This window comes from Chrysemys picta, chromosome 17 (genome assembly GCF_011386835.1).
Source record: "Chrysemys picta bellii isolate R12L10 chromosome 17, ASM1138683v2, whole genome shotgun sequence".
Taxonomy (NCBI): Eukaryota; Metazoa; Chordata; order Testudines; family Emydidae; genus Chrysemys; species Chrysemys picta.
The window spans coordinates 2367275-2435897 of NC_088807.1; the positions used below are offsets into that span (position 1 = coordinate 2367275).

Here is a 68623-nt window from a genome sequence, read left to right on the forward strand (position 1 = left end):
TTATCTATTTAACATATTCATAAATGATCTGGAAGAAGGGGTAAACAGTGAGGTGACAAAATTTGCAGATGATACAAAACTACTCAGGATAGTTAAGTCCCAGGCAGACTGCAAAGAGCTACAAAAGGACCTGTCAAAACTGGGTGATTGGGCAACAAAATGGCAGATGAAATTCAGTGTTGATAAATGCAAAGTAAGGCACATTGGAAAACATAATCCCAACTAGACATATAAAATGATGGGTCTAAATTAGCTGTTACCACTCAAGAAAGAGATGGCCAAGGATGGTGTCCCTAGTCTCTGTTTGCCAGAAGCTGGGAATGGGCGACTGAGGATGGATCACTTGATGATTCCATGTTCTGTTCATTCCCTCTGGGGCACCTGGCCTTGCCCACGGTGGGAAGACAGGAGACTGGGCTGGATGGACCTTTGGTCCGGCCCAGGACAGCCGTTCTTTTGTTCTGTCTTGCTCTACACAGGGACTATTAGGCAAGTATCTCTGCATAGATGCCAAAGGTTATTTTGCCCTCCGTGGGGACTGTTATAGCCATAGGAGCGTCTCCCCCTAACAGCCTATGGGTCTATCACTGTGTAGGAACCTGTACAGGAGATTCTCTCCCTGGGAGCCTAAAGTTCCCGCACTCTGTACAGGGGCTTCTCGAGCAGCTCCTCACTGTAGGGACCTGACGCTAGACAGGGATCTCTATGGGGCGTGTGACGAAGTGGGGGATTGCCTTGGTTTTTCCTTCTTTTCCCCACTGGTTCCAGGAGGTGGGGGGGGAAGGGCTGGTCTAGGCCCCGCTATAGGGCACCTCTGTCCAGGAGCTCTCGTGGGAACGTCTGCCAAGGGGCGTGGGGGGGATTCCATAGGGAGCCTGCCGCCGCCCGTGTCACGTGATCTGGAGAGCGGCTCGCGGGTCACGTGGCCAGGGCTGGAAGGGCAGAGGGCGGGGCTGTTCCCCCCCTGTCACGTGATAAGAGGGCGGGCGCCAGGCTTGCCGCGATCACGTGACGGGGCGCGGCGCTCGCGACAGCTGAGGCGGCCGCTTCCCCCCGCGCCATGGACCCGGCCGGGAAGGAGAAGGAAGCGCTGCAGCTCCTGGCCGAGGCCGACAGGAAGGTCCGCGGCTCCCAGTCCTTCTTCGCGGGGCTCTTCGGGTGAGTCCGTCCCCGGGGGCCGGGTCCCCGGCGGGGCCCTGTGGGGGGGGGGGGGGGCTGGAAGTGGGGGGCGGGCCCTGTGGGGTGGGGGCCCTGTGGGGTGGGGGCCCTGAGGGGGGGCGGGGCCTGGAGGGGGGCCCTGTGGGGTGGGGGCCCTGTGGGGTGGGGGGCCGGAAGTGGGGGGCCCTGTGGGGTGGGGGGCTGGAAGTGGGGGGCCCTGTGGGGTTGGGGGGTGGGGCCTGGAGGTGGGGGGGTGGGGCCTGGAGGGTGGCCCTGTGAGGGGGGGCTGGAAGTGAGGGGCCCTGTGAGGTGGGGGGGGTGCTGCTGGGGATGGGGTAGGGTAAGGGCGGGAACTGGGCTGCAGGGAAGGTCACTGCCTCTGTGACCCCAGAACTAGGAGCCTCCCCGTCTATGAGCCCTGCAAGGGCAACTCCCTTCCTCCTCGGGCAGGTTGCCTCTGCTGGGGTGGGTGGGATGGGGTTTGTCTCTAAAGGGAGAGCAGTGGGGGGGGGTTCTTTCTCCCCACCCCCTAAGCTTGCAGTGCTTTAGTGCTAGCCCGCCCTGACCTGTTGAGATGGGGGCCGGGTTAGAGTTCCCGGCCTGGATTTATCCCCACAGCTCCCCTCTACTCCTAGGAGGGCCGAGCCTGTTCTGGTGAAACGGGGATCAGTAATGTATCATGGGGTGGGGGTGGGCAGGAGGCGTTCGAGGGTGCAGGCATGAGCCCCATCTACACAGTGGCTTCTGTCATGGCTACCTCTGGAGGTGATCTGTACTTGGTAGCTGGGTGTTTTCCCTAGTGTAGACAAGCCCCTAGGGGAGTGACTCAGAACAATCAATTGTTGCTGAACTCGGAGGACATGTAAGGAAGGCTAGCACAGCGGCGCATTGCGGGTGGGATGGGGTGTGTTGTGTGGCTGCAGAAGTTGAGAACATGGGCAGAAAAGACAGCAAGGCCTGGTCTGAACACAAAGTTGCACCAGTTTTACTACTTGGACTGGAAGCTGTTTGGTGCAGGGACAGTCCTTTTGTTCTGTGTTTGTACAGCACCAGGAGGTCCTGGTCCACGACTGAGGCTCCCCTGAAATAAAGTGATGCGATGTTGAACTGATGCAACTTTGTATGTGGATACTCCCCAAGTGGTTTGTGCCTGGATTGCATTGGTAAATGTCATCGAGTTTAGACTGGCTGTACTAGTTCTAAACTAATAACCCCTGCATGGATGCTTTAAAGTACTGTCTTTTAACTGATTTGTGTTAAATAGCTGCAATGTGCATGTAGAGATGTAACAGTCGGGTGTGTGCAGTATAGGTAGGCTTGGCAGAACTTGATGCTAGTCATCAACATTATAAAATAGCGATCAGTGTTTCTTTGAAATTAAATTGAAAAAAATACTTACACAGTTGCAAGAAATTGTGTGTGGGGAGGGTCAGACTAATCATCTAACAACTGTACATTCAAAAAACTCAAGCTTTGTAAACCTTAAACCATAAATTGTCAACATCACATGTCAAACTGTACAAAATAAATATCCTTAAATCAAACTCTAATATAGTCTCAAGCGGCACTTTTCCTTCTCTGCCGATCTGCAAATTTCAGTTATTGATGGAAATATTTTTTTCATCAGTTTGCACCATCTGTGACCTTTCCTAGCCTAGTTCTAGATCCCAGTCTGTGGAGGATAGGAGTCTGTTACAGCTCCAGCTGTCACATCTCACTCTTTTAGCTCTGGAGGTTCTTTGGTCAGTCCCGTGTGTCTGCCAAGATGGTGGTTGTCACTTAGGCCTGGTGTATACCTAAAACGTAGGTTGACCTATCTGTGTCAATCAGGGATGTAAAAAATTCACACCTCGAGAGATGTAATTAAGCCAACTTAAGCTCTGGTATAGATGCCACTAGGTGGACAGAAGAATTCTTCTGAGGAGGGTAGATTTGCTGCCCTAACGGAAGAACCCCCTCCTGTCGCTGTAGGAAGTGTCTACACTAGTGTTGCTGCAACTCTGCTGGTGTAGTGCTTGTAGTATAGACGTACTCTCTGACAGGCCTTAAGATCCTCTGTAAATGAAGTGAAGTGCATGTTGTTAGGAGAGTACTCAGTGGCTTACCACGACTTGAGGAAGATGTAATGGCTGACAGATTTAGGGGTGACAGTGAGCATCAAATTAGATATGAGCTTGAAATGTGCTAGGGCTACCAAAGAAAAGCCGATGCAAATTTTGAGACTGTGTACTGCAGAGCCTGCATGTCACTAAAGAAAGGTATGTGATAGTTCCCCCCCATGTGACTCTGTAGCTGGGATGTTATGGTCAGTTTTGGGACATAAGTGACTGACTGGAAGGGGGGGGGGGGTCTGAGGAGAAAAGCGATAATCAAATGGACCGGAGGAACTGGATTTGGAGGGAAAGATCAGGTCCGTGTAGTTTGGCAAAGCAACCACTAACTAAGGGGTGTCACATCCATAAATAATGGGCAGGTGTACGCATTACATAGTGAGGGGACAAGTATCAGAGGGGGAGCCGTGTTAGTCTGAATCTGTAAAAAGCAACAGAGGGTCCTGTGGCACGTTTAAGACTAACAGAAGTATTGGGAGCATAAGCTTTCGTGGGTAAGAACCTCACTTCTTCAGATGCAGATAGTGAGGGGAATTGAACGTGATACACAGGTGATGGATAGGACTGATAAGAAGAAGGGGGAAATAAAGGATAAATTGCAGGGGAAACTTGCTGGCAGTGAGACCCGTTACTGCAGAAATAGCTCTGCTTGGGATTCTAGAAACTGGACTGGATGCTAGAGATGTTCTATAGGGAACAATCCTGCATTGTTTCCCCCGGGCAGATAGGAATGGCTGTGAGCTGTGTGTGTTAGAGACAGTGGAGTGGCCAGATGCCGCACGTGGCTAAATCATGTGTGCGTGGGTGTGGAGGGGGTTTAAAATGCAGTCCCATCTGGAGGAGATGGGGTGAGTTGGAAGCTAGCACAACTAGTGGCTTTAATCCTGTGCCCTATGGGGGAGCTCTGTTTGCCTCTGCAGCTTGTCCTAGCCCTGCATCTCTCTGATTGTGCTGCAGGCTGGGTTCTCAACTGAAGCAGCAGCTGCCAGAGGAGAGGGGGAGGGCATACAAGAGCAAATGACAAGGTTCTTGTGACTCAAAGCACATTGTTTTCTCTCATCTGGGCCACTGGATTCCCAAGGTCTCCAGAGCAGGGAGCTGCAATAGATAACGATTTCTTAATCAGCACAAATAAGGGGGTGGTGGGGGGAAGAGAAGCTGGCAGGCTGGCTATCCAGAGGAGAGAGGAGGTGGCTGATGTCAAGAATATGATTCTTAATACACCTCTACCCGGATATAACGTGACCCGGTATAACATGAATTCGGATATAACACAGTAAAGCAGTGCTCCGGGAGGGGCTGCGTGCTCTGGTGGATCAAAGCAAGTTCAATACAACGCGGTTTCACCTATAACACGGTAAGACTTTTTGGCTCCCGAGGACAGCGTTCTATCAAGGTAGAGGTGTAATAAAATAGGAAACTGAAAACTCCAGAAGAGGCTGTTAAATGATGCCTCCTAAAATTCTTTGCCTGTAACAAGTGAGAATGCAGCACGTTGTGCCAGCTAAATCTAACGTTCAAAGACCGTATGTTCTGGTTCTAGGGACCTGGATTTCATACTGGCATGTGACACAGTAATACTGTTGTGTGGAGCTCTTCTCTTACAAAATGTATTCTCAAAAAGCAGTTTAGAGAAATAGCAGAACAGGGAAGAGACACTGAGATAGACGAGAGAAATGTTTTTTGCTGTGTGTGTGTGTGTACACACTTACATATACAAAGCTTTTATTTTTAAGAGAGACAGTTGAAGATAAAGTTGAAGGGGGACTTAAAAAAAAAAAAAAAAAAAAAAAACCCCAAACCCAAGGAATCTAGGCGGGCAAGCCCTGTTAAGTCATTGAGATTTGTGTTTCTGAATCTTAGGTGACTTTAAAAATCTATCCCCTGAAAACCCTTTAGGACATTTTTAGCAACTAAAATTTCCTAGTGATGGTTTTTAGTGTGCATCATAAATTAGTTAGATGCTTTCAACTCATGTTAAACAAGGCATTGGTACATAACATCAGATGCCATTGTGCTAAATGCTAATTGGCATTCGGTGGCTACAGTAGCTTGTCTGCGAACAAGGTATACTTCCCAAAATTATCACTACTTTTATAAAATATATTGCTCAGATTTAACTTGTGTGCTTGCCATTAGTCAAATGCTTAAAACTCGCATCTGTAAATAAAACATGGGAGCTGATCCAGACTCACTCATGCTGCTGGTTTGAAACCTCCGTCTAAATTTTGCTTTTCTCTGTAGAGCATTGTAGCAGTCTTCTTTAATGACATAACTAGCAATGCTAATTTCCTTATTGGATGCTGGACATGGCTATCTTCAATGTCCGTTCTATCTGTCAGTATAGAGGGAGTGCTTCTTTACTGACTTGGTTATTCTCCTTACAGGGACTCTGTGAAATAGGGAAAGATTGTTATCCCTGTTTGACAGGTGTGAAGCAGAGGCCCAAGTAGATGATCACCCAATAATTCTGTTTCATATGGAATGGAACCCAGGTCTCCAGAGTTAAAGTCCAGTGCCTTAACCGCAAGGCCACCCTGCCTCTGTAAACTGTATCAATTCTGTCAAGGTCTTCACGCTCTGGTACTAGTTGGAGGCTCCAACATAAAAGAGGGGATGGAGGGTAAAACCTTGTGCACTGAAATATTTAATGGGAATATTCTGTGTCTAGCACTGATCTAAAACATTGGAATTCCTTGTGGTACATTTGATACGGCTGAAACCTTCAGCAGCCTTGCACTGACTTCCATAGCTGCTTTTCAGCTCAAAGGATCCCAAAGCACCTTACAAACTGTACCTGCAGCACTGCTGCGAGGGAGACACCTGTGCATAGCATCGGTGAATAACTTGACGAAGGAGACCAGGACACACAAGGCACCGTTGCCACCATCCACACTGCACCAGGTGGCCTGAGTTCTTAAGGGCCCACTTAAAGAACTGGACAAATTGCATAGACTCTCTCTTTATCCAGTTAGCAGCATAGAGGGCCCAACTGCCTGCTGGGATTGAAACGCTTGATTTCAGGAGAGCAAACATGAGCTAGGCTCACTGCACACCTTTGCCGTGGTAGTGGACTGCCTTGGTGTTTTCCAAGTAGTGAACTCCTCAGATATTGTGGAAAACCTCGTTTCCAGGTTAGTAGCGTTAGCTAAGTTAGTAATTAGCTAGTTAGTTGCTTTGCTGCTTTTGCTAGGAACTGTGGGCCAGATTCTCCACTGCCCTGCACCCTGCCACTTAACACCAGTGTCGAGCGAGTGTAATACCCTCCCGTTCTGGTGTAATACCCGTGTATACACTCACCATTTCTTTGGCGTAAATGACCACACAGGGCAATGGGGAATTGGGCGGCTTGTGTTCAGTTAATGAATTCCTTGGTAACCATATAGCCTTTAGCTTTGGCCCCTTTTTGGAAACTGACTCGGGATTGAGGGATAACTTTGTCCCTCAAGCTGATCCAAACTACTGGGAACTCTTGCTGGCTCTGACCAGCAGTTTGGCAAGGTCTCGGTCGGCCATATGCAAGCAATTTTCAAATGGAATCAAACTCCGGTCTTTGGGGGAGACCTGGGAATGCTTGCTTGTAAGGTAAAAGCAGAGTGTTTATTGCAAACAAAAGCACGCTGGTCGAAGCCCGCTGACAATCTGCATCCCAGGATATAAATGGTAAGATAAAGTTGAAATACTTGTTCTAGCCACACATTTGGGTAGAGAGGAGCTGGGGTATGGGGTAACTAGGTCCTATTCCTGGCTCAGCCCCGTCTCACTGTGATATTAGACCAAACTTTACCTCTGTTTCCGCCACCTTTAAAATGGATGACACTTGTGTAGCATACAGGAATTTTGAGTGCATGAGACTCTAATGAGAAGGACAATAGAAACATGCCTTTATTTCTCTGTTTGCTAGATGCACCAGCAAACAGCTCCCTGCTACCAGCATCGTGGTCTCTTGCTACCTCTAATTTTGCAGAGCTATGAACAGAGGGGGGAAAAAATGCAGCATAAACTCTGATCTTCCAATTTAAAAAAAAAACAAAAACCCCTCACTGACATGCTGCAGCTTGGATCGTCAGTTGCCTCATGTCCAGGGGGTTTAACCAGAATCAATAACTTCAATAGGTGGACGTGTTCATTAGCAAAACTAACGGCAGCTCGGGGGACTGTGCCTGCTTGCTGCAATGCCTGAATTTGGAACGATTTATCTTATCTTAGCAGGCCAACTCTGCCCCAGCTTCGTAACTTCCCCTCTGAGGTTAACAGGCAGACTGAAAGACGCTTCTTGATCTTGGCTGTCATCATGGCTGCCTCGGCGGTTGGCAGCTGAACCCCGCCGCACTTGGGAATGTGCTATTTCTAGGATCCATGCAGCTGGTTTAAGATCTATGATTGTTCATCAGTGGCTTTTATGGCTGTCCCACACTAACATCTGTTTTGCTCGATCAGCAGCAGAGAACAGATCTGGGAGGAGGGCTTAGCTGATGGCTTCATTCAAGACGCATGGTTTTTTCCTTTCCTCCCCCACTGGTTGAGCCCTCTGAATCTTACACCAAGTAAAATGGGGTCAAAACGACACTGCTTCCATGGGGTATCAGCCTCACTTACTCTCCACTCTTATGGTCTTTGGAGAACAGACTGAAAGTGAGTGGGAGTTGGCAAGGTGGTCCATTGAACACGTGGTACTCAGCAAAGCTTTCAGGTGGGCTCTGGAGTGGCTCCAGGGCTTGTTTCTCATTGAGCCTCTAGCTAGAGGGTTCTGGAGTTTTTTGGGCTTTTAGTGACTGGTCCCTGAGAAGCCTTCCTGTCCTTGGCGGGAGTCTCATTCCTGAAGCCATGAATGCTAGTTGGTGGAGTATGGAGGCAGGAAGGCTTGAGGGGTAACTCTCCTGAATTGGCACCCTGGAGAGGTAGGGGCTCCTTTAGCCAACATTTTAACCAGTGTCCATGGAGAAGCCGTTCTTTGTAGGGCAAGGGACCCTCTGCTACCAAGAGGGGAAAACGTTCCCAGGACCAGAGATTCCAGTGATGTGAGCGGAGGACTGGGGCTTTCCAGCGCGGTGAGTTTATGTGGTGCCTGGTTTGTTTGTTTGCAGGGGCTCCTCCAGGATAGAAGAAGCATGCGATATCTATGCCCGAGCAGCAAACATGTTCAAAATGGCCAAGAACTGGAGTGGTACGTATGCCTGCTCTGACGCTGCTGTCTCTGTTAACCATGCCATGTTGGGTGGGCTTGGGGAGGGGTAGGGTCCCCTTGCAGTACAGAGCAGTAACTCTGGCTCTGAGTTTGTGCCACTTGCTAGCCCGTGGCAGCAGAGTCCATAATTTGGATATGGTGCCAGGGGAGGGACCATGCTGCACCAGTGGCTTGATCTCTGGGAGATCTGGGTACTCAATGCTGCTAAAGTCAGTGGGTTCTGCAAGGAATCCGCAACTCTGAAAATCAGGCCCATGGCTTGCTAGGCGTTCACACGGCATGAGAATGAGCTCCATGGCTTCTTCCGTGGGGAGGAGCTCTCTAAACAGCACCTTGCTGATTGCCTCCCCTCCGGTTTCCCTGTGAACTGGGTCCGGGCTAGGAAACGGGCAGTAAGAGGCAGCTGCTGCTACTAAACGGATTCCCCGGAGCTTGAGTATGAAGTGGCTAAGCACTGCAACACGGCCCCTCTGTGCAGGCAAAGACCATTGTGCAATGCCACCTTCATGTTGGCTTCCTTAGCTCGCTACCTGGCACGCTTCAAAAAAAGGAAGCTTTGCCTGTGAAATGACCCTCATGGGCCTCTTGGGAATGGCTGGGGTTCTGCTCCTCGCCCTCCCGGTTCCTCTTCCAGCTGCGGGGAACGCCTTCTGCCAGGCAGCACAGCTCCACCTGCAGCTGCAGAGCAAGCACGACGCGGCCACCAACTTCGTGGACGCTGGCAATGCCTTCAAGAAAGCTGACCCGCAAGGTAAGGCGGCGGCACTGCTGCTGTCCAGGTGCTGAGGAATCGGTTCTGCTGTGGTTCCGGTGGAAGAGCTGGGAGTCGGGACACCTGGGTTCTAGTCCTGGCTCGGGGAGAGGGATGAGAGGCAGGGGAGCTGGGAATCGGGACTCCTCCTGGGTTCTTTTTGACGCTCTGCTACAGACTGGCAGGCTGAGTCTGCTGGTTCTGAGTAACTCCACCTGTGTCTGTTTTGTACAATGGTGAGGATTCACTAACCCCATAAAATGCACTGCTCAACTGGGCCTATATAAAATGCATGTTTAGCTGGATTCACGTACGGTACTTGCACACCACCTTTCAGGCGTAGGTATGTCATGGCCAATAGATCCCTATGAAGAGGGGTAAAGAGAGACTTCAGACCCCTTGTGGAAACGTTCTTTTTCTGATTTGCAACCTTAACCACCAAAAGTTGATCAATGCACTTGCCTGGGTGAAAGTGAATAAGGAAGTGGTGTTTACTCCTTCTCATAACACACGAACTAGGGGTTACCCAGTGAAATTAAAAGGCAGCAGGTTTAAAACAAGCAGAAGGAAGCATTTCTTCACCCAGCACAGTGTCAACCTGTGGAACTCCTTGCCAAAGGATGTTGTGAAGGCCAAGACTATAACAGGGTTCAAAAAAGAACTAGATAAATTCATGGCGGATAGGTCCATCCATGGCTATTAGCCAGGCTGGGCAGGGATGGTGTCCCTAGCCTCTGTTTGCTAGAAGTTGGGAATGGACGACGGGGGATGGATCACTTGGTGATTCCCTGTTCTGTTCATTCCCCTCTGGGGCACCTGGCATTGGCCACTGTCAGAAGACAGGATACTGGGCTAGATGGACCTTTGCTCTGACCCAGCATGGATGTTCTTATGCCGCTTGCAGCCCGAGGGAGTAAACTCCACTGGCCAGCGTGCCCGTCAAATTACACGTTGAGATTCCTAGTTCAGTGGAAATCCTTGTGCAACCTGAAGAGCCTGTCTGCCGTGTTGTGCTGCTGTTCTAAGAGAACCACCCCGGGGCGCGCGTGTGTGTGTGTGTGAGAAAATTTATTGCATCACGGTGGGATAAACCTATTACTAGAATATTGCAACAGCTTCCAGGTATACTACTCCCGCTGCCCTGACTCTGAGTGCTTGGGGGTGGGGGAGTTTCTCTGAAGCTGCAGATGTGATTGTTAACTGGTCAGCTGGAATTTTGTGCTGGAGTGAATGTTCTGCAGTGCTGACTGCTGCAATTTCCACTCTCTCTGGTGTGGATTAGCTGGTTAGGATGCAGCAGGCATACCACCCTGCTTAGGAGGGGACCGCGATAAAATCTGACCTACCGTCTGGGAGCGTTCCTCCTTTCACAGATGGCAAAGTCGCATTGGTTGTGACCCTAACCAGCAAAAAGACAGGAAACTTAGGACTCAATTCTGCATGGAACTTCTTGTGGCTGGTTAACCTTCTCAGAAGAGCTAATAGCAAGGAGTGCAGCTGAAAATGAGATGCGCTGTGTGTGGCCATGCAGAAAAGGGTAAAGTCTCCTAATTAAGCTTCTAAGAGACTGCTCTGTACAAATGTTCCCTGTGCAGCAGAGAATTGAAGGAGTTCTAAGAACTAACTACGCTTTAAATCTTTCTGCTGTCGAAGGGCATATATCCTGCAGGCAGTTCTGTGGGAGCAGACTCCTGTGGACTCCTCGTGACATCAATGGGGCTCTCTGCGGGCCTCTCCAGAGCAGTTTGCAGTGTGTGCTGCCGGTGTCCCTGCACAAGAGGGATTCTACTTGGCGTTGCATGCTTTGAGGGTGATCACTTACGCCATGCTTATCTGAGCTGGGGTTTTGCACATGCAGTTAGATCCGCTTGGGTGGTGGTTCTGGAGAAAAGATAATGAAGTAACCGGAGGAGACAACAAATTTAATCCTCTAGGGGATTTGCCTAATCTTTCAGAGATTTATGTTCTGATTATCCAGCCACATTGCTCTCTGCGGAGCAGTCAGTGTTTGTTCTCCCGAGTGAGTTTTGCGTTTTGCGAGGTGGGGAGATGGTATCTGGGGATGGTGGGCGGAGGGATTTGAGCCAGTCCCAGTGGGGCTCGTGGTATTTTTCCTCTCATCAGTGGGATTATTTTTTGCCTCTCTCTGCTAAATCCCATTACTCAGGCAGAGCTCCCTTAAGAAGACACGAGCTCTGTTTGTCTAAGGATATCCTACACCAGGCAAAAGGACAATTTTGTGCATGTCACTAGTGTACCAATTCCTGGGACTGCAGTTCCTTGCCCACCAGTGGGAACACAAGAGCAGGAGCATGCCCTCTACTCTGACGCTCAGAGCATCAACATCCCCAGCCTGTAGCGGGACATCGAGGTTAGCATCATGGCATTTTTGCTGTGAGCTGACAGGACGGGCAGAGCAAGTCTGGCCTGCCTTTAGGAGGGAGGGATCCTGGTTATGTGGCTCTGGTGCTGTTATGTTCTCTTTCCAAAGAACCTGGCTGTAAACCCTGGGCGTTAGAGGTCTCTAACTGGACATGCAGGCAACCCCAATTACAGGGAAAAAATCCCCAAATCTACCAGCCCAAGTTCTCCTCTTAATCCCTGGCTCTGTGGGACAGCACTGGGGGCCTGGCTGGACGTAACTCGGGGAAGAAACAAGGGCAGCTGCTATCTCTTCCTAGTGCTACACTTTCCAAGTTACGGAGAGGGGAAGAGAGCCCTCTAATCGATGTACAGGACCGAAATGAGTGTCTGGCAGGCTCCAGTGGCCTTGGGCACGGACGCCAGGTGCCAGAGCTCACAGCACTGAGGAAATATTTTCATAACTTGAAGGCCAGAAGGGACCATTATGACATGCCCAGACGAACCCAGGCCAGAGAGGCTCACCCAGTGATTCCTACGTCCAGCTCAAGTGGGACTTGTAGTTCTCGCTTTTAAAAGCTTGCAGAGGGGACCTGACCTGATTTTATTGGTAAATCCCCCCCCCCATCCCTGTCTCACGTTACTCCTAGTCTCTGTTCCTTCCCCCCCCAACCTGCATGAGCTTTCCAGGCCCCTTGGACTAATGGCAGTCTAAGATTCAGCAGGTGCATCACCTGTTGGTTAGGGGCAACTGCACCTGCTTATCCTAGGGCTGATTTTTGGCCATTCCGCTTCCTGCTAGGGAACAATGCGAGTGACATTTGGGAACAGTAAGAAAAATTTGCCTGTCAGAGCTCAGCATTTATGTGCCGAAAAACACCCTCCCACGTCTTTCTGGAGAATGCTGGTGAGAGAAACTCCCCTTGCAATAGAGCAAAATGTAGTAGTGAAGGGAGCCATCTTGTGTTGTTCACAGCGCTGTGAGGTATTTACCCAGAGCAGGCTGGTGGCCTTGTCTTTGGAAGCCAAGTTCATATGAGCTCCTGGCAGATCTTTTTGGCTGGAAGATCCTGTCTGAAGAGCAGGGAATTTTTCTCCGCTTTCTTTCAAGCGGACTCTGAACTTTAGCCCCTAGTCTCGCAGGGGCCACAGCTGATTTAGCTGAAATTGGTGAGGCTTTGTGGAAATGCCAGGGTTCGCTTGCATGGAGACAGGTGAAGGATCGGGGCCATAAAGTGTTATGGAGGCACTTGGTTTCCTTATTTTAGCGATGGTGCTGGTGAGCTTTGCATGTGACTGTCCTGAACCCTGAACAAAGCTCGTTGTTTGGGGCGACTAAACTAGTAGTTTGTGCACATCTTTCAGCTCAGTCTTTCCATGGTTGTAGAGAGGCAGCATGGTCTGGAGGAGAGGGCCCCGTGCTGAATGTCCAGCCATGTCGGCTCTGCCGCTGACCTGCTGTGGGATCTTTTGGCCAGTCACTTCCCCCTCCCACCTGCCCTTTCGTTGTGTCTTGTCCCTTTAGACTGAGCCCTTCAGGGCAGGGACTGTCTCTCATGAAGTGTCTGAGCCCAAGGGGCCTGGAAGTGCTACAGTGTTGTAAATGTTACGGGTACAATGCACATAAGCTTCTAAAGCTTGCGCCGTTGGCTTCCTTGCAGGCAGCGTCTGGTTGGTGACCACAATACCGCAGGATTCTTGTGTGCTGAGTAATATCTACCATCCTAGCCAAGTCAGGGGCAGTTGCCTGGTCACCTCACTCCAGCCTCGTGCTCTGGTCCCTGAGGCTTTCTTTTGCTGGAGTGGTCTGGACAACAGCTGCATGAGACACTGGGGCGCAGGGTGTGAAATACCACTACAGATACAATCTTCATCGATTCATTAGCTCCTCTTCAGGCCCCTTCTAGCCATGGGACCACCTCTCGCCTGCTCTCCGTTCCCTGGAGGTTTGCAGCCTCAGCAGTTTTCCTTAAGTGGCTATTGATCTCTGTGGAGGGGTTGTGCTAGAAACAACACCTGGTTGTCGTCATTTTCAGGCAGGTCAGAAGAGTTACTGAATGGCTTCATTTCTCTACGCTCCTGTGCTTAAAAAAAGTTTTGGTTTTGTTTTTAAACAGAGGCCATTAACTGTTTGATCAGAGCTATCGAGATCTACACAGACATGGTAAGTCTGTCCCGCCATGTCTGCGGACCAAAACTTTCTCTTTGCTTCTGGGCTGCTGCAGAAGGGAGGGTGATCCAGGAGCTGGCACTCTTCCCTGGGCTCCCAGTCCTGTAGCACTGTGCTGCTGGAAGTGCTGTCAGCCGGATCAGACGTCCGATCGAGACCCTGACTACTTGTGATCCCTAAAGGTTCCATGAAACTGCTTGGAAGAGTCGGTGATTCAGCCACCGGGTTCTTGGCCAAGTTGAGGCAGAAGCAGAGGGGTGCCTCTGGCTAACAGCCTAGCACTTGGCTACAGCAGTGAATGGGTACCCTAGATATAATTCAGCCGGTGTCCTACTCAGTGTGTGGATTGAACTGAGCAGGGTGGCCTGCTGCAGTTTTGCCAGCTGAATGAAGCCAGTATTGGACTTAAAAGGAGGGTTTGTAGCAACTTCAGAATCGGCTGCCGTGGCAGACGTATTTATACAATTCAGAGAACTCCAGTGGGGAATTCCCTGAGGTTCGCCAGTGTATCCTCCCTGCTGCAAGGGTAGCGCAAGCGAGAAGACGCAGGAGCTGAAATTGTTGAGTCGGTGAAGGTGCGTTAATTTCCCTCTCCTCTTCCAGGGCCGATTCACCATCGCCGCCAAGCATCACATATCAATAGCGGAGATCTATGAGACGGAGCTGGTGGATATAGAAAAGGTAAGTCCTGAGGATGCGGGGGGAAGGGAGGGAATCGGTCTGCCTTGTAGCTCTCTTATCTAGAAATAGGTTAAATGCAAACAGTCTCCTGTGATTGGCCTGACATTGTTGCTGTGTCTGGGATGTGCAGCCTTGCGAGGACTTGAGCTTAATCCTGCGTTTGAATCCTGTTAGACACACTCATGGCTAATTAGAACACCCACTGTTAGAGTAACTTCTTGGTAATTAGGGATATAAATTTTGCAGCAGGGCTGAAGCCAATTGCTAACTGATGGGGGAGAAAGGGGAAGGGTTGGAAGATACTTCTGTAGCAGGCTGTCATAATTGTTCATTATGTTTTTTGCATCTTCCTCTGAAGCTGCTGGTACCAGTCAATGTCCGAAGCGAGAGATTGGGGGGTGGATGCCAATGGCTTGGTAGCCTAGGGGTACGGGTCTTGCCTTGGGTGTCCATAGGCCCTGAGGTTAAACCCAGGTGGAACCCTGGCAACTGGTGATGCATTTTGAGGTCCTATTAGTTGGTCCCAGCTGGCCTTAGAGAACCTGGTCCTGAACCAGATTCAGCTTTATTGCCCTGTACCTTGTGGTCACTCTCACCAGTGCAACATGGGTGGAAAACACTAGCCCATCCGAATGGCAGCACTCCGTGCCTGTGTAAATGACTGCGCAAGTTGCAGGGCAGTGGAGAATTGGGTCCCGTAAGCCTCCCCTTGGGCAGGACACCATGTTAATAAACAGAAGCAAAACTAAAAACTCACCAGCTGGAACAAATTGCAGGCGTTTGGAATGCAGATGCTGCAGAGAACGAGCAGAAAATCTGTGCAGACACTTGGCATGGCTTGCGTTGCAATTGATTCAAGGTTAACGCATTTGGCTGATGTGGGTGTCTGAGAGCCAGAGGGGCAGTCAACTCCAGCTGTATGCCCCTAGGATCACTCCTCCTGTTTTATAAGACTAAATGATTCACCAAATACTCTTCAGGAGAAATAACTTTCTTCCTTGTGAGGGAGAACGTCTGCTGCTGCCTCGGGGGTTCTGTTGGGCTGCCCACACACAAACTGGCGCTGCGAATATTAAACCCTTATGAACAGCTACTCTGGCTTTTTTCAGTTTAGCTTAAACCTGTTTCACTTTGACTTAAGCAAAACCAAAATATTATCTCAGGTGGTAAGCAGGGGTTTTCTCATGACTGGAGCCCCCTGCTCCACCCCCTTTTATAGCTTTGGCACAAGGTGGGGATCTTTTGTCTGTGCTTGGCCCCCACCCCTCCTTCTAAATGGAAAAGTACAAGATTTAAGATGGATTTCAGTATCAGGTGACATGGTCACATGTCCCTGTGAGACCTCCATTCTTCATTACCCCTAGCCCACACCTACACAGGAAGGCTTGCAGGTAAATAAACCCATTCACAGTTCATTGATTCTGACGCACCCTTAATGGCTTCCACTGAATAGGTTTACATCAGTAATGCAAGTTTAGATCTTATTTTTCTAACTCCAGATATAGAAATAATACGTGCAAACAAATAGGATGAACACACAGTAGATTACAAGCTTTCTAATGATACCATACAAGGGGTATTTAGTTTAGAGCATATTCCAGTTATGTCATATTCATAAGCATATTTCCATAAAGCATATGGAGTGCGACATCACAACCAGGTTCGGGGGGGGGGGGGTCTTGTAAAATTCTACTTGGGAGCTGATGGGAGGAAAATCCATTGTGCTGGGGCTGTCACGGGGGTGGTGGGCTGTGGTCCCATGGCAAGCTCACAGTACTGACCCGAGAAAGCTATAAACCATCTTAATGTTTAATCCCAGGTGTCTCCAAACAGGGACTGGAGACACCTGGGATCAGTTCCTGCCTCCACCAAAATCTTCCTGCATGCCATGCCCAGAATCTGTTAATCTTTGGGCCTCTGGTCCCCGTGTGTGTGTGTGGGGGGGGGGGGGGGGGTGTGATTGTGTAATCTCTCTCAGGCAGGGATTCTGTGTTCATGCAGTGCCTGTCTTGGTTGGGGCCGCTACTGCAGGAGTGCCTGATGGGGATGGAAGTTCTAGGTTCTAGTGAGGCTCTGGCCACGGGCTCTCTATGAACCTGGACTCCGTTGCTGGTTGATGATCGACACCTCTCTGCTCAGGCCCTGCATTCTTGGCGTTTGCCCCGCTGAAGGTGTGGGTGGGTTTCGTGCGTAGGGTTCTCTCGGCAGGTCGGGCGTGCGGTGCTGTCTCTCAATTCTGCTAGTGCTGCCAGCGAACTGCCTGGGGAGCTCTCATGGGGTGTTGTGTTCTTTCTAGGCGATAGCCCATTATGAGCAAGCTGCTGATTACTACAAAGGGGAAGAATCCAACAGGTAAATCAACTGCTGCTTTGCCCCCTCTTGCTGTAGAACGTGGCGGAGCAGTGTAACAGCCATGCATTAACGCCTGTGCTCTGCAGGCATATGGGCGGCCAAGCCAGCATCGCTCCCTTAAGGTGGTATTGTAACCGTACAATCCAGCCCAAACTAGGGGTAGCATGTAGCTATGCCAGCCCAGGAGTCACAATCCTCTCTTTCACTGGTGCAGCTTTCTAGCTCGTGTGGGGGGGGGGGGAGGGGAGGGCATGAGTAGCAGCCTGACGAGCTGCTGTCCCACTGCACAGGCACTTGCATTGCAGGTCGCTCACGTGGGAGTAAAAGTGGGTTCCTTATGCCTCCTTGCTTCCCCTCTCTGGGGCACAGCTGGGTTTGTGGCTGAGCCCTTAGAAAGGACTTGACTGGTGATTGTTGCTATAAAAGGTGTGATGTAGACACCGCTCGTTTTTCCCCCCCACACACACTCTTTAGTGGCATAATGATACTGAGCAAACCCTTATGCAGCTGGGCCCAGTGGCAGATCAACAGAATGCCCCCACAGGGGCTGCTTGATCCTGTGGGCTGAACCCTGCACCAGTTCACTGGTGTAGAAAGCGCTCCTTCGTAACAGTAACGAGGCCTGTGCCAGAGCAGGGATGCTGGGGGCTCCTGCTGCTGGGGGGCAAAAAAGCAAACTGCATTTGTATGGTTGGCTGAGTGTTTCTGAGGCAGTGCTGTCTTTCACGTCACGCTAAGCGCCCTTCCCTCGGAAAGGGAGCGCACTTCACGATCCTCGCGAACGGCCAGCGGGGAGCACAGCCTTCGGGACCCCGCCGTCAGCCTGTTGCTTCTCGCCGTTTTTGTTTCTTTGCAGCTCTGCCAACAAATGTTTACTGAAAGTGGCCACTTACGCCGCCCAGCTGGAGCAGTACCAGAAAGCCGTCGAGATCTACGAGCAGGTCGGGGACTCTTAAAGGGCAGGCGTGTTTGCTCACCTCGTGGTGTCTCCCTTCCTTCCCTGTTCCTGGGGAGGTCCAAAATCCATGAGGCCAGGCCAGCCTTTAGATCCCAGCTGGCTTTGCTTGCCTGCAAAGCATTGGGGGGGGTTCTTGTAGGGTGGATGGGAATGCCTCACTACGTTAAGGTGAGGAATGGTCCATTCTAAGCTCACGGCACCATCTTTAAGTGTTGCCCTATTGGGTGTGTCTGCAGACTGCCGTGGCAGGGCTGGGAGTGTTGGAGGCAGCGGGTGTGTATGGGAAGCTAGTGTAGAGGACAAGGATTCAGATGGGGTGTCCCCCCTGCTCCATGTACATCCTGGACAGGCACCCAAATATTCGACCCTCCGTAGGAATCTGATCGCTTTGGTGTGTTGCAGGTGGGCACGAATGCGATGGACAGTCCCCTGCTGAAGTACAGCGCTAAGGAGTATTTCTTCAAGGCGGCCCTCTGCCACTTCTGCATTGACATGCTCAACGCAAAGGTTGGTCTGGCGCTACAGAGCCGCCGCTGTGCTACCGAGCAGGGCGTGAGGCTGGGGGCCTAAGGACCTGCTCCCAAAAATGGGAAAACACCCCTCTCACTGGTCCTTTTAAACGCCTCAAGCAAGGGTAGCCCATAGAGGGGCCCGCAGTGAAGCTGGGGTGAGGAAGCTCTGTTGCTACTGGAGTGACCTTCTGTAAAAACCCCTCCAAGCCCTGTCCCAAGGAGCCTCCGGGCTAGGCAGCTAGTCCCCCTGCTCCCTTTATGAGCAGTCACTTGAGCCGCGGCAGGCTCTCACTCCTCTGTCTTTCCAGCTGGCCATACAGAAATACGAAGAGATGTTCCCAGCCTTCTCGGACTCCAGGGAGTGCAAACTGGTTAAAGTGAGTGACTCTTCCTTATTGGCTCTGCACTGCTCAGACATTAGAATCGCATGGGTCTCCCCCTCCTCCCCCAATTCAGAAGCAGATTATTGTGCCCTGGGAGGACCCATGTGAGAAGTGGCCAGATGGGGAAGTTTAAAATCAAACTCTCTCTGCAAATCTAGAGTGAAATGACTCCTCCACTAACGTTCACAGGACTCTTCTAACCGTCTACGGCCCTTGATCTTTTTTCTTTGAGGCCCCCCCAGCATTCTGTAAAAACTCCACAGCCCACCTGTGCCACAACTATTCTTCTGTATCTAAAAGCCAGGGCTAGTGTTAGGGGGTAGCAAGCCGGGCAGTTGCCCAGGGCCCTGCAAAGCTAAGTTGCTCAGGCTTCGGCTTCAGCCCTGCATGGTGGGGCTTTGGCTTTCTGCCCTGGGCCCCAGTGAGTTTAATGCTAGCCCTGCTTGGCGAACTGTCTGAGACCTGTTCATGGCCTCCCGGGGCCCTGGACCCCTGGTTGAGAGCTGCTGGTTTGAAGAGCATGAAGTGCTCTTCTATTGGTCCAGTTGTTCAGAATCCCTAGCGCTCTATTCCAGCTGTTCCAGACCAAAATCCACTCCTGCCTTTAGCAAGATGAGGTGCCGTCCTGCTCTTATCTGTGACCCCTGTGAGAAGCCAGTGTGCAGGAAGCCTGTTGAACTGCAGTGTTGCTAAGCAACAAGGAAGTAGGAGGGTACCCATCCCCCAGGTGGATTGTGAAAGGTCCCTGGACCCGTTCTCTTCCCCTGTGGGCTGGCTTTTCCGGAACTGGGACTTTTGCAGAGCGTGTGCTGGACTGGTGTGAACGGCTAGGCCAGCTCCTACCCTCCTGTGGACAGTGCTCGAAATCTGTTGCTTTAATAAACTATTGTTGTGCTTACAATAAAATGCCAGATCCAATCCTGATACGCAGGGCAACTGTTTAGTTGGAGCCGCTTGTCAGCCAGTCGGATTTTCCCGATAATACGGCTGGCTTTAGCTACAGGGTCTCTGCTTGCACCTGTGACCTGGCGTAAGCATCAGAGGTGCGGCAGGTTACCGGGAGTTCCTGCCATTTGTGGAAATTAGTCCAGATCTGTGCTGATCCCTATTCCTTTCTCCCCCTCACAGAAGCTGCTGGAAGCTCATGAAGAACAGAACATTGACAGCTACACCGACTCTGTAAGTGCAGCGGGGAGGGAAGCGTCCAACGCAGCTCACAACCGGGGAGAGACTGGTGTGAAGTGGCTGCTTGGGGGGGCCAGTGTAGCAGCTGCAAATGTGGGTGTGAGGAGTCCTTGACTCAGCGTGCCCTGTGTGATCGCTGTGCTGGCCAGTCCCAGGGTGGGTAGTGGATTGCTCACTACAGTGTGTTCTCGAGGACTTAATCCCATCTCGCTGTAAATTACCAGGCCGCAGAGCTCCTTCCCCTTCCTTGATACAGACTAATGGATCCGGCAGATATTCGGCCTAATTTCTCTGTAGGGCTGTTACTAATACTCACTCACACTCACGCTCTTCCTTGTCCAGGCCCCTGTTATGTCAGCACAGGTTGCGGCCCCGATTGGCTCTATCGGGAGTCTTGGGAGCGTGGCACTTCTGCAGATCAGCCCACAACAAGCTACATGTGGGTTTACTTTGCCAGAAGGGGAAGTTTAAATTTTCAAAACACCAGTTGGGTTAAAAACATGGACCCTAGAAACATTAAGTTGAGCTCCTTGAAGTTAAGGACTAAGGAGAACATGGGGAAGAGAAGCTGGGTTTTAGCTTGAGTGGATTTGTTTCTTGTAGGAAATCCCAGGCTCCCAAGTGTATCTACTGCAATGGCCTGTTTCCTGCTGCATAGTGCTAACTCGCCTCCAGGTGAATACAGCTACTCTGAAACCTGTCACAGCTGTGTGTGTCACTCATTCTCTCCCTGACCTTCCAGGTAAAGGAGTACGATTCCATCTCACGGCTGGACCAGTGGCTCACCACCATGCTCCTCCGTATCAAGAAAACCATCCAGGGCGAAGAGGAGGACCTGCGTTAAACCCCATCCCCTCCTTCCCTGTCACCGTCAACTCTTTCCTCTGCAGAAGTCTGCATGGATATCTTTGGGGTGGGGAGGGTGGGGCCTGGAGGAGAAGGATTCAGACTTCAGTGACGTATTATCCCTTGTCTCCTAACCCTTTTGCCCCACAACCCAAAGAGCATAACTTTGTTTAGCAAAGACAGGGCATGTAACCACCTGACTCAGCTGCTCTAGAGAGGACGTATTGGAGTGACACTATCTTGTTCCTCCTGGGCCAAAGAGATGAGTTCCTGGTCCGCGGAGCTTCCCAACCTGCCTGCGGGCTCCTGCCCAGGTGTGATGGTCTAACACCCTTCCCCATCCCTCTTGCCCCTCTTCAGATATTTAATTGTATAAAAATTACTAGATCTTAAACCTGCTTTAGCCCTGACTTGCTTCACGCTGGTTTCAGAAGATAGCACAAAATCAGTTTGCCTCCTAATTCCTGCTGTTTAGAACAGATCCTCTCTCATTGCCCCCTCTCCTGCCCCACACTGTTTGATGGGAGCAGGTCTTGCCCATCCCAGGCAGGGATTTCAGACTCAGTACCAGCAGGAGTGGGGATGGGGAGAGCCTCTCCCTCAGCCCTTAACTTCTTCCCCTCCCTAGCCTGTGATCAAATCCCTATAGGGGTTCAGAAGCCTGAGTTTTGAGTATCTCCAGCAAGCCCAGAGCCCTGCTTTAGGCTGGGAGATTACAGGTGCAGTGACTTTCCCCCATGGCCTGAGCTGTGAGAACAGGTTCTGCTACTCTCTGCCCTCTCCTAGCCCCAGAGAGCTGGGAAATGTGTCAAGCACACGCTGGCACTTTCTAGCTCCTGCTTATTTCAGTGAAGAACTGTACGACCCTTGTGTCTAACCTCTTGGCAGCAAAGACTTCCCAGGGCCGCCCCTCAATCCCCGGAGCTCTGCAAGGAGCTGACAGGAAGCGTCACTTCGCTCTGTATCACAATTATCTCCTCCTTTCCCGTTTCTCATTGTCAACTGCACATGCTAGCTTGAGAAATACACACCCTTCCTTTCCCCCGCCCACAGGGCCGTGGTGCTGCTCTACGGCCCGCTATTAAGGGGCGTCAGACATTCTGTCAGTCGCGTGCAGCCCAAAGAGGCGAGAGCTGGACTGGACCGTCATTCCCACGCCGCCTGGGTAGCCAAAAATATTAGTTTTGTGCTTCTGGTATATTAGTAACCTTAGCAAACCCTTCTGTGGTGACTGTTTAATTTAATCCCGTCTCAGATTAGGCAGTAGAAGACTCTCTACAGCGTGGGTGAATTCTGCCTGCAGCAGGCCACATACACGGGATGGCAGCCAGTTGGAAGGGAATGTTCCTCCCATTCAGTATTGTGTGCGTACAGTCTGTGTTGCCATAAAGGTCTTTATTTCTGGGTTATTCTCTGTGGGTTTTGAAACCTAGCCCAAGAGGGGTGGGGCCAGGGCAGCTCAGGGTTTACCCTGCAGTAATCCCTACTTCTGTATTGTTTGTTGAAAGAAACAGGAAGTCTTGTTGCATGTCTTAATGTCAACAGAAAGCGACTCTTGCTGAGTGTAGTGAATAATTGCACAAGAAAAATAAAAACTTTGCATGAGCAGAAGCAGACTTTTCTAACTGTAACCCTGCAGCTAAATTCATGCTGCTTCACTAAGCGCATCTGTGGGCTTGCATGTTGGAGGTCTCCCATCCTCCCTGCACCACTTCCTCTCCCTCGTTGGAACTGAATTCTCCCATTACCTTGCAATCCCTTTAAAGTGTGATTCTATTCTGAATGCTGACTATGGAGCTAACCAAAAAAACCCACCTTCATTTGCCAAATCTGCCCTCTGTGTATTCAGGTGTCTGCTCAGTTCACTCCTGTTAGCCCCACAGAGCGCAGACTGACCTGGAATCTACCCCAGCTCTCAATGTGTTAACTGAATTAATTAAATTCTAACTGCAGAATATTTCATTCCGACTCATCAAGAAAATGTTTGTGAGAGTTCAGGTTCAGTGGGTAAGGCTGGAAATCAGCAAAACCACTATTTCCCTGTCAAATCCAGTGTTACAACCATTGACTCACTGTAGAATAGGTCTCAAGTTTTTTTTTTTTAAGAGGATATTATTTTTCACCTTGGGCATGGAATCCTTGCAAAATCACCCCGTTAGCAGTCGAGCTGTCTGTCCATTCATCCATCGGCACATACGGTAGATACAAATTAATGAACAGCTCTGAGATTTACCTTTTTTCTAAGCTGATGCTTTTGTTGATCCAATGACTCCATGCTGCTCTCCTTGTGTTTATATTTTCTGTCCTTGGACCACATTGTTTTAACCTATTAAAGAGTTCCAGCTGTTCATGAACAAGCCTGTCTCTTTAGAAGCTAGAGCCATGGTCCCTCACTTGTCGGTTTGGTTCATTAGTATGGGGAAGCAGCTGCAACGATGGGTCGAGTCTGGACATAAACAAGCCCAAGCTGTCAGCTGGAGTAAACTGGTATGGCTGCAGGGTCGCTGCTTGAGAACGGGCCATGCTGAAGCCACGTTTTTAACAGGCCCAAGAAATCCTGGGTGTAGAATGGGACTCTTCCTCCTCCTAAAGCCCAAGTTACAGTGATCAAACGGCGGCTTTTTCTGCCTCTTTCTGTTCTGTGGAGGTGGGTAAATGTGCCGCAATGCGGGAGGGTCCCTATCTTCAAACGAGGCTTAGGCATGACAAACTCCAGCTCTGCTGCTAAAACCTGTAAAAAGCTCCTCCTCGTTCTTATGAAATGTTCCCAGGCAGAATAGATGAGCAGATACAAGGGCAAGACTTTAGCAGAGAAATCTCTGCGTGTGTAACAGCTGTGTTAAACCTTAAGTTCAGCCAGGCCAGGCCATCCCTTGCCCTTCAACCCGTCCCCACTGCTGAGGAAAAAGTGAGCTACTCTAGCGATTGCGCTTAGTCACGTAGAAGTTTAGACCCGTTTGAGTTTATTCTGAGTGGAGAATGCCTGTTGTTGCAAAGGCTGCACATCACGTCTCGCCTGCTGCAGTGCGATGGCATGGCACCAGCATGGAAACTGAAGCAGGAGGGGGGGGCTGTTCCCTTTATGTATGTTGAGAGTTTGTCCTGAATGCTCCCCACTCTTCCTGTCTTGGGGATGGGGGGTGTCTGGGCGGAGTACTCCCTTGTCTGTGGGGGAAAGGGGGGAGTGACTACCCTTGACCTTGCCTTGGAGGTGTGCCTGGGGGCTGTTTTGAGTGCCCCTCCCAATGTCATGCCTCATTGAGGGAGGCTGCCCTGATATGCTTTGGGGGGAGAAAGGGCTCCCCTGAGTGCCCCTAGCCCTGCCCCTTGTGTGGGAGCAACGCCCTTCATGTCCTTTCCCCCCTCATGAGTATGGATCTATGCTGTGCCCAGCCCCCAGGGCTGTGGGGGGCAGCCCCTGCCCCATGGAAAGGGTTACTACTCTGTCTGCATAGGGGATGGGGATTACTGGGAAGGCCCCTTCCCCCTATGTGTGGGGCGTGTGAGAGAGAGAGTGAGACTGCCCTGAGTCCTCCCTGCCCCAGGGAGGGGCTGTCCCAGCTGACCCGTCCATCCCCTGCCCAAGGGGGGGGGGGTGCCCCAGAGAGGGGGCGTGGTTACCCTCCCCGCTGCCCCAAGCAGGGGGCTGGCCCAGACCCCGCCTCCTTGGGAGCTGTTGCTCCCAGACGCCCCCTCCACCCCGAGAGGGGACAGGGCGCCTCCCCGTGGGCGCCATTTTGGATCAGGGCAAGTTGCCCGGCCCGGCCTTGTGACGTCACCCGCCGCGACGCTGGCGCCGGCTGCTGCGCGAGGACCCCCCCTCCCCGGCCGAGGTGCCCCCGCGAGCGCCTGCCCGGCTGGCGAGGACCCCGCCGCGGGGTGTCCGCTGAGCTGCCTGACCCGGGAGTGAGGGTGGCGAAGGGAGCTCGGGGCCGCCCGTCATGGAGCCGCCTCAGCCCCCGGGGGGGCGCCGGGGCTGCCCGCTGCTGGAGGACAGCTTCACCCGCCTGGCCTCCCAGAGCAACGTCTACGGGCTGGCGGCGCTGGCGGGGGGCGGCCCGGGCCGGGGGGGGGACCCCGAGGGGGGCCCAGAAGGGGAGGGGGGGCCGGAGGCAGCGGGGGGGCCGGCGCAGGGTGGGGGCGGGGCCCCAGAGGGGGGGGCGGGGCCCGAGGGAGCGGGGGGCCCGGGGCGAGCCTGCGGCGAGGGCCCCCGCGGGCTCCTGGTGGCCACGCTGAAGGGGAAGGTGATTTACTTCCGCTACCAGGATCTGCGGCAGAAATTGCGGCCGGTGGCCAGGGAGCTCCAGTTCACCTACATCCCCGGTGAGAGGGGTCAGGGGTCAGGGGTCACAGGCCAAGGGAATCGCAGTGCTCCTACGTCCCTGGGGAGAGGGGTCAGGGGTCATTCTGGGGTCAGGGGTCACAGGCCAAGGGAATCACAGTGCTCCTACATCCCCGGTGAGAGGGGTCAGGGGTCATTCTGGGGTCAGGGGTCACAGGCCAAGGGAATCGCAGTGCTCCTACATCCCCGGTGAGAGGGGTCAGGGGTCATTCTGGGGTCAGGGGTCACACAGGTGAGTGGCCAAGGGAATCTGAGTGCTCCTACATTCCTGGGGAGAGGGGTCAGGGATCATTCTGGGGTCAGGGGTCACATGGGGTGAGTGGCCAAGGGAATCACAGTGCTCCTACATCTCTCGTGAGAAGGGTCAGGGGTCATTCTGGGATCAGGGGTCACAGGCCAAGGGAATCGCAGTGCTCCTACATCCCTGGGGAGAGGGGTCAGGGGTCATTCTGGGGTCAGGGGTCACACGGGGTGAGTGGCCAAGGGAATCGCAGTGCTCCTATGTCCCTGGGGAGAGGGGTCGGGTCATTCTGGGGTCAGGGGTTACACGGGGTGAGTGGCCACGGGAATTACAATGCACCTACATCCCTGGGGAGAGGGGTCAGGGGTCATTCTGGGGTTGGGGGCGTTTCAGTTCACCTCCGTTCCTGGGGAGAGGGGTTAGGGAGCACACTCAGGTTGGGGGGAGTCTAACCGGGATGGGGGACAAGGACGTTTTCACTTCATTTCCTTGGTGAGAGGTGTCAGATTGGGGGCGGGGGGGAGGAACTCGGAGTCATGGTTAGGGCAGGGGGCTGGGAATAAGGACTCCTGGGTTTGGGGAGTAGACTGGGGTCTTGAGGTTAGAACAGGGAACTGGGACTCCTGGGTTCTATTCCCAGCCGTCCGGCTGATTCTTTGTGTGGCCTTTGGCCTGTGTCTCAGTTTCGCTCTTTCTCTGGAATGAGGATAATGGGACTGATCTTTTTAAAGTGCTTTGAGATCCTCCCTCTGGTGCAATGCAGCCATTGTTTTTAAAGGCATGTGAGAGGTTATGGAAAAACACTCTTTGTTTGTATAAGGCCTGCAAACAGGAGTCAAGTATGGTGCCAAGTTTATTATTATTGCATTAAACTTTGTGACCTTTGGCAAAAATCTAAACTGTTAATCTAAGATCGTAAACTCTGCAGGGCAGGGACTGTTATTTTAGTCTGTGCTTGTACAACACTAGCACCATGGGGACCTGTTCCCTGGTACAAATAATAGTAACCAGTTGTGTAAATGATTTATTGTTTCTTGGCAGTTGATGCTGAGATTGTCTCGATTGACACTTTCAGCAAGTCGCCGCCGAAGAGGGGTCTCGTGGTGGGAATAACTTTCATTAAGGTACCTGCTTTTCCTTTCCTGCCCTCCACTTTCTTCAACAGATGGAGTTTGTTGCATTTTAAAATGTATGTAGCTCTGTGGAAGGTGCTGGAGTGAAATCCCTGAGGATGTAGCTAGCAACAAACCTGCTATGTCCCAGTCATCAGCAGGGCAAACTTCTGCACTGCATACGCAGCCCTAATCTGTCTAACTCCATGCACATCTGTCTAATGTGATCCTCATTACTGTAGCACCTCACTATCTTTAATTCTTACAACTCTCCTGTGAGGTAGATCCATGCTATTATCCTCAGTGTACAGATAGGCGGTGGAGACCCAGAGTGGCTAAATGACTTAGACACCCAATTGCCACTGAGTTTCAATGGGATTTGGGTGCCTAAGCCCCTTAGGCTCCTATGAAAAATCTCAGCCCAAAGTTTTGGCTTCTTTGCTGAGACAGCTAGCATGAAAGAGGGCTGAGACCCACTCTGTGCCTCAGTTTTCCCATCTGTAAAATGGAGATAATTATACCGACCTCCTTTGTAAAGTGCTTTGAGAGCTACTGATGGAAAGTGCTAGATGTTATCTAGGCCACTGAACCAGCTGTTATTCCCATGACAGTGACAACTTTGAGTCCCTGATTAACTGCCTATTGTACAGGCCAGTATTTTTCCCTTGTACTCCTCGGTCCGGGTCCGTCTGTTGTCTCTCGTGAGATAATTAGACCGTAAGCTTCGTGGGGCAGGGAGTGTGGTTTTGTTCTGTGTTTCTGCCTAGTGCCGTGGGGTGCTGGTCCATGACACGGACTCTTAGATAATAGTAGAGGTGAAGGATTTAGACTCCATTGTTGGTCCCCAGAACTGTCTGTTCCCTTACGAAAATGGTATGAGAATGTTTCCTTTTTAAAAGTTGTGCTTTGAAATGAACCCCACGGGTTCTGTTACTCCATAAGCTAATGTCTCTGATGCTCCTCAGACGGATTCTTCTTTTTCCCTGTCTCTCTCTAGGACTCTGGAGATAAAGCGAGTCCATTTCTGAACATTTATTGTGACTATGAGCCCGGATCGGAATATAACCTGGACTCTATCGCACGTAAGTAACCAAGCTAATGTCTGACCTCTGACCCCTGTGCTGTTGTCTGGTGGGAGCAGGGCAGCAGAGAGTAAACATAATTGGCCTCCTGCAGTGAACCCAAGGGCTGCTATCTCGTCACATCTTACAAGCTAAGCCGGATCAGACTGGCTCAGTACTTAGCTGTGGGACCTCTAGGGGAAACACAGGTGCTGCAGGGAGTGGTGTTGGTGACCCCGCTGGGAGTGCTCTGAAGAGTGGGCGCTCTCCCCTGTGAGGCACCGTCTTTCAGAGAAGACCTAACTGAAATCTGGCCAGTTACAGGTTGCAAAAGGTCCCCAGGCGCTTTCCCTAAAGCTCTGGCTGTCATCCCTGGTGTCCTGGCCACTGTGAGTAATGGTGTTGTCTTCCTAAAGTTCCCACGTTCGTTCCAGTTGCGGGACTTTCTGCCCTGCTGAGCAGGGACTGTCCCTTCCTGTGTGTCTGTACGGCCTCTGGCACGATGGGCTTCTGGGCGCGGCTGTAATCCAAACAATAAACAACAAATAACAGTTGCAATGCTATGGCAGTTCTGTGTGCTGTAGCCCACCCCAGAGGTGGCTGCATTTTAGTGGTAGGTGAGTCACCCTGGGGGATCCTGTAGGCTGAAAGGTGCTGAGGAAATGGAAGGTTTTGTTCCGGAGATGAAGATCTGTAAGTTACTACAGAGAATTCTTGCTAGAACTGGCTGCCTAATGTAACTTCTGCTGGTGCACCCATCCTTCAATCATTTAAATGTACCGCCTGCAGAACTGAGCTGGGTGGCTGGGATTTTAACACTGTTCCAGTCCTCACCTTGAAGAGGCTTACAGATTTATTCTGGTCCCCCTGTCTTCTTACTATGGAAACATATTAAAAAGGAAATATGTATCAGGAGGCTCTTGTTAAATTTTAGGCCCTTCAGCCTTCCTAGAATCCTAGGTAGGTCATCTCCCCTCTTTAATTCCTGCTAGGTCCCGTTTCGCCCATAGCTGGGGGGGAGGGCGGGGGCAGTGCAAGATTGACAGAATGACTGTCTGTTCCCCAGCCTAATTTGAATCATGGTTATTACGGTACTGCCTAGGGACCCCGGCCAAGATCGGAGCCCCGTCGCGCCGGGCTCTGCCCAGACCCCGGCCAAGATCGGAGCCCCGTCGCGCCGGGCTCTGCCCAGACCCCGGCCAAGATCGGAGCCCCGTCGCGCCGGGCTCTGCCCAGACCCCGGCCAAGATCGGAGCCCCGTCGCGCCGGGCTCTGCCCAGACCCCGGCCAAGATCGGAGCCCCGTCGCGCCGGGCTCTGCCCAGACCCCGGCCAAGATCGGAGCCCCGTCGCGCCGGGCTCTGCCCAGACCCCGGCCAAGATCGGAGCCCCGTCGCGCCAGGCACTGTACTTGTGCCTAGTAAGAGACAGCCCCTGCCCCAAAGAGCGTACAGGCTAAACAGACAGGGTAACCAAACAGTAAGCTGAAGGAAGGATTGTCACCCTCATTTTATCCTTTCACAGCCCTGCTTTGAACCCTGTCACTGTGCAAAAAGATTGGAAAAAAATCCGTGACCCTTAAGAAAAGTTGTTTTGCGGGGTGGGGAGGCGTCTGTATCTCAGAAATCCCTTTGTCGCACGGTCCCCTATATGGATCACTAGCCTGTCCAGCGCCCCCGTGAGGCACACCACATTCCTGTGCAATCTGAGTTCCTCTGCAGATTTTAGAGGACTTAGACGAGTCGAGCGTGGAACAGAACGCTGGCTGTAACCTTAACGCTAGCTGACCCGGCACTCGTCTCCAGTGAGGGCGTGAGGCCCGGAGCGGTGTGGTGATGTGCCCGGGTCACACAGCGAGCCTGTGGCCGCGCTGGGACTTGAACGCCGATCTCTTAGATCCCTGGCCACATGTGCATCTACCGCTTCCCTTTGAGGTGGGGGTTAAAGCGTCGATTGCAGGAATGCTAAATGCCGAAGTAGATCCTCTGGGCCGCAGCCTCTGACTCTCAGAGAGCGTGTGGTGCGATTTGTGGTGGTGTTTTGTTAGAGAACCGGCGGTTAATTCTGTGTCCGATTTCCCTTCTTACTCATCTCTGTTCTTCCCCTCCAGAAAGCTGCTTGAACCTGGAGCTGCAGTTCACCCCATTCCAGCTGTACCATGCAGAGTACGTCTACCGCTCCGCCATTCTCTTCTCTTCCCATACACGAGCCTGCGAGCTCACGCTAGCAATAACCGTCCATCTCCCCAGCCCCTCCCTGCTTTAAACATCAACCGGAAAAGAGACATTGAAGACTTTGGGATTTGCCATTCTGTCTTTCGGAGGCCTGGGTGTGTCGGGCATGGTCGGCTGGGCGGTGGTGCACAACAAGGCGGGTGATCCGGGAAAGGCATTTCAGAAACATGCGGGGGTGGCTTCCAGTCTCTGTGACCCTTGGGCAGTGGAGTTTACAATTGTGACCAGAGCGGTCACTGATGCAGGGAATGGGGCATTGTGGGACAGCGCTGGAGGACTGTTAGGATCAACACAGGTCACACGGTGTCTACACTTGCCCTGCGTCGATCTTGGTAGTTTGGCCATCGTGCCAGACTGCCTGGGGAGGTGGTTTGACTGCGTCGCCATAAGGGGGCGTTTACATCGGCCGGAGACAAATGGAAGTGTGGACACATGCGCAAATAGGATGATGCTGGCAACTTACATCAACCTCCGTTTTTAGGTGTTGACCAGGCCTAGGATTGTTCATGGTCCTTAAAGATCTGGTAGCACTTTTCTTGAGAGTTAGGTGTGTCAGCCCTGGGCGGTAGCCAGGCGGGTGGACTGTGTGTGCTGGATCCCGAAGTGCTGAACACACTCAAGTCCTGCTGAAGTCCCTGAGAATCAGGGTGCCCAGCACCGTTCCGAACCAGGCCTGTGCGAAGCGCTTTGGGATCCATCGGCAGCAAAGTCTTTCCTCCAGCGGCACCTTTCCCGCAGCTGGGTCCTCAGATGCGTGAAATCATTTTCCTTTTCTGCTCTTCTAGAGTCCACGTTGGAGACCAGCCAGAGACCGTCTTTCTGCTGAGCGGGAACGACCCCTGCATCCACCTGTACAAAGAGGTGAGATCAGTGCACACGACGGCCACGCACAGCTGGGTTCTGCCCTGCTACGGACTCATGTGCTCCGGAGCTCACTCGGAGAACAGTTGAGTCCTGTGTGGCGTGGCACCTTTCCTCTCCAACACCGGGATTACTTACCTTCACTAAAATGCAGCCACCTCTGGAGTGGGGTGGGGCAGCTGTTAACATGGGGATCCCTCACGCAGGGCTGACATGCAGCTGCCTCTGGAGTGGGGTGTGTAAGGGTGTGGACTCACCCCTGCGGCGCCCCCTACAGGTTGCTTCAGGAAATCAGCTCGTCCAGTGTCTGGAGCGCCCTCTACAGGCCAGTGATCCGCCTGTCCTCTTCTGGCCCCCGTGTCCCTCCCAGGACCCGGTGCCCCTATTACTGGGATGCTGCCCCCTGGCAGTACCCCACAGATCTGGGTCTCCCCTCCCTGGGGAACCCCCATCCACTACCCCCACCTTGCCTCAGTACTAGGCCACTGCCAGTCACCAACTAGCCCCCGCTCCCTGGGGCAGACTGCAGTATAGGCCACTCATCACTGGCAAGGTTGGGTTCGGACCTGCTGCCGTGGCCTAGCCCTGGGCTGCCCTCTGCAACCCCCAGTACCCCTTGGCCTTCTCCTAGGCCGCAGCCTGGGGCTTTCCAGGCTGGAGCTCCCCAGCCCTGCTCCACCCAGGTACCCTACCTCTAGCTCCCTGCAGCCAGGCCCTTCTCTCTCTGAAGGCAGAGAGAGATTCTGGCCTGAGCTCCTGGCTCCCTGCCTTTATAGGGCCTGCTGAGTCTGTTTGGGGCATGGCCCCCGCTGCAGCCACTTCCCCCAATCAACTCAGCCTTCAGGCTGCCTGCTCCCTGGGCTATCTCAGGCCCTTCCGGGCAGGAGCAGGTGTCCACCCTGCTACAGGTGGGGCAGGAATCGCTCACCCAGTGCCAAAAGTGGCCCCTGAAGGGGTGAGGTGTGGCAGCTTCTTCCCCAGTCATCCGTATAGCGCTTTAGGACCGGAAATGGGAGATGCTGTGATGAACTGCGTAACACAGGCTGAGGAATTTCCCCCTGGTCTTTCTGTGGTTGAGCTAGAGCAGAGCTCTTAGGAAGAGATGTCCTGTCTCGAGAGAGTCTCCAAGAGCTGAGAATCCACCACAGCTCTTCATTGCTTCTCTAATACTCAGAGCCCCGCCCTGTAGCACTTGCATCGCACTGTGCGGCTCTCTGCCCCTCCCCTGGGCATCGCAAGGCTGGGAGCTGCTTGTGTGTCACCAGGTGCAGGTTCACTTCCTTCTCAGAGATGCAGTGCTGCTGCTATCGGCGTGGGGGGAGGAATGTGGTAATAGCAAAGTGTTACCTAGCACTCTTCGTCAGTAGATCCTAAAGCACTTTACAGAGGAGGTTGGTCTCATCATCCCTTTGGGGATGGGGAAACTGAGGCACAGGGAAAGAGAAGTGACGTTGCCCAGCAGGCCAATGGCAGAGCCGGGAATAGATCCTGGGTCTCCGCAGTCTGTGTGGTGATCCGACCACGCTGCCTCAAAGGCACACTGGGGCAAGTTGAATGCGCGTAACTGGGATTGGCCCCCAGTGTCTTTGAGCATGGTGTCTGGCCTGGAGGGTTTCCAGCCATCTCCGGGGCAATGACGCGACCGCTTCCCCCTTGCAGAACAAAGGCTTGCACCAGTTCGAGGAGCAGCCCGTGCAGAACCTCTTCCCGGAGCTCCAGGAGCTGCCCAGCAAGTAAGAAAAATGGTTTGTTAGGGACGCGTCCCCCGTGTGAGCAGCAGTGCTGGGGAGGAGGTGTCTGTGTTAACGTGTGCGGGGCCGGGGGGGTGGGACACACGACTCGTTACCGCAAACCAGGGCCAGATCCCCAGATTGGCGTCACTCCATTGGAGTCAAGGCATCCATTTGACACCAGCTGCGGCTCTAACCCATGGTTTATACCCAGCTAACACGAGTGGTTCCCAGCCTTTCCCGGGCTAGGTCGCCCACCCCACCTACCCGGACCTCTTCCCCTCCTTAGCAAGTGGGCAACGTGGTCGTGACTCCAGCCTGCAGGTTGCGATCTCTGCTCTGTCTGGTTCTCATGTGCAAGGGCTTCCTGCTGCTACGCTCAGCTCTGCTGCTCCTGATCCCCTGACATGTCCTCCTCCTTCCCCGCCTGAGTCTCTCCTACCGCCTTTTCCTTTCCTCCCCCCTCCCCCCGGTGGCGCACAACCCCACGTGTTGTGTTTCCCCCCCAGCGTGCTGTGGCTGGACGTCTGCAACATCCCCGGCTCAGGCCGGCGTCTCACAGCCTTCGGGTGCCAGAGCGGCTACGTCCGGGTGGCCCAGGTGGAGCAGGCCAGCAGAGGTGAGCGGGGCTGCCCTTCCACGGGCACACAGGGTATTGGTGGGTGAGCCAGGTGTGACGGGTTCCCCCCGCGGTGCCACCTGGAACTGGGGTACCGCTGAGCCCTCTGACGCACCAGCCTGGGCTCCCTCTCTCTGCTCTGACAAGCTGCGGCCCCGCTCCTGATCCTACACTTCCGCCAGCATTCACACACCCAGCTGCAGTTACATGCCGGCTTTCTGGCTAGCCACTGCACGAACCAACAGTCGAAAGGCTACAGCCAAAATTACCACCAGCTTCCCAACCTAGGACCCCAGGGCTGTACTGTCCTGACCTGGTCCAAACCCCAACCAGTATGAATTTATTGTCCAGTTCACCTCCCCCCTCAATGTGGAGAGGATTACGCAACAGCCTTTGTCCCTGGAGCTACGTTTTCCCATGCATTTCACTCAAACTCACTGGTTTAGATAAAGCAAAAACCAACGTATTAACTACAAAAGATAGATTTTAAGTGATAGCAAACAGATTAAAGCAGATTACGTAGTAACTAAACAGAAACACAAACCGTCTAACACACTAGTTAGATTGAATATGAGTTAGAAGTTTCTCACTCTGAGAGAAGGTACAAGCAGGCTGTAGATTCTTAAGGTACAAGCTACACTTGCTTTGCAACATGGAATCCCCAGGCGTTTCATACACCGGCGAGCAATCCCTTTAGCCTGGGTCCAGCACTTCACCCCGTTCAGTCTTTGTTCCTCGGGTGTTCCCAGGAGTCCTCTTGTGTGGGGAGTGAAGAACTACAGAGGACATCATTCCCCGCCTTCTAGAGCGTTAGCATATAGCGGGGACCCTTTGTTTCAAAGCTTGGTTCCCAGCCTGGTTTGTGGGAAAACACTGACATCCCAAGATGGAGTCCAGCATCATGTGGCCTGGTCACATGCTCTTGTAGCGTCACAGCAGCCATCACGCACAGGCTGTCTGGCGTGTTCTCAGAAAGGCTCGCCAGATGGGGAATGAGCTTCTCCTGAGGCCTGTGGTTTTTCCCAGTGGCTCATTGCTCTCAATAGGCCCTTCCCAACAGGCCATCTAGACTGACAGCTAGTGGGCGTTACCCAGGTGTAACTACAATGACGTGCAGAGACACAGTCAGTATTTATAACTTCTGATACAGAAATGATACACGCGTGCAAATAGGATAATCCTATTCAGCAAATCATCACTTTTCCACTGACCCCTTACGTGACCTGTTTTGTACAAAATGCATCACAATGATGTCATCATCATCCTCAATCTCTGAAGAATATGGGGGGCAGCGTCACACCGGGAACGGGGCAGGGATCAGCCGAGTCTCAGTCCAGTCCTTGGGCAGGAGGTGCCGTGGCCATTGGTGCAGACAGGGGCCTGATCCCCAGCTGGAATGGATCAGTCTAGCGTCAGCGGAGCGCCTTCCCTTTACATCTGGCCCCATTGGCACCAATGGGGAGCTGCCGGGTTACACCGGCTGGGAGCGGGCTGAGGAACAGTGGTTTAGATCTCCCATAAAATGCTCCTCCCTCGGCCACTGAGTCCCCTCTTGCGAGCACAGAGGGCTCCCCTCTCTAAGACGGACGCTCAAGAAGGAGGGGAACTCATCTGAGCCGAAGGGGAGCGGACTGCGGGAGCTTCCTACTACACCCCTCGGGACAGGGGCTTGGCCAGATGGGATCTGATGGACGTTTTCATCTCTGCTGGGGATGACCCTGCCCTAGTCTCTGGAAAGGAGATGGACCAGATGGCCGCTTATGGGGCTTTTCCATCTCTAGATCTCAGAGTAGATCTGGCCTCTCCACCCACGGGTCCCGTGAGGCACTGACCCACATTTAACTCTGTCCTCCCTGCAGCAGGGCGTGCGTCGAGTAAGGCCGTGTCTACGCTGGGTGGGAGTTTCAACCGCTAGTGCGCCAGCACTGGTCTAAACGGCTAGCGTAGGCCTGCTGCGAATCGTGTCTACACAAGCCGTCTGCACCAGTGTGGACTAGCGCCGGGCACAAAACACTTTTCCCGTCCCGCAGGAACGTTGGAGATTTCGAAGCCGTTTCCCTCCAAATTGGGACAAAAAGGTTGAAATGCCCCCAAATTTCACAGCCTGAGACCAAAATCAGTCCGGGTTCAGGTCAATGGAAGCGTTTAGTTAATTTCCAAATGTTTCAATTGCAACCTTTTTTTTCCCCTTTGTTTAGTGTAAACTAGGTTAAATTTCAAGCCGCCCTCTCCCTCCCCCCCAACTTTTCTGAAACATTAAAACTTTTTATTTTTCCAGTCGGGAAATTCATCAAAACGGATCATTTCCCGCTCACAGTTTTGGGGACTTGGCGGGAGAACATTTTGTCCAAAAAGTCCCACCCAGCTGTAGCGTGGGCAGGGCCTACGCTCCTTCCAGGCTGGGTCGTCCGCCTTGCCCGCCGCATCCTGTGTCTCCGCTCTCCGTTGCAGAGGTGCTACAGACCTGGAGCATTCAGCAAGACGGCCCCATCTCCAAGGTCCTGGTGTTCAGGCTGCCGGCCTCCGAGAGCGACCCTGCCCAGAATGGTGAGCACGAAGGGAGCTGGGGGTGGGAGGCGTGGCTTAGATTTGAGCAAGCAGACATTGGGAGGGTTCATTTGTAACTCGCGGGGTGCTCTGTGGGGTCTGATGCACGTTAACCCTTGCAGCGTGGTGTACAAATGAGCTTGTTCTTTGCCTTCCCTCGCAAACAGCCCCAGCCCCCTCCCTCGCTCCAGTTTCCACCCACTCGTGTGTCCTTTGGGGCTGCCTGGGGTTCAGGTGGGTTAGCTAACAGGCACTTGTTCTGTGCCCTAAGTCTTGGGGGGCACATTTCGGGGGGGTACAGGCCACAGGAGTCCTGCTTCCGCTTGGCATGACCCTTGCAATGGAATCGGGCTGAAGCGAGGCAACAGGTGGAGTGGGGGTCGAGGAGGGCCCAGACGAGCTTGCCTGGCAGATGGGGAGAGGGAAGCTGCCAGGTTGCCCGGAGCCCTGCAATGGCTGGGAGCCAAGCGTTAGCCCGCTGGCTGGTGTGTTTCCCCGTCACGACCCGCTGTGTCTGCTCCCCCAGGTAATGCTGGCGACCAGGGCTACAGTGTTCTCGTCACTAGCACTATCGAGCTGTCCGTGGTGTACAGGTCAGTGCTGGGGCCGGGCGGGGGCTGGAACACGCTAAGACGCACTTTCCCAGCGCTCTCCCCATGGGGCCCTTTCCGGGCCCTGACTGGGGATGACGGGATCACGAGGGCAGATTGAGCGTGGGGTCGAGGGTGCGGATGCTACCATCGGAGAGCCGCTGCGGTCTCCTCCCACCCAGCTCATCTGCACTTGGATTGGCAGGATCCCTCTCCCGTGTGCCCACGAGCGGAACGCGCGGCCTTGTCTCCCCTCCGGTTCTGTTGGAGACAGGGCTGTGACCAGGAGAACGGCCTGCCTAGCCCAGCAACACGCAGCCTTTCCCGGAGCCAGGGTCCTCCCCAAGGAGCCCTCCTCAGTCCTGACCCTGACCCAGGCTTCCTGGGGGTGTGTGGTTGAGACGCAGCGTGGCCCAGCACGGGGGCTGAGCTGGCACTCAGGAGATCTCTGCTGTGTTTGGTAACTTTCCTCACCGTGCCCCCCAGGAACGTCCTGACCCACGGGCTGGCAGACCAGCTGACCCTGCCAGCCAGCGACCAGCATGACAGCGTGCTCTGTGCCCTGGTGACCGACGTCGATTTCGACGGCGCGCCTGAGATACTCCTCGGCACATATGGACAGGTAGGCGGAGGGGCATGGCGGGGTGCTGGGGGAGGGCTGCTGCTTGCCTGCCTGCATGGTGAAACCCACTGAAACGGGCTGGTCTAGGGCCGACCCCAGGCAGTGAGCGAGCGCATGTGTCAGGTGGGATCTGCTGTGTGAATCTGTGATGGGGCACTGAGGGATTGGCCAGTCCCAGCTGCTTCAGAGGAAGGTGCAACAAACTCTGAAGTGACAGGGGAACTGCTCTGCCACAGGGTGACCTGGCCTTTTACTAGGCTGAGTCAAGGGGACAGAAGCTCCCTGCAAATGGGGGGCAGAGGGAGTGAGGGGAGATACTGAGACTCTGCCAGGTGGGAGGGAGGGGGGCAGCTGGCTCCAGGCGCGGAATGGGGGTCCCGGGGGTTCCTACCTGCTCCCCGGCCTGTGATACTTCCCTGGGTCCCACTCTCACATCCATCATCCCCCACCCCCATGCCGGGTTTACACTGGGGTGGAGCTCCCACCTCCTGGTTCTGCCGTCCCCGGATCATGTGACAGGAGCATGTGACTCAGGTTCAGCGCTGCTGGGAGATCACAGAATCGAACTCTAGCATCATCGAAATGTTGGGCTGGAAGGGCCCCCGAGAGGGCATCGCGTTCAGCCCCCTGCGCTGAGCCAGGGCCAAGTGAACCTAGACCAACCCAGACAGGGGTTTGCCCAACCAGTGACGGGGACGCCACAACCTCCCTGGTCACCGGTCCCAGAGCTTCACCGGCCTTAGAGATAGAAAGTTTGTCCTAATATCCAACCTAGAGCTCCCTTGCTACCGATTAAGCCTGTTCCTCCTTGTCCTACCAGCAGTGGACAGGTGATCACCATCCTCTTTGTACCAGCCTTGAAGACTGGTCAGGTTCCCCCTCACTTGTCTGTTCTCCAGACTACACGTGCCCCGTTGTTTTAACCTCGCCTCCTAGGTCAGGGGTTTTAAACCTTTTCTCATTTTTGTTGCTTTCCTCTGGGCTCTCTCCAGTTTGTCCACATCTTTTGTAAAGTGTGTTCCCCAGCGCTGAGCGGAGCGGGACAGTTACCTCCCGTGTCTTATTCACGACACGCCTCTTAACACACCCCGCAGTGCTAGTCACCCTTTTCACAACTGCATCACATGATTGACACACATTTGATTTGTGATCCCCTCTAACTCCCGGCTCCGTTTCAGCCGGACGACCCCCTAGCCAGGTATAAAGGGCGAGAGGGAGAGATTCAAAGGCGCGAGGGAGCTGTGGCAGCTGGTCTGCGTGGAGGATGGGAGCCCTCGGGAGGGGTCTCCTGAGCTAGTGAGCCTGCAGACAGAAGCTGGGCGTGCCTGGTTTTAAGCTGAACCGTCTTAGGATAAAAAGTGCAAAGCCCCAGGTTGTGGTGATTTTGTTCCGCTGCAGAGTTGGGGAAACTGAGGCAGCGCCCTGTTGCGCACCAGATAAGGTGAGACCCTGTTACGCACCCTAGTGGCTGGAGCGCAGCTCGTGCCCCGATGCAGGAGAATCTCTAGCCCTGCCAAATCCTCGCTGGTCTAACGCTGGATTTTCTTGTTAATCACACAAACATCCCTCGTTGAATCCCGCTAAGCTCTTGGCTTCAGTGAAATCCTGTGGCAGGGAGTTCTACTGGCTAACAAGGTTTAAAGTGTGTGTGTTTGGTTTCCTGTGCGCGCCTTCTGCTGAAATGGGCAGTAAATGCCAGGCCTGCTGGAGGAGGGACGGCTGTCCAGAGGTGGGGGCTGATTAGGAGCTTCCTGGCTCTTTTGCAAATGTTGGTCATTTCGTGCTGCACCTGCATCCCGCTGGGTTCCACCCTCCCCTGCCAGCACAGCCTGGCCATCGTTAGCACGGCCCATCTGTCCGCCTGCAAACTCGCCGGCCTGCTTCCCAGCACGTTTCTCTCTTCCCCCGTTGCAGGAGCTGCTCTGTTACAAGTACTGGAGCTCGGGAGCTCCCGGTGCTGGTGCAGCCGAGGCCGAAGCCCCGTTGCAGCCCGCTGGGGAGTTCCATCTGCTCTGGAAGCGGAGTTTCCCCAGCCCCCTGCTGTCCATGGAGTACGCAGACCTGACCTGCGACGGGCTATGCGAGCTGGCCGTGGTGTGTCTGAAGGGGCTGCATGTTCTGCAGGTGAGTTGGCCCTTCTGAGAAGGCCAAGCAGATCTCAGTAGCCCTCCGACTTTAGCTGTCCCAGTGTCCTGGCCAACGATAATGACCTTCTCTCTGGCTGAAAACTCTCCTGTTCTGCTTCACTTCCTGTCCTAAACTGGTGCGTGGGGTTGCTATGTGGATGTTAAACAGCTGCCGCATCCCAGCCTGGAGGTGGCTGCATGCCTGTGGCAGGTGAAGTGATCCTTGCATATGTGGCTTAAATCCTTTGCAATCTTTGGGGATGAAATCTGCTGCAAGAAATGCGAGAGGAATATTTTAAAGTTAGATTTCTGATGTATCCGTGTGGTCCCTATTTCTGGGGATCGGGTCCCCCCCTCCTAGACGTTCCACCCTGAGGGAGTCTTCCCCTCTCACTGGCCGATCAAGAGTCTCCCAGAATTCCCAGAGCTGATAAGACCCAGGCTGCAGCACTCGGGGGATGCCGAACGTGGCTGGGGAGGAGGGATGTAGGAAGCTGGTTGTGTTTCACTGCTGCAGACTGTCGGGCCATCTGGTCGGGTGTTGCTGCCTCTTCCTGTACTGGCTCTGGTCACTGGTCCATCCAGTCGGGTGGTGCAGCCTTCAGCAGTGCCCAGTGCCGGTACAGAAGATGATTTAAAAAAAACACCTTTCCGCACCTCTGATAGTGTCACAGGCCAATGACATGGGAGGGCGGGGGATTCCTGCTGTGATCTGCTCATGCACTAGATTTGGCTCTTCCTGTCTTAGCTGCAAAAGTTATTGGTGATAGAAGCATCGCAAGAACTGACCCTCTGATCTGTTGCACTGTGAACACCACCGCCGGTGCCTGCCCACCACACGAGGGAGTATTTCCTTGTATCACGTCTAGATTCCCTGGGCCTTACCTTGCTGGGGATCCACCGGCGCTTGCATGGGCCGAGGGTAACGAGGAGCTCAGAGTTCATAGCTCCGTCGAGTCCCTCCTCCACTCTGCTCTTTGCCTATTAACGAGTCGTTTAAAATAGAACCGTGGGCCCCGAGCCCGCCCCTGCGTGCCGGGGAACAGAGAAGGGCAGCAACAGGGGGGTAAAAACCCCATTTCCAAGTGGTGGCGAATGTCCCCAGCACAGGTGCTGCAGAGCACAGCCAGAACGTTGCATGCAGCAGTGGGGAGCTTATATCCAAGAGCAGCAGCCCAGGATCGGGAGGGCCGCCCTAGCCCCGTTGTCCTTGAACTGCAGGTTTTGTCCTCTCGGAGAATCTTCCCGGAGAGCCGCAGTCTCGTAAACAGAGGCAGGACTTTCTGCCCTTGCCGACTGTAGGCAGGAAGAGGGAGACTGTCTCTAGGGCTGAGAAAAGGCAAACGTCTGAGTTGCCCTAGTCCGGTTCTCCATAGTCGGCCTTAAGTACAGCCCCAAACGCTGCTTGTAAACCCAGCTGTCACGAGGGAAAGGTGCCAGGCCTGAGTCCCGCAGTTTGACATCGGGGTACAGTCAGAAATGCCAGACGACTTTGCAACGTGCGTTCTGGGCGCGACGCACCCCAGGCCGCTTGCCAGGATACGGAACAACTAGCAGAGAAAGAAAGAGCAGATCCGTTCAGCGGTGATTGATTATCATCCTGCTGGCACCTAGGAACCCATTGCCCCTAGCGGGCTCATGAGATGGAGAGAGGCAGGCAGGCAGGAGCTGCAGAGGAGAAGATCCTTGCGCGGATGCGCGTGCAGGGTTAGCAGAAGCGAGCGCTAAGCCAGTCGAGCGGCGGGAGACCAGGCCTGTCGGGTCGGCTGAAGCGAGTTCTGGCCGGTGGGCGATCTGAGCTGAAGGGGGGGTTATCGGTAGCTGGGCCGTAACCTCCCTGGACCCGTCCTGCTCACCAGCTCACTGCTTCTCTCCCTTCTCCTCCCACACAGCACAGCCTGAAGCAGACGTCCCAGTGCCTTCTGGAGAGGCTTCGCCAGGAGGTGGCACGGCGGGCGAACCACAGCCGCGCCTGCCAGCGGGTGCGAGATGCCAACGCGGATGGGGAAGCAGCAGAGGTCTAACTGGGCATGGCCTGCGCTCGCCACATCGCAGCTGATTTCTGGCCAGGCTGGTTGCAGGAGCCTGCTCTCCACAGGGGCTCCAGGAGGGGCTGGCAGTCAGAGGGGCCCTGAACGGCCGGGGAACAACGATGGCAGCGGCAGGGAGAGATCAGGACGTGACGGAGGATCCAGCCCTAACGGCTCTTCATCTGTGAGAGTGGAGCAGCCAACCAGGAAGCCGTACTATAGCCTTCCTGCCTTGGACGTGTGCCGGTTCCGCGCAGCATGTGCCCGGTACACACAGCACGTAGCAGGCACGCCCCTCCTGCTGGGGAGAGCAAAGGACGAACCTCGGACTTCTCCAGCCCGCTCTGGGCCGGCCAGGCAGGGGCCAGCCTGTGACACAAGCGGCCTCGAAAGTGTGACACCCAGGGCACAGCTGACTTGGAGGGACGTTTACATTAACCCCCCCACCCCTCCCGTCCAGTAAAAGTTCCCATGCACCCGGTGTCTTGCTGCCATCTGTGTCTTCCCTGGTAAGGGGTGTGGAGCTAGTTGAAGGTCCCTACTAGGGGGGCTGCAGGCCACTTTTCAGGGTGCATTTGGGGCCCTCCTGTGACCCTTTAATGGAGGAGCTCCTGGGCATTCCATTTGCAGCAGGTCCCCTGGGCCAGAGAAGGGTAAGCGGTCTGCGAGTGGGAAGTCACTTCTGAGAGCTCCTTGGTCTAGCAGGCAAAGGCCAAAAGGGAGAGCCAGCGGCTGGGAGCTGGAGCTGGAGCCAGACAAGCGGAGACTAGAAATGGGCTCGTGTTTAGCAGTGAGGGTCTTTAACCGGTGGAGGCCCCGGATTCGCCATCACCTGCCGTCTTTGAGTCAAGTGGGTTCTGGAGTAGCCCCGCGAATGGAGCAGGGGGATGGACCCTGGTCAGTTTCTGAAGGGGGGGCCTGTGATAGCAGGGGATGGGACTCAGTGACCGAGGAGGTCCTGTCCAGTCCGATGTTCCCACTGAAAGCCTGAGCATCTGGGCTGGATGCAGGAATCCCTAGGAGAGGCACTCTGCGGGGGGTCAGGCTGGACGATCAAAATGGGCCCTTCTGGTTTCCTCTAGTTATGCTTCTCCCTGTCTCAGTTTATGGGGAAACTGAGACACATGTGGCCGCGACCTGCCTGGGGTCACCCAGTGAGTCGGGGGCGGGGGGAGAGCAGGGAGTAGCTCCCCAGGAGGCCTGGCTCACCGCCTGACAGCCTGACAGGCCACAGGGCCAGGCAGCACCGTCTCTCAGAGCAGCAGCCCCATATACCCCTGCCAGACAAGAAATCCCCTTTCATATTAGACACCAGCTTGTGACAAGGGTCAGGGTTTGTCAGTTCCAAAGGCTGCAGGGAGGGAATCTCTGACTAATTTCCTGCATGATGCACACAAGCCTTGGGCTCCGCATTTCCCGGAGGGCACCCGGGAGTGCTGCCTTCTGCGATGCAGCCAGGAGGGAGCAGCGTGCTTCCCAGGCGGCTGGGAGAGTCGGCAGTGGTTGCTGCTGGACCGAGCTGAATTATCGGGAGTCTGGATCTTTCTGAGCTGGGTCCCTCTGGATCGCCTCTGGGGGGCTTGGGGGCTGCAGTGGTTGGCGAAGGCTGGAAGCAGCTAGGGGCGGATGTGTGAGCCAGGATTCTCTAGCCGCCCACCCTGAGGCAGTGGGGCCCAATGAATGGGGGCAAGGGGGAAGTTTTGTTTTAGGCACAGGGGTCAGGAGATGTAGGTTTTATTCCAAGCGCTGCCGTGAACTCACTCAGTGGACTGGGGAGCTTGTCACCCAGGAGGCCAGGCGCCTGCAAGGCTGAATTGGCTAACGCTTGTTAAACGCTCTGAGATCCTCCGCTGTAAGGGGCTACACAAGTGTCAGGTTGTTAGGAGGGGCCTGTGGAGCCATTTCTCCATCCTGCGTTCAGATTGTGACTCACCTCTTTGTGCCACGTCTCATTACCTCAGATCTGTACGGCACGGCCTCTAGGGAGCACGCCTGTCCTAACACCCAGCCGTTCTCAGGTGGATCCCGGAGCACTCGACATGACCCCGTTTTACAGATGGGGAAACTGAGGCACGGGGCGGGGAAGTGACGTGCCAAGCAGGCCTGAGGGCAGAGCTCTAAGCACTAGACTACAGTGTCACTTCGTATACTACAAATCAAACGGTAACGTCCAGGGAGATGCGGCAAAACCCAGCATTTCTGAGCTGTGGGCATTTGCAGCCGTCTCGGCTCCTTCTGCCGTTCAGGAGGATTTCTCCTGCCCTTGGGGGGGGGGGTGTGTGTGTGTGTGTGTGTGACAGACAGACAGACACCAGGATGAGGCAGAGCCGTTATCTCAGCCTCCCTCCCTTAATAGACTGAATCCTTCTTCTTCTTCCTGTCTCCCTTCCCGTCTTCTTCCACGCCAGTCCTGCCCTTCCTCCCTCCCCCAGCTCCAGCGTCTGCTCTCTCTTTCCTTCCCGTGCCTCCAAGTCTTTAAAAAGAGCTGCTAGATAGGCCCCACCTCCCGTTTTTCCTGTCATGGATGGCAGCTGGCGGGGTGTGATGGGATGGCAGGTAGGTGTGGGGGCGGAGAGGGAGATGGGATAGCAGGGGGGAGTGTAGGAGAGAGAGTGAGTATTTATTGCAGGGGTTGGCAACCTTTCAGAAGTGTTGTGCCGAGTCTTCATTTATTCACTCTAATTTAAGGTTTCGTGCGCCAGTCATACATTTTAACATTTTTAGAAGGTCTCTTTCTATAAGTCTTTAATATAGAACTAAACTGTTGTTGTATGTAAAGTCAATAAGGTTGTTAAAATGTTTAAGAAGTTTAATTTAAAATTAAATTAAAATGCAGAGCCCCCCGGACCGGTGGCCAGGACCCGGGCAGTGTGAGTGCCACTGGAAATCAGCTCGCGTGCCGCCTTCAGCTCGCGTGCCATAGGTTGCCTACCCCTGATTTATTGCTTTAACATCAGGATGAATTCTGGAGCAGGCTGAGTACTGGATTGGAAAATCTGGTTCTGTTCTTTGCCTTTGCTGCTGGTGCCCACGCCCCGTCTCGGTGCCTTTCCTTTTCCCAGTCCTTGCCTGGCTTACAGAGGAAGCCTTTTGGGGACCGTCTTCTCCCAGGTGTGCGTCCGGTGCTCGCTGAGGCTCTCCGTCCTACAGTAATACAAATGGTGAAATATACAAACCCTCTGCTCCAGTCCCCAGGGATTGGTTAGTGGATGTGAACCAGGGGATTGCCAAGCTTTTGAAACTGGGCCCAAACCCTTCAGTGAGCTGCTAACTCCAGACAAACCAGCTTGAGTTCCAGCGCGGCCTCCCGTGGCCAGCTGCCGGGACCTGAAGTTGGGGTAAGTCTTTTGGATTTTCCAAAATGTTCTGCACCCCCTGGAGTCAGTGTCCTCTAGCCCCTTGCATCGAATGGGGGCTGCAAGCGGGGTGTGGGGGGGGTTCTTTTTAATTCCACCCTTGCACCTTCTTCCTCTCTTTCATTTTAGAGCCCTCTGCCCCCATTTGCAGACCCACGTTGCCGGGGAACAGTAACGCCTGGGGAGAGTTTATTAAATGTTGCACTGCTTGGAATGTTCTTCAGCGACCGCCGGCCAGACGGAGGGTGGACTAGCCCCACGGGCATGGCCAGCCCTTCTCAGGGCCCAGCCAGGGTCTAGGGGAACCACCAATAATTGCAGAGTGGGGGTGGAGTCACTAAAAGCACCGTCCCAGACAAAGGCAAAGGTTATCTATCTATCTATCTCTGGGCTGCCCCTCTACTTGGCCCGTGTTTGGGACTCAGGAGATTTGGGACCAGGTCCTGTCCAGCAGTGGACTCCCTGTGTGAGCCTGGGTAAGTCATTTAGCTTTTCTGGGCCTCAGTCTCCCCATCTGCGAAATGGGGTAAATCACCCCTCCTTTCTTCTCCCTGGGATAGTCTTGTCTAGCTAGACTGCGAGGTTCATAGGCCGAGGACTATGTCTCATACAGCGGCTTGGCCTGCGTTAGAATAATTATCAGCAGTGTGCAAGTTGCTCTCAGTCGGTGACTCTCACTAGCACTGAATTCTCTTGCTTTCCCCCCCCCTTCATGTTCTCTCTCAGCAGCCAAGTTGGAAGAGTTTTTGTATATTTTAATCCGAGTTCTGTAGTGCACCTGAAAAACGAAGGGCAACCGCCGTTAGGAATTGGCGAAAGATCTTAATTTCCTCTCTCCATAGGCATCTTGCTAACTTCCTGCCCGGTTGCCTGGTATAGAAAACTGCGCTAAAAATAAATCAAGCAGGGTGGTGTTTCAATGGAATTTCTCTCCCAACTGGTTTGGTACAGTCACATGGAAATGGACCTGTTCTTTTAAGGAGATTTGTTCCCTTAAGCTTTCCTGGATGGATCCATTACCCAAGAGGATTTTTTCTTTTAAAGGGGCAGGTTCCATTTTAATCACCCCTCTCACCATTGGGTTCATGGTGCGTAATAAATATGCAGTTTGCTCGGAGCCGATTGGCTCTGGCATTCTTCCCCCTGCTCCCCCGCTTGGCACAGGCAGTGCCTGGAACCAATGACCTCTGCACACTTCGCATATTCATGAGGGAGATTGGTGTGGGGCCGGGAAACCAAAGGAAGTTGGGGGTTGGGAGCATTTCCCCCCAACAACCTCTAGAAATGGCCTCTGCTGTTGTGTCCCCCCCCTCCCCTTTGCCCGCTGCAGAGAGCAGCAGCAAAGCCGGCGAGCAGAGGCAGGGTCAGGATGGAGGCAAGACAACAGGTATTCAAGCAAATGGAGAGAGGGAAAGGTGATGACACCTTTGGAAATTTCACTCCCTCCCTAGGTGCCTGTGACCAAATAATTTCTATATTGCTCCAGTGTTGTAAGCAGCGTGGAGGACTGCCCTGGGAGACCTGGGTTCTACTCCTACTCGGGCAAGTCACTTTCCCTCTCTGTGCCTCAGTTTCCCTTCCTCGCCCTTTATCTATTTACACCGAGAGTTCCTCAAGGTGGGCTGTCTCAGGCCACCTGTGTGCAGCGCCGGGCCCTGTGGGGCCCTGATCTCGGCTAGAGCCTCCAGGTGCTAGTGGGTTTGGAGATAGCCACACAGAGGGCAAATGCATGAACTAGTCCCGTCCCCCCCTGTCCCCTGCCCAGGCTTGTCTTAGGGCGCGGGGGGGGGGGGGATGCAGAGCCTTGCCTCAGGTGGGGCTAGAGCCGGGCTGCTGCCAGGGGGGCAGGGAGCTGGGTTTCTCTCCTGCCCTCATGGCCTGGCTAGGGAAGCTGGCAAACTTGAATCAGAATTGTCCCCAGCTCCAGGGGAAGGGGGTGGTTTGCTGGGTGCCTTGGAGCTCGGGCGCTGGGGAGCTGCCCTGCACTGGCGGGGGGGGGGGGAACGGAGCTGGGAGCTGTCCTGCACTGGCGGAGCGGGGGGCAGTTGGGAGCTGCCCTGCACTGGCGGAGCGGAAGGGGTGGGGGGGGCAGGAGCTGGGAGCTGCCCTGCACTGGCGGAGGGGGGGGGGGGAACTGTCCTGCACTGGTGAGGGGGGGGGGGGAGCTGTCCTGCACTGGAGGTGGGGGGGCAGGAGCTGGGAGCTGTCCTGCACTGGCGGAGCGGGGGGCGGGGGGGGGGGGAGCTGGGAGCTGCCCTGCACTGGCGGAGGGGGGGGGGGGGGGCAGGAGCTGTCCTGCACTGGTGAGGTGCTGAATTCTCGGGAGCTCCGGGCCGCCCCGCTGCCAAGATCCCCTTTCCCTGGGACTGGGAGCCCCGCCTGGGTGCTGGGCATCCCCCCCCCCGGGGTGCTGGGCATCGCCCCCCCCACCCTGTTGGCCGCCCAGCCTCTCCCCACGCTCGCCCCATGCCCCCCTTTTTCCCCAGGACCCGCCCCGCGCTCCGCCCCTCCCTCCCCCCCGCCCCACTGGGCGGGTCCGACCGGCTGCAAGGGGCGGGGGCTGGGGAGTGGGGTGGGGGGGGGGGCTCTCTCCGAGCGAGCCGGCAGCTGGAGCGGCTCCCCCTCCCCTCCCATTCCCGCACGCAGCCCAGCCCAGCCAGCCCCGCCAGCCGGCGATCATGGAGAAGTAAGTTGGTGCCTTCGGAGCTCGCGGTCAGCCCCAGGGCTCGAGAGAGAGGAGCACCCCCAGGTAGGCAGGGAGGGGCCCCCGCTTGGACACACGGGGGGGGGGTGCTGGTGACTGGAGGGTGCTGGCAGGTTTTCCCTCTGGCGCTTTGCAGGAGGCTGTGGGAGCAGGGTGTGTATGGGGGGGCGGCCTGGGGGGGGGCAGCTGGTGTGTGTGTGTTGGATTTTCCACCGGCTGATCGCTTGCATGCCCCTGTCTCTCCGTTACCTGGGCATCTCCGCTCCTTTCCCCTCCTCTTGCCTCCCCCCAGGCAGTGGGTTTCTCCTGGCAGTCGCGGGGGCCGGATTCTGTAGCTGGCACAAAGGGACCTGACGCCACCTGAGAACCTGCCCCCCAACAACCCCCCCCCCGGCTCGTGCCATGTTAGATTTGCGACCGATGCCTCGGCAGAAAACAATGCCCCACTCCCCCGGCTCGGGACGGATCCTGGCAAGGTTCCTCCCGCCCCTTTAATGATCACAATCCATTTCCTAAAAATTCCCCGGGTCCTGCTCCTGGACCCACCTGCTCCATGCCCGGTCTGTGCCCTGCTCCGAAGGGGGCTCCCAATGCCCGTGGCCCATCGGGCTCCTCGCTGCGTTCGCCAGAGGGACGCCAGCCCCCACGTTTGACTGCCCGACGCTGCCCCGGAGAAGGGGGCCCGGTATTTGGGACAGGGGCGGTATGAATGTGGCAGACACGCGGCGGTCCCATTATTCACGGGGACAGGTGCCCGCCAGAAGCGGCTTCGTTTCCCAGCAGGGAAACGCGCCTTTGAAATGCCGTGGGCCAGATCCGCTGGCGTAAAGCGGCGCCGTCCATTTCCGTGGGGGCCGGGCTGAATGGGGCCAGAGAGGGATTTAGATCTGAAAACGGCGCTGAAGCGATCAGATGGGTTTCCCCGCTCCTGCAGCGATGCCCGCTGTAGAAATTCAAGTGGTGATAAATAGGAGGAGGATTAAGGGCTGACTGTGGTAGGCAGCAGACCTGACAGATAGAAACCAAGCTGCGCTGGGAGAGCCCAGCAGGTGAAGTAACTTCGAATTATTTGCTGCTGGCTAGTTCCCCAGCAGGTGTGAATTGGGGTCACGCCACGGAGTCTGTGGGACCAGATCTGCAGCTGGTGTGAAAAGGATCTCACTCCATTAGAGTCAATCGCGTCCGATCCCCAGTGGGTGTCACTTGGTGTCACGCCACTGGTGTCAATGGGGCCAGATCCCCGGGCCGAGGTCAGTCAGCATCGTGCTGGTTTGCGCCAGCGGAGGATCTGACCCCGTGCGTATCATTTACTCTGTGAGAAGATAGTGGGCGGTGACATTTAGGCGGCCTGAAAACTGGGTTTCACCTGAGGAAGCCACCTTCAACCTGAACTAAGAACAGTGACATGGCCTCCAAACATTATCCCGGAGTCTGTGGGATTGGGTGAGATTCTCCTTTGATAACACGGCAGGATCAACCAGAAATCCCATTTTCAAGGCTGTCTCTTCCATGGCAGGCGGGCTCGCTCCGTCTGTACAGCGCCTGGCACGCGGGGGCCGGTGGGTGCTACTGGAGATGACAGCACATCTCGGAGGAATGAGCCAGGCCCGAGACTGTGTATTTATTTTAAAGGGGCTCGACGCTCGCTGAAAGTACATCCACCTCACTAGGTCAAATTACCCAGCTGAGCAAAGAGAGTCGCCCGGAATTGAAACGGAAGCAGATTCCTGGGAAGAGAGACCAGCTTTTTCCCACGCCCTGGAGACCGGAAAGGAGGGAGCTGGAAATGCGTGGGAGGGACACCCCGTACCTGTCACCCGGTCGGCACAGCTAAAGGGTCTTTGTCGCTCCTGTAGGGGCTTATGGTCTTAGAGCCATTGGTCCAAATCATGGGGTCCATTAGCTCGGCTGTGTTGCCTTCAGCAGCATGGCAGTGATTTATACCGCTGGGGATCTGGCCCCCACGGACACCAGTGGGATTACACCAGTGATGCATTTGGTCCCTCGAGGTAAAGATTGTGGAAGCGCCTCTCCACGGCCCCCCAGCCAGCGAGCCTTCGCCGCTCGACATGGTGCGTGTGGATCTGTGCAGCTGGAATCGGGCCAGATGTGGTTTTGAGAGTAGGAGCCTTTTCTGTGCAATTGCACCTGGTGATGCGAGCTGTCTTCAGAAGCCATCAAATCACCCCACCATCTTCCCCCCGCGGCCCCCCAAGTGTGGTAGCGAATCTGTGGCCACTGACATGCCCCGGCCTGTCCGACAAGCCCGGGGCCCAAGCCCCGGCCCCACCACCTGAGCTCAAGGAGACTAGTTCTGGGTGTTGTTAGCAGCATGGGGTTTGTGGTGCGTCCTGTGGTGGGCACGTCTGTGAATCTACACGTACACACGGTAATGCTGTCGAGAACCGGGTTTATGGATGTGTGCGTGTTATAAAGAACTGGATTGATGCGCGCGCGTGTGTAATACCGTGACCCGGTTCACGGGCGTGGTAAGGCGCTGGATTCTGAGCCCCTGTAATATGTGCGACCCGCACACACAGCCGGTTCCTTGCCACGTTTTCAGACTTGGATTTCATCGCAGCTCATGTTTCATCAGCCACTTCAAAACCCTGGGCCTGTCTTGCTGATGGGCATCTGGCTTGCTCTGTGCCAGGGAAGTGCAGAACAGACAATGTCGGGGTTTGGACGAGTGCTGTAATGACTCACGGTGGGCCACGGGCCACGGATTTGATCGGAGTGCGATTTGGGGGGGTGGAGGCGTTGGCCCCTTCTCTGGGGTAACTGTCCCCTGGAATCCCCTGCTCACTTGTGGGCTCCTCGTTGGTTTACACATGCTGGAGACAAACTGGAGGCTCCAGGAGGACAGAGCCCAGGGGGATTAAGGGGCGAGGGCGGGGAATGAAAGGAGCTCAGTGTTGTGTGTTGTGACTTGTGAGGGACCTGATTCTCAGTGGCAGGTTTTGTCTACACAGGGAAACCGACTGGACTAGCCCTGGTGACATAGGCCAGACTGCAATAGCTCCCCCGTGTGGACGCTCTGTTCCAGGAGAATCGCCCAGTCCACTTGGGAAGCACATGAATTAATCCGGACTAGGCCATCCACAGGGAGAACTGCTCCGGAATGTGTCAGTGTCCGCATGTGGGCAAGTCCTACTCTACCAGAGCATTTCAGCCGAGAGGCCAGGCCTTAGGGGGATGGCTGGCGTTACCGGGAATACATAGAGCGGGTGTCAGAGAGAGACTCTCCCACTGCGGGTGGAAACCCCGCGGCTCTGAGAGATTTATCTCAGGCCAGAGTGACCATTGGGATCATCTGGTCTAACCTCCTGTATCACTGGCCTTGGAAAATTAGATTTGTATTGGTGTCATTAAGCATCGATTTCACCCTGTCCACACAAAGTGAGGGAAACTGTTTCCATCGATAATAACAAACATGTATGGAGAGGCAGATGAAGAAAAAGGCCGGCTGAGAACTTATTTGGGTTTGACCGAAGGAGATTCACTTTGGAGGTGTTGACAATTGGTGTTTTAACGGTTATAAACTCTTTGAATCTCGGCAACTACTGCCATTAAACACAGGTCATTGTCTGATCCCCCCAGCCCCGCATCGTTTCCTATAACTGGGAGCGTTTAAATAGATAAACATCGGGAAAAAACCCCAACCTTTACATCCAGAGTTTTGCACATCTGTGAACATTTAAATGGATAAAAACCGAAACATGTTTAGAAATAAACATCTGTATTCTCGGCCAACATCACAACAAAATACCAGTGAATTCTGCCGGGCCTAGACAGAACATAGGTCCTACGACGTCCCAGCGATCCTTCCTCTTGGAACCAGAGTAGATCTGTTCGAAAATCAGCCCGTCTTGATTGAATCCGGCCCAGTGAGGAAGAAGTGGATCCTCCCTCAGCCTGGGGTAGGTTGTTCCACGGCTTCCGTCTCCGCACTGTTAACCATTTGCACTTTTTTCCAGTCTGAATTCGGCTCGTTTCCACTTCCAGCCCTTAGATCCTTCCCCGGCTAGAGGGAAAAGCCCTCGGGTCTCACGCCTCTGTTCCCCGGCTAGAGGGAAAAGCCCTCGGGTCTCACGTCTCTGTTCCCCGGCTAGGTACTTCCAGGCAGGGATAAGTCACCTCTTAACCAGTGCAGCTGGCTTTTGTGTGTTAATCCCGGTCCCTCCCCTCTTTTCCTTTCATCACCCCCTAGCAGGAGCGGATCCCGCCTGCTTTGCCCACCCGGCAAGGGAGAAGCAGCGGGCGCACGAGGCCAAAGTCCGTTTCCATTTACCCCTCCCACCCGTCCTGGAATTTAGCCCCATTAATCCCACCTGGCTCGGTCCCCACCCAGGGTGGAGTTGCCCCTTTACAGACTAGACCTTGGGGCTCGGAGAAATGCTCTCAGGTCCATCCAGTGCCGGCCTGGTGGCCTCGCACAGCTCGAATCCCCACCAAAGACCAGGAGCGTTTGCCCGAAGCAAACCCCCCAGGGTTGGGCCCTGGGGGAAAGGACTCGACGTGTGGCCCTGGCTTGGCACCCAGCTGCCCGATCCAAACGGGCTTAAAGGTTTCCCTCGCCCCAGCCCTGCGTCCCGCACCTGCTCCCCCCGGCACTCCCGGACCTGATGCTAAAACCCAGGAGTCCCCTGCTCTAACCACTAGACCTCACTGCCTCTCCTAGCCAGAAATGGTGCCCAGGGGCGTTGATTCCCGGTCCTCTGTTATAAGCAACTCCCTACAAGAGTCCAGGGCCTCCGGGCCCTGAGTCTGTGCAGAGTGAGGGGCCCAAGCTACCAGTTGCTCTGGGAGTGTTTTGTCCCCAGGTAAATGGTTGCACACGGTGCAGGACAATGAAGAAGCAGGTCCCTTGCTCTGACCACTAGGACGCCTGGCCTCCTTGTGGAGCATCAATTGATGTACACTTGCACCCCCCACTGGTTCGAGCAAGGAACAGCTGTCAGGGGGAAGTGTTTCCTCTACCCCCTGCAAAGTGTGCATTAAAAATGTAACTCCTACAATCCATCGCTGCGGGAACCCGGGAGCGCACCCTCCCGGCCTCCCTCCCTCTTGCTGTTTTGAAACGTCTGGGAATAAAAAAGCACAACCTTGTGGTGAAGGCCCCGGACCCCAGGAGATCTGGGTTTCAGTCCTGCCTTTGCCACAAGTGACCTTGGCCGGTCACTCCCCTCCCTTTGCACTTCAGTTTGCCTAGATCTAAAATGGATCGAATGGCCGGGGGGACTCTGGGGTGCCAGACTTTAAACCCTCGTGGCTCGTCTACACAGGGGAGATTGAACAGCGATGCTAATCCAGAATAACTCCTCCATGTGGACACTCCATTCTGAACGCAGTTCCATCACAGCTTGGTGATGGGAGTCATTACTCCAGAATCAAGTCGCTTTCATTTCAGAATAGAGCAGCCCCCCCAGGGAGCTAGTCCCCACTAATCAAAGGTACTTCAATGGCCCATGTTCCCCCAGGATCTGAACAGCCCCCAACCCTTACCGTATTTATCTTTCCAACCTCTTCTGAGGCAGGGAAGAGACTTGGCCAGGGTGACCCAGGAAGCAGGTGACTTGAACTCCGGCATGTCGATATTTGATCATGGCCTCTTCGATCTAGCAGGTCTAACGGGTCCCAGTGGCCGGAAGTTGAAGAACGTAAGAACGGCCATACTGGGTCAGACCAAAGGTCCATCTAGCCCAGTCTCCTGTCTACCGACAGCGGCCAATGCCAGGTGCCCCAGAGGGCGTGAACAGAACGGAATCAGCAAGCGATCCATCCCATTGCCCATTCCTAGCTTCTGGCAAACAGAGGCTAGGGACACCATCCCTGCCCATCCTGGCTAACAGCCATTGATGGACCTGTCCTTCATGAACTTATCTAGTTCTTTTTTGAGCCCTGTTATAGTCTTGGCCTTCACAACATCCCCTGGCAAGGAGTTCCACAGGTTGACTGTGCATTGTGTGAAAAAAATACTTCCTTTTGTTTGTTTTAAACTTGCTGCCTATTAATTTCATTGTGTGACCCCTAGTTCTTGTGTTTATGAGGAGTAAATAACACTTCCTTATTTACTTTCTCCACACCAGTCATGATTTTATAGACCTCTATCATATCCCCCATTAGTCGTCTTTTTTCCAAGTTGAAAAGTCCCAGTCTTATTAATCTCTCCTCGTACGGAAGCCGTTCCATACCCCTAATCATTTTTGTTGCCCTTTTCTTAACCTTTTCCAATTCCAATCTATCTTTTTTGAGACGGGGCGACCACATCTGCACGCAGTTTTCAAGATGTGGGCGTACCATGGATTTGTATAGAGGCAACATGGTATGTTGTTTCTTATTATCTGTCCCTTTCTTAATGATTCCCAACATCCTGTTTGTTTTTTTGACACGGCTGCACATTGAGTGGATGTTTTCAGAGAACTCTCCACAATGACTCCAAGATCTCTCTCTTGAGTGGTAACAGCTCATTTAGACCCCATCATTGTATATGTTTAGTGGGGAAGCTAGACACATTCAGATGGGAAAGGTGTCCGTTTTTAACAAGGAGGGGAACTACCCCCTGGAACAACTTACCCAGCACCGTGGTCGAGTCTGCCGCCCTGGGAACGTTTAAATCCAGGCGGGATGTTTTTTCTTTTGAAAGATCTGCTCCAGGAATGATTTTGTGGGGCGGATGCGACACAGGAGGTCAGGCCAGGTGATCACAGGGCTTCCTTCTGGCCTTGGAGCCGATAAAAGTCGCGGGCTGGTGCTGTAACCATGACACCATCCTTCCCCTCCAGGAACAGAGAAGCCAGCAGCAGGGTGTATCACAACTGGCGAGACATGCAGGAGGCACGACCCGCCCTAGTCGATAAATACACCGGCAAGTTCTCCTCCGGCTTTCGAGAGCACACTTTCAAACCCCGTGAAATGTGACTCTGCATGACGGGCCGGCCCGGTTCGGGATGTTCCGTCTCCGGCAAGGGCTTTAGAGAGGAGGGAGAGAGACCGGCGCGTCGGGTTTGCTGTTCCTGGGGCACCGAGCGCTGCTGTCGGTCTGTCCGTATCATCCGCTCCTGGCTCTTTGCTCTCTGTCCCGCAAAGGACCAGGGCTAGTCTGAATGTTTGGCCCCTGAGCACGCGTCTTCTCACTAGTCACTTGTGAAAATCGTGGTGTAAGAGCTTCGCAGGTCTGAGGACAAGGGTTGGCTGTTTGTATGGGTAACAAGGAAATCCAGAGCCGGAACAGTAAATATTCCCAAAACCAACCCAACCCAGAGGTTTGGCAGGGCTATAAACCCCCCTGCTTCAGCGCATGGGCTGATCGCTAAAACAGGAGGGGACCTGCCTTGGAGGGGGGGCTGGCTATCCCATCATTTGGTTTGTGTGTGGCCTAGTGGTTAGAGGAGAGGATTGTGATGTCGGAGATGTGGGTTCTAGCACTGGCCTGCTTGGGCGAGTCCTTTCCCTGCTCTGGGCCTCAGTTTTCCCCTCTGTAAAATGGGGATAATGCTATCACCCTCCTTTGAAAGTGCATTGCGATCTACTGATGACAAGTGCTTATAAAGACTATGATTATAATATAAACCACTCAAGATTTCCAGGCAGTGCTGAGTGCTTTGACAATCAAACCTCTTTAAGGCCTCCCAGCTTGCCCACCCACCAATTACGGCATCCCCAAATCCACAGCCACTTCTAATGACCTGGGTGACATCTTGTGGCATTGAGTTCCACCGGCCCATCGGTCCACTGGTCCATCGTAATGGGGCATGTGCAGCAAATCAGGAGAAATCTGGGGTTTATTATGGGTCGCATTCTACAACCCCTACTCAGAACAAGTGGTTCGTTCGTTCTTGAGTCTTCCCAAGGAGATGGGTGACCCTAGTTGAGGAGGAAAAGTAACTTTCAAGCGTGGCAGATTCTGGCCGTGTGTTGCTAGGGAAGAGGTAAGGTAACCATGGCGATACTGAATGTACTTACTAACTAGTCCATGGTGGTAGCGATGGTTATTATTATCACGACTGATTATATTTCATGGGCCACGCGCTTTCCAAACACTGAAGGAAGACCGTCCCTGCTCCAAGGAACCCACCATCTAATGACATCGCTGTTGTCTCAGGCTCTCTGCAGACTCAGGCAGACGTCCCTGCATCAGTTACACTTGGGGCAGCTCCCCCCCCCCACAGCTATTGTCTCAGACAAATGGAGGCAGGGCTGGATTAATGTACGGTCATTATACTGGTGCCCTGGGTCCTGCAGCCATCTGATTATGGCAGGCACTTGACGGTCATGAAACAAATCCATTTCTAGCCCTCACGTTTGTGGAGAAAAGATTGAAAATGTGACCCAGGAGTAAGTGCTGCAGTGATGCTGCCTGAGTTTGCAGAGCGCCTGAGACAATAGCTCTCAAAGGGGAAGCTGCTGGTGGTTCCCAGTTGTATCCAATGAGTTGTCGGTTCTCAGCTGATGCGGTGAGTTGTCGGTTCCCAGTAGTTTGGTGGTTCTCGGCCCCAAACCCGGTGGTCGTTGTGGATTCACGCTGGCGAGGAGACTGTGCGGGTGGGTGATCTCTCTATTCAGATGTGGTCCCACACGGTGCACAAGTCTGAGACCGGCTATGGATCTCCGGTAGGAACTGGGTTTCCTGCGCCGACGCTGATCCACCCGCCCCAGATACATGGGCTCTGGGGATGTTCAGGGCAATGGACGTTTGAATCCCCGGTGTCTCAGATGGAGCCCAGAGCAGCTGTTAATCGATGGCGCTCTCTCCCAGGGCTTTCTTACCTCGCCACATTAAAGCTACAGGCGGGAACCAGATCACGGGAACTCCCCCCCAACACCTTCCTTCAACTCTGGAGCCCCTGTGCTCACCCACGCAGTGATCTGCGGCTTTTATTATCTAATCCCCCTCAGCTGAGAGCAGGGCCCGAACTGTGCCAGGCGCTGCACAGCCCCTGCCCCCGGGAGTTTCTAATCTAAATCGACAGGAGGGAATTATTACCCCTGTGTTGGGGGGGGGGGGGGAACTGAGGCCCAGGGAGATGAAGTGACGTGTCCAAGGTCACACAGGGGAGTCTGGCTAAAACGGCCAGAGTGGGTCAGACCCATGGTCCATCTAGTGCCAGGAATGAACAAAACGGGGCAGTTATCGAGGGATTCATCCCCCCTAATCCAGTCCCCACTTCAGTCCAAAGCCTGGCACAGCTGGGCATCGGACCCAGCTCTCCGGGGTGCCAGCCCGTGGCCCCGCTCCAGGGCTTTCCAGGATCCCCACCTCCTGCGTGGGACCGGAGGCAGCTCATCCCCCAGCCCCAGCCCCAGCCCCATACCCAGCCCCAAGCGCAGGGCTCTTGGTGCAGAGAGCCCGGCCTGAGCCGGGAAGCCGAGGCCCTGCGAGCGGGACCTTTCGTGTGAGTTACAAAGCCGGATGAAAGCGTCTATTAACAGCCGGGAACCCGCCCATCCGAAAGGGGGGAACGAATACAATCCCATTGTCGCAGAATGAGCCTCCTGGACGGCTTAATTGATGTTTCCGCCCGGCGCTGGTAATGAGGCTATTACATTAATTACAGGAGTGTTGGCGCTGGAGACGGAGCCCCACAGCTGGGGGCTGGAGCCACGTTTCCCCAGGCAGCACCGGGGAGCCCCGCGGCTGGGCTTTCGGGGGAAGCCGCCAGGGGCGAGGGGGCCCCGGGCCAAATCCGCAGCTGGTGTCAGTGGGCCAAGCTTCGTCCACTCCGATGGGGCGCTGGCTGATTGACCCCAGCCGGGGGTCTGGCCCCACGGACTGCCATGGGGCGCTGGCTGATTGACCCCAGCCGGGGGTCTGGCCCCACGGGCTGCCATGGGGCGCTGGCTGATTGACCCCAGCCGGGGGTCTGGCCCCACGGACTGCCATGGGGCGCTGGCTGACTGACCCCAGCCGGGGGTCTGGCCCCACGGGCTGCCATGGGGCGCTGGCTGATTGACCCCAGCCGGGGGTCTGGCCCCACGGACTGCCATGGGGCGCTGGCTGACTGACCCCAGCCGGGGGTCTGGCCCCACGGGCTGCCATGGGGCGCTGGCTGATTGACCCCAGCCGGGGGTCTGGCCCCACGGGCTGCCATGGGGCGCTGGCTGATTGACCCCAGCCGGGGGTCTGGCCCCACGGGCTGCCATGGGGCGCTGGCTGACTGACCCCAGCCGGGGGCCTGGCCCCACGGGCCGCCATGGGGCGCTGGCTGACTGACCCCAGCCGGGGGCCTGGCCCCACGGGCCGCCATGGGGCGCTGGCTGACTGACCCCAGCCGGGGGCCTGGCCCCACGGACTGCCATGGGGCGCTGGCTGACTGACCCCAGCCGGGGGCCTGGCCCCACGGGCCGCCATGGGGCGCTGGCTGACTGACCCCAGCCGGGGGCCTGGCCCCACGGACTGCCATGGGGCGCTGGCTGACTGACCCCAGCCGGGGGTCTGGCCCCGGGGTGCTGTGAAGCTTGTGGGAAGCCCAGCGGTGACCGTGCTGGGGGGGGAGCCCCAGGCCCGCGGGGAGGGAGAGGTGTCGGCGGCTAACCGGTCCCGTGAGCCATCGGGGTTTCTATTTTCACATCCCTTCGTTTCTTTCGCCTTTTTATAGCCCGTTCCCGTCTCTCGTTGCTATGGAAACGGCGGCGTTGCTATGGGAGGGGGCTAGCGTTCGCCCACCCGCCTGGCACCAAGGCCGCGGATTCTGCGGCGGGGGGGGCGTGGGCGGCGCGGTCCTGGAGGGGCTCATCGCCCGGGGCAACTCCATGTCCTTTTCCTCGGGGTGATCGGCCCCTGGTCCCCGCTAATCGCCGGCTGGCGGGGCGCCGCAGGGCTATGCAGACGGGAGGAGGTGCAAAGCCTGCGTTTGCTCCGCGGATGCACCGCGGCTCCACTTCGCAGCGCGGGCCTCCTGCGGGAGCGCTCCAGTGTGTCCGTGTCCGACCCGAGCCATGCTCCTGCCGGCTGGAAGGGGGTCTGCTGGAAAACCCGGCCCCTGTTCCTGACTCTGCCACTGAGCGAGGGCAAATCGCTTCCCCGCTCTGTGCCTCAGTTTCCCCACCCTCCCTTTGTCCAATTAGAGTGCGAGCTCTTTGGGACAGGGATTGTCTCTTACTATGTGTCTGGGCAGCACGCGGGGCGACGGGGCCCTGATCTCGGTCGGGGTCTGGGCAGCGCCCGGCGCGACGGGGCCCTGATCTCGGCCGGGGTCTGGGCAGCGCCCGGCGCGATGGGGCCCTGATCTCTGGGGCACCTGGCATTGGCCACTGTCGGAGACAGGACACTGGGCTGGCTGGAGCATTGGTCTGCCCCAGCGTGAAGCTCTTATATCCTTAAAGGAAGCAATAAACCACATCATGTAAATAATGCATCGCTTTACTGGAAGGCTTTTAGGCACTTACCCTTGGAAATATACAAGGCCGGAGACCTGAACCAGTCACTTTGCCCGCTGTCCAGAAGAGATTTAAGTTTCTTTTTCCATGTGAGAGCTGCACGTAGCCCAGGGTTGTCCAGACTTCTGAAAGCTGAGCCCGTCTCCTGGAAAAGGATCCCTATCGCCCCAAGCAAGATCAGGGTCCGATTGCAGCAGGTGCTGCATGGCCAATAACCCAGATCAGGGCCCCGGCGGGCCGGGCGCTGCCCAGACAGTGACCGAGATCAGGGCCCCGTGGGGCCGGGCGCTGCCCAGACAGTGAGAGCCGGTCCTTGCCCTCAAGAGCTCCCAGTCTAACTAGAGAAGACAGACCATGGGACTGTCTTTTAGTTCTGTGTTTGGACAGCACCTAGCGCGATGAGGCCCTACACCCAGTACAAATACATTAATAATGATCGTCATGAAAGAAGGGTCCTTGTCCCCAGGGTCCAGCTGAGAGGCAGTGGGATAAAGGGCTGGATTTTGAAGGGGCTTAGCACGGAAATCTGACCTTTATTTTGGTCCCTTTTGGGGAAACCCCCCACCCCCACTGTCAGTGCTACACCTTTGGAGGTGGGCCCCAAAATGACCCCCCCTCCTCACGTGTCACACGGGAAGTCAATCGCACGAGTTAGAATTGGACTCGTCCCTCCCCCTGGCGATGCTTTAACCATGAGCCCGTCTCTCCTGCCTGCGCAAAGCCATCCTGTGTCACTCAGCCGGCCCCAGGGTGTCCTGTGGGCACCACGCCATGGGGAGGGACGGCTCCCCACGCCCTAGCGCGGCCGGCAGCGGATCGGGGGCTGGGAGTGTGGGAGGTGAGCTCTGGGGGGAGGTTGTCCCTCGCAGGAAGGAAATCGCCTTGGGCACCTGGCCCGTGGTCGCGCAGTGACCCTCCTTTGTGGTCCCCAGGGTCCCGTGAGCGACGCCTAGAGAGAAAAGGGGCCGCGCTGCAATGACACCGGAGCAAATGAGAATTGTGGCTATTCTCACTGTCCGGAGACGTGGCTGCGTCCTTTGTTTTGCATCCTGCTACGGTCTGGGCCTCACTGAGATCTGGTGGCAGGGAGTCCCACAGGCCAGGCGGGTGGTACGTATTTCCTCCGGGGGGATTGAAATGTGCCGCCTTGCAGTGCCATCCAGGGCGCCCCTGCTCCTGCGCGACGAGACGGGTTGAGCAGAACGCCCGGCTCCGCCCTGGGCGAACGTGGGGAGCGTCTCTTCATCTTTCTCTGCCTCAGTTTACCTCAGCACAATGGGGAAGGAGGCAGGTTGCCCAGGTGACAGATGATCCTGATGTTTCCAGCAGTGCTGGTAAGGGGTCGGGGTGAGACGGGCGGGGACGCCGAGGTATGATTGGTGCAGACAGTGGTTTAGGGGTAGACCTGGGAATAGAACCCAGGAGTCCTGGCTCCCAGCCCCCCTGCTCTTATCACTAGACCTCACTCCCCTCCCAGAGCTGGGACAAGAACCCAGGAATCCTGACTCCCAGCCCCCTCTGCTCTAACCACTAAACCTCACGCCCCTCCCAGAGCCGGGGAGAGAACCCAGGAGTCCTGGCTCCCAGCCTTGCCCTCCTCCTGGACAGAAGCCCTGGTTCGAGCCCCCTCTAACAGCCTTGTGCTCTGCTCTGCTTATTTACAACAAACCCCCATCCGGATCGGTGCCACCGTCTCCATACCAGCCGCGCACGGTGACCGTGGTGTGGGCCCCGGGCTCGGCTGTAAGGTGACCGGATAGCAAGTGTGACAAATCGGGACGGGGGTGGGGGGTAATTGGTGTCTATATAAGACAAAACCCTGGATAGCAGGACTGTCCCTGTAAAATCGGGACATCTGGTCATCCTCCTCGGCTGGCGTGTGGCTGGCATGGCCTCGTTCGCGTCACCCAGGAGTTCCCATCTCGCCTGTGCTAACGAGGCCTGTGGGTTTACTGAGGTCCTTCCGGCTGAACGAACCGGCTCCGTCAGCTCCTCCGAGGGGCCGGGACCCCGAAGCCACGGACGCGCCGCTGGCCGCTGGCTGGGATCGCTGGGACGCGCTGCCCTCCCCGGCTCAGCCACTCGTGTTGGGCTGGCAGGAGACCCCAACTATGCCGGGATTTGGGGCGCAAAGAGCCACGCGCCGGGGATCTCGGGGTGCCTGGCAGGCGGGGGAGACGGCAAGCTCTGCTCACCGCCGCAAAGTCGTGGGGCTCCCCCGGGGCCCCGGTCGCCAGTCCCTGGGGGCTTGGAAACACTCGTGCGCTCCTGCCCGCTTCCCCCGCTGCCCGCCAGCCCTGGGAGCCCTCTGCCTCCCGCTCCGAGTGCATCCCACTGTAGGTGCGGGAGAGGGGGAAGACTGGGGGACCCCCGTAGCTTGGGGGTCTCCTGTCCTTCTACCCCCCCCACTCCCCTCCCCGGATGTAGACCCGTTGCTGGCAGCAGCCGGAGACACAGATGATCTCTTATTAAGAAAGTCACGTAAAAACCAGTGTCTCCCACCGGCCTGATTTTACATCATTTCGCTAGTGTCACGCCCTGGGAGTAAGCGGCTTATCCGAGTCGTCCCCCCCAGCCCCCCCCCCCCCCCACTGTTCTCTGGGATGACCCAATCAAGGGAAGGCCGGCGCGCCTCTGTGTCCAGGGCTAATCCGCCCTTCGCCTGGCTAGTCCCGCTGTTCCCGAGCGGCGGCCAAAGGAGTGTCTGGGCTGCGAGCCGTGTGTGTGTGTGTGTGTATAGCCTAGTGGGGGGATGTGTGTGCTTGTGCACACTCTGTGTGTGTTCGTGTACCAAGCCGTGTGCATGTGTAGGCTGTGTGTGTGTACAAAACGGTGTGGGCGTGTGTCTTCTCCTCCTCCAGCGGCTGGGCCATGGAGAGGATACCAGCCTACTGCTGCCGCTGGTTAAGAGGCGTCCTCCTTTAGCTCGGGCATTACGCACGCGGTGCCTTGGGGCGGCCGGGCCTGTCGATGGTGGGGACGGTCACAATCTCCGCCGGATGCTCTGCCCTGTTGAGGGAAGGGTTGGGCCCGGGAGAACGCAGGTGCCGAGCCATGCTTGTTTCACGGGGGCTCATTTCTGGAGAGGCCACGATCCTGCCGTGCTGGCCGGGACCGGGGCCACGTCCCTCCCGCCGGGGCCACGTCCCTCCCGCCGGGGCTAACGAAGGGAAAACTGCTTTGAAGGTGGCTCCGGGTAGCGGGCAGCTGCGTGACTGGGAGGAGCGCAGGGCTGGGATCGCAGGGGGCCGAGCCCAGGGGAGCTCGCCCCGGTAAAGGGCCAGGAGAAGCGGTTGTTGGCCCTGTTGAGTCCGACCTGCCAGGGTGGCACCTGCGGTGCGGTGAAATCCCGAGCCCCGGGCAGCGAGCTGTGGAGAAGTGTTGGGAACAGGAAGAAGGAATAAAAATAGCGACGCGGAGCCCGGAAGGCTGCGACGCGGAGCCGAGCTCGTAGGTTGTGTTTGGGGGGGTCCATCTGTCGCGTACCAGCGACTCGCAGCTGGTCTGAGAGACGCAGTGAGCAGAGCGCGGGGCTGAAGGGTGAGGGGGAGGGAGCCGGTTGGTTTGTGTAGGAGCCTGGCGCAATCCATCCCAGCACGGGGAGAGGAGTGGGGTCTAGTGGTTAGAGCAGGGGGGGCTGGGAGCCAGGACTCCTGGGCTCCATCCCAGCAGGGGGAGGGGAGTGGGGTCTAGTGGTTAGAGCAGGGAGGGCTGGGAGCCAGGACTCCTGGGTTCTCTCCCCAGCTCTGGGAGGGGAGTGGGGTCTAGTGGTTAGAGCAGGGGGGGGCTGGGAGCCAGGACTCCTGGGTTCTATCCCCAGCACGGGGAGGGGAGTGGGGTCTAGTGGTTAGAGCAGGGGGGGCTGGGAGCCAGGACTCCTGGGTTCTATCCCCAGCACGGGGAGGGGAGTGGGGTCTAGTGGTTAGAGAAGGGGGGGGCTGGGAGCCAGGACTCCTGGGTTCTCTCCCCAGCTCTGGGAGGGGAGTGGGGTCTAGTGGTTAGAGCAGGGGGGGGCTGGGAGCCAGGACTCCTGGGTTCTATCCCAGCTCTGGGAGGGCAAAGTGCCTCAGAGAGCCCTGGCAAGGCATGAGCTTGGAGCGCCATCACAAGTCTCTCTCGTTCTCTCCTCTAGATCCCGCCGGGTCTGGCAGCCAGACCGAACCGCCCGGGATCATGGCGCCGGCATGGCAGCCCCTGCCCCGATTCCTCACCCAGGCTCTGCTGGCGTCCGTCCTCCTGGCTGACAACTTCTCCCAGGCGGGAGCCTTGGAGACGGTGCCGGAAAGCAACGTGAGCTGCCAAGGGTCCAACACGTGCCATCCGGGGGTGCTGCTGCCCGTGTGGCAACCGGACAACCCCTCCTTCGGCGACAAAGCTGCTCGGGCCATTGTCTACTTCGTGGCCATGATGTACATGTTCCTGGGGGTCTCCATCATCGCCGACCGCTTCATGGCCTCCATCGAGGTCATCACCTCCAAGGAGAAGGAAATCACCGTCACCAAGGCCAACGGCGAGACCAGCATTGGAACAGTGCGGATCTGGAACGAGACGGTCTCCAACCTGACCCTGATGGCGCTGGGCTCCTCCGCACCCGAGATCCTGCTCTCTGTCATCGAGGTGTGTGGGCACAACTTCCAAGCTGGGGAGCTGGGGCCCGGCACCATTGTGGGCAGCGCCGCCTTCAACATGTTCGTGGTGATCGCCATCTGCGTTTACGTCATCCCCGCCGGGGAGAGCCGCAAGATCAAACACCTGCGGGTCTTCTTCGTCACGGCCTCCTGGAGCATCTTCGCCTACATCTGGCTCTATCTGATCCTAGCGGTCATCTCCCCGGGCGTGGTGCAGGTCTGGGAAGCTCTGCTGACGCTCGTCTTCTTCCCGGTCTGCGTGGTCTTCGCCTGGATCGCCGACAAGCGGCTCTTCTTCTACAAGTACGTCTACAAGAGGTACCGCGCCGACCCGCGGAGCGGCATCATCATCGGCACCGAAGGGGAGTTCCCCAAAGACATCGAGATGGATGGCAGCTTCCTGGCCAATGACCACCGGGAGAACGTCTTCATGGACGGGGCGGCTTCCGCGTCCCCGGCCCTGGCCTCCTCCACCCAAGAGGAGAAGGAACTGGACGAGAGCCGCAAGGAGGTGATCCAGATTCTCAAGGACCTCAAGCAGAAGCACCCGGACAAAGAGCTGGAGCAGCTGGTGGAGATGGCCAACTACTACGCCCTGCTGCACCAACAGAAGAGCCGAGCTTTCTACCGCATCCAAGCCACCCGCATGATGACCGGGGCTGGGAACATCCTGAAGAAACACGTCTCGGAATTCTCCAAGAAGTCGTCCAACCTTCTGGAGGCGCCGTCGGAGGCCGAGGAGGAGAACTACAGCAAGATCTTCTTCGAGCCCTGCCTGTACCACTGCCTGGAGAACTGCGGCTCGGTCACGCTGACCGTGGCCTGCCAGCAGGGTGGGGAGGGCAACCACACCTTCTACGTGGACTACAAGACGGAGGACGGCTCGGCCAAGGCGGGCTCCGACTACGAATATAGCGAGGGGACGCTGATCTTCAAGCCGGGCGAGACGCAGAAGGAGCTGAAGATTGGCATCATCGACGACGATATCTTCGAGGAAGACGAGCACTTTTTCGTCCGCCTGCTCAACTTGCGGGTGGGGGACGCCGAGGGCATGTTCGAGTCCGACTCGGCCGATCACCCCACGGGGCGTCTGGTGGCCCCGCTGATCGCTACCGTCACCATCCTGGACGACGACCACGCCGGCATCTTCACCTTCCAGGACAAGCTGTTGCGTGTCAGCGAGTGCCAGGGCACCATGGAAGTGAAGGTGGTGCGGAGCTCTGGGGCGCGGGGGACGGTGATCGTCCCCTACCGGACAGTGGAGGGGACGGCTCGCGGAGCGGGCATCGACTACGAAGACGCCTGTGGGGAGCTGGAATTCAAGGACGACGAGACAGTGTAAGTACGAACCGTCGGCCCCTCTTGTTAGCCTCGCCACGGCCTGGAGACGCACCCAGCATAGCAGCCTGGTGAGGGTGTGCCTGCATGCGGGTGCGCATCAAGCCCCAGCTCCCGGAGTCCTGGGATTAGCTGAGAATCTTGGCTTTCATTATTGTGAAAAAGTTTAAAAAAGTAAGTGTCTAACCCTCTTGGTTGGGGAGAAATACTGGAAAATGCAGCCCCCCCCCACTGGCCCTAAACGCAGAAGGTGGAAAAAAAACCCCAAACAATATATATATATATATTTAATCTGATGATTGTTGAAGGCGTGGGGGCTGGCCATACTGAGGTGCCACCCATCAGTGGCCAGCCACGGTGGAAAGCCAAGACCTGGGCCAGAAGTGGGGTTTGCCACCAGTGGCTGGAATTGGGGCAAATCTTCAGTGCAGACAAGGCCGTGGGCTTGCCTGCTTGTAGTCCGAGTTATTGAGGCTGTGGGTGTTCTGGACGGTGGAAGGTGGGTGGAAATTCAGATCTAGCCCCGCTTTCTGCTGGGCGCGGCGCCTGACGGAGACGCTGAGCTATAGAGAATCGGGCCCTTCATATTCTAGCTCTTTAAAGGCCACCTCTTCTGTATGGCTCTGTGGTGACTCTGGGGAGTGGGGGGAGGGGCATCAGCTGTAAATACTCGTCCCCTGGCACCAGGGCCAATTTCCTGCTCCCCTCGTCTTTGATAAGAGAAGAAAAAGCATTGCACTGCGCTGGCTAGTACTATTGCTCTCTGCTGGGGGGAATGGGAACTTCTCATGTGTGTGTCATATGCCCTATACTGCCAAAGCGAGGGGTGATTTGCCATTAGCTCAGGTGGCAGGGGGCTGAGCTTTTGGAGAAGGGCTAGATCTGGGTTCAGTCCCCACTCGCGCCATGAAGTTCCAGGATGCAGCAGGTGTGACGATCGAGGGAGTCGTGTGTATAGTGATCTCTGTCCTGAGAGCCATATTGTGCAAATGGCTGGGACCCCTCCGTTCCCCGTGCCCTAAAGAAACCCAGAGCGCCCTTGTTCCCCCAAGAGGTTTTGGGTTTGCAGCAGGAATCGGGGCTGGGGCGGGGGAGATTCCCAGGGCTGTGAAATACGTGGCTCTAACAGAAGCCGCTTAGCAGCCGCTCAGGACCCGAGCTGAGAGGGCGAAGGCAGGAGAACCAAGCTACGGTGGGCTGGGAGACCTGCTCGGTGGCATTAGCTGGAGTCTGCCTTTGCTGTCTGAGCCGGGAAAACACCCAGTTCTCCTCTGAGCTTCCACTGTATTGTTACGGCTCCCAGCTTTTCGGCCGGCTCCGTGAGAGCTTGTCATGCCGTGCAGGTGGCCAGAGCGCCCCCAGGTCACTGCTGTCTGCGCTGGGTGGAACCGGCCTGCTCCCGCGGGGTGGGCTGGCCCCGGGCCGAGCTGGGAGCCCTGGAACTGCCACAGACTTACTCTGGGAGCTCGAGCAGATCGCTTTCTGGCTCTGGCTTGTAACATGGGGAGAACCAGCCTTCTTCCAGGTGCACAGGTTGGGAACTCTCTGGGCCTGGGGCTGGGGCTCTCGCTTGTATCTGTGCAGCGCCCGGCCCGGGGGGCCCCGATCTCAGTCTGGGGGGGGGTCTGTGTGGTGCACGGCCTGGGGGGGCCCCGATCTCAGTCTGGGGGGGGTCTGTGCAGCGCCCAGCCTAGGGGGGGCCCCCGATCTCAGTCTGGGGTGGATCTGTGCAGCGCCCAGGACTACAGGGTCCTGATCTCAGTCCAGGGCTCTAGGTGCTACTGGAATACAAATGAGGCTAATTTGTGGATTTCGCACATTAGAACATAAATCGGAGACAAAATCATCATCTCCCCGTGCTCCCACATCTGCCTGTCAGTCTCCGGCTGTCGCCTCTTCTCCGCTCCGCGGCCTCGCTCTGTGCCCGACTCTCTTGCCAGGAGGAGAATGTCCATTTAGGAGGGTGATGGTTTTTGACAACGTGTTTATACCAGCAAAAGCCCCAGGCAATTACCGATGCAATTACAGCAGTCAAAAGTCCTTCTGCCGGGTTGCGGATTCTGTTCGGGGAGCTGCACTACGCCGTGCCAGGAAAGCACACTTGTGCCAATAGAAGGTCTGTCCCCACTTGAAGAGCTCGGACGGGATATAGGGTTGCCAACCCTCCAGGAACTAAAGATGAATCTTTAATTAAAGATCATGTAATGTGATGAAACCTCCAGGAATACGCTGGCAACCGCGCCGGTATAGCTATACCCCAGACCCTGTCTAGTGTAGACAAGGCCTTAGACCAGAAGCTCTTTGGGGAAGGGACTTTCCATTGTGGGTATACACAGCACCTGGTTCATAGTGGGCTCTCAGGCACTACTATAATACACCTAACAGCAATAAAAATGTACAGCGCCTAGCACTGTGCGGGCCTGGGGTTCCTAGGAGTTACCCTAATAAAAATAAGGAACAATAATCACAGCATCCCCGTTCCCTAAAGCCTTCTTTTTTAACTAGCTATTTCCTGCTTTAAAGAATTCTACCATCGCGCCGATGCCAGTGTCCCAGCCTGCTCGCTCATCCCACCGCTCCCACCAGTGCAAAAACCTGGATGGCTGCCGAGAAAAACCAACGCCATGTGCGTAGTGCCGATTTGAGGAACGCCTTTTTAAATGAACTTTTAACGGCATAATTAATACCCTTGTGTCACAGACTCACGGATCTTGCCCACTCCTGGCCCCGTGCGGGCTGTGGGGGGTGCCCCTTTCAGTGCGACAGCCCTTCTCCGGGGTCCACTCTCTCTCAGGGTCAGGCCCCTCCACCTCCTGGAGCCGCACCTCTCTGAGCCTTAGCACACCTGTCTCTGCCATGGGCCCCCTCAGGGAGTCCCCTCGCTCTGGACCCCCGGGGCCTCCACCCCCGAAGGGGTTGATGCAGCCCTGTTCTCTAGACCAGAGTGACTCTCAGCCAGCATGAAACAGGAGGGTTTATTGAGAGTTGAACACAGCACAGGAAACTCTCAGGGCCTCAGGCCTGGCCTCCCTCAGCCCAGCACATCCCAGTCTCTCTGCAACCAGGTGGGCTCTGCCTGCTCCCCCTCTCCAGCCCAGAGCCCCCCTGCTCCCAGCTGGGCATCTGAGATCACCGGCCCCAGGCCCCGCCTCTGTCCATTGTCTTGTCTCCAGGTAAACAGGGTCGTAAACCGGAGCCTCCTCTCCTCCCTTCTGTCCTCTGGCTGGAACCGGCTGGTTCGGTCACTGGGTCCTCACTCTGCAGCCCATTGTCCGCCCACTGGCCAGAACCGGCTGCGTCTCCTCAGCGGGGCCTCCGGGTCACCAGGTCGCCAGGTCACCGGTCGCTGGGGTCTCCATCCTCCAGGCCATCGGCTGGGTCCCCACGTCCTCTCTCCGGTCCTCTGCAAAACACACTCCCTCTCCCCTCACCTCGTTAAACCAGTAACACCCAGGGAAACTGAGTCCCACCCCCTCCGCATGCAAACCATTGAAACTCCACCGAAAACAAGAAACCCCCCCACTTCGTTATACCTTGCTGACGCGTTCCTGCTCTTGTTTGGAATGAAATTTATTTTTCATTGTAGAGCGACGGCAGAAACGTTTTAGGTGGGGTCGGGAGCGGCTAGTTTGAAAGGCAACGTTCTCTTACGTTGGATCTAGTACCAGGAGTGTAGCCTTTCTCTGTAAGAGGGTTTGGAAAGGGCGGTGATGCATAAGGACGCATAAGTGCTGTTCCATACCACCCACAAACGGGGGTGGGGGGGAATGTCCCCAAAAGCGGAGATCGGGCATCCTTAAAATGCTACGTTGTGCTGCCCGGCTGGACATCTGGAGCCTCCGATGTCCCCCCCGATCCACGTAGCTAACAGTAACAGCTGCTCTGAGGGGCGTCCTCTCTGCCCGGGGCGGGCCGTTGTCTAGGCTGAGCGTCAGCGTTGGACTCGCTCTTTGCCCTATCTCTGCCGCGGCTGCCAACAAAGAAAAGGCCTCGTTTGTGTGGGCGAATGATAGAAACGGGACGGAAAAGGCCGCAGGAGGAAAGGGCTTGTGGTTCAGGCATGGGACTAACAGATGGAGTTCTCTTCCAGGCCGCGTCACAGACTTGCTTGGGACAAGGCGCGTCTCAGCTCGGTGCCTCAGTTTCCCCAGGGGGTGAGGTGATGGCGCCGCGGGAGCATTTCGTCCCCACTTTGCAGAGCAGTGGAGGTCGGGACCCCCTGAACCCCAGAGCACCATGAGGCCACCTAGCCAGAGCCCAGCCCGCGTGTTGCCCTGCGTCCTACCGGTCTGTCTTGTGCCCGCATGATCCCACCTCCCTCGGTGCCCTACAAGCCTCCCTGTGTGCAGGCTGTCGTGCCATAGCAAATAGTTATCGATCCATCGGGGACTTCCCTGCTTGTGCACCCGCACTGGAGAGAAGATGGCAAAGCGGCTTCCCCTTTGCAA

At 55.6% G+C, this 68623-nt stretch overlaps 3 protein-coding genes across 6 annotated transcripts in view; all 3 read left to right on the forward strand.

Moving 5' to 3' along the window:
* Positions 1-943: 943 nt before the first annotated feature.
* NAPA (NSF attachment protein alpha) lies at positions 944-22264 on the forward strand. The gene is made up of 11 exons (XM_005310524.5): positions 944-1158; positions 8357-8436; positions 9092-9208; positions 13687-13733; positions 14343-14420; positions 16717-16772; positions 17629-17713; positions 18133-18237; positions 18551-18619; positions 19754-19804; positions 20553-22264. The coding sequence occupies exons 1-11, from the start codon at positions 1061-1063 to the stop codon at positions 20652-20654; spliced, it is 888 nt and encodes a 295-aa protein (XP_005310581.1). The 5' UTR covers positions 944-1060; the 3' UTR covers positions 20655-22264.
* A 1630-nt stretch (positions 22265-23894) lies between these two features.
* KPTN (kaptin, actin binding protein) lies at positions 23895-41251 on the forward strand. 4 transcript variants are annotated; one of them, XR_010593435.1, is made up of 12 exons: positions 23895-24683; positions 26281-26363; positions 27349-27433; positions 29522-29576; positions 30431-30506; positions 32166-32239; positions 32746-32855; positions 35134-35402; positions 35929-35995; positions 36479-36614; positions 38529-38738; positions 40633-41251. XR_010593435.1 is itself a non-coding variant. In XM_065571178.1 (12 exons), the coding sequence occupies exons 1-12, from the start codon at positions 24023-24025 to the stop codon at positions 40762-40764; spliced, it is 1785 nt and encodes a 594-aa protein (XP_065427250.1). In that variant the 5' UTR covers positions 23917-24022; the 3' UTR covers positions 40765-41251. The 4 variants fall into 4 exon arrangements, 2 of the variants coding, with proteins under 2 accessions (XP_065427250.1, XP_065427251.1); XM_065571178.1 differs by having other exon boundaries at positions 23917-24683; positions 35307-35402; XM_065571179.1 differs by having other exon boundaries at positions 24491-24979; positions 35307-35402.
* Positions 41252-62215: 20964 nt separating this feature from the next.
* SLC8A2 (solute carrier family 8 member A2) overlaps positions 62216-68623 on the forward strand; it is a 61389-nt gene continuing 54981 nt past the window's right edge. Inside the window, exon 1 of the mRNA XM_008175045.3 lies at positions 62216-64175. Coding sequence (XP_008173267.2) covers positions 62296-64175 — 1880 coding nt within the window. The 5' untranslated portion in view covers positions 62216-62295. The remainder of the gene's footprint in view (positions 64176-68623) is intronic.

What these genes read in the sequence shown, in the direction of transcription:
- NAPA (XM_005310524.5), top strand. Translation starts at nt 1,061, where the DNA reads ATGGACCCGGCCGGGAAGGAGAAGGAAGCGCTGCAGCTCCTGGCCGAG. An exon ending in TCGAGATCTACACAGACATG is followed by an intron (nt 13,734 to 14,342) that starts GTAAGTCTGTCC and finishes CTCCTCTTCCAG; the next exon opens with GGCCGATTCACCATCGCCGC. An exon ending in TTGACATGCTCAACGCAAAG is followed by an intron (nt 18,238 to 18,550) that starts GTTGGTCTGGCG and finishes CTGTCTTTCCAG; the next exon opens with CTGGCCATACAGAAATACGA.
- KPTN (XM_065571178.1), top strand. Translation starts at nt 24,023, where the DNA reads ATGAGTATGGATCTATGCTGTGCCCAGCCCCCAGGGCTGTGGGGGGCA. An exon ending in CTGGCCTCCCAGAGCAACGT is followed by an intron (nt 24,684 to 26,280) that starts CTACGGGCTGGC and finishes GTTTCTTGGCAG; the next exon opens with TTGATGCTGAGATTGTCTCG. An exon ending in TAACCTGGACTCTATCGCAC is followed by an intron (nt 27,434 to 29,521) that starts GTAAGTAACCAA and finishes CTTCCCCTCCAG; the next exon opens with AAAGCTGCTTGAACCTGGAG.